The sequence below is a fragment of the Osmerus mordax genome, chromosome 3 (assembly GCF_038355195.1).
Source record: "Osmerus mordax isolate fOsmMor3 chromosome 3, fOsmMor3.pri, whole genome shotgun sequence".
Taxonomy (NCBI): domain Eukaryota; kingdom Metazoa; phylum Chordata; class Actinopteri; order Osmeriformes; family Osmeridae; genus Osmerus; species Osmerus mordax.
This window is the reverse complement of record NC_090052.1, coordinates 8,096,270-8,168,358: the sequence shown is the minus strand read 5'-3', so window position 1 is coordinate 8,168,358 and position 72,089 is coordinate 8,096,270. Positions and strand designations below refer to the sequence as shown.

At 43.5% G+C, this 72,089-nt stretch overlaps 1 protein-coding gene across 9 annotated transcripts; it reads right to left on the bottom strand.

The window, feature by feature from the left end:
- Positions 1-15,588: 15,588 nt before the first annotated feature.
- atxn2l (ataxin 2-like) lies at positions 15,589-49,895 on the bottom strand. 9 transcript variants are annotated; one of them, XM_067233774.1, is made up of 23 exons: positions 49,801-49,895; positions 49,339-49,381; positions 49,049-49,105; positions 48,804-48,875; positions 48,349-48,541; positions 46,947-47,068; positions 46,629-46,720; positions 45,901-46,116; positions 45,351-45,670; positions 39,722-39,808; positions 39,330-39,470; positions 38,176-38,253; positions 37,958-38,019; positions 36,447-36,709; positions 36,224-36,293; positions 35,886-36,029; positions 18,270-18,321; positions 17,800-17,987; positions 17,537-17,669; positions 17,106-17,221; positions 16,781-16,978; positions 16,433-16,604; positions 15,589-16,329 (listed from the first exon to the last, which is right to left on the bottom strand). In XM_067233774.1, the coding sequence occupies exons 1-23, from the start codon at positions 49,815-49,817 to the stop codon at positions 16,271-16,273; spliced, it is 2,895 nt and encodes a 964-aa protein (XP_067089875.1). In that variant the 5' UTR covers positions 49,818-49,895; the 3' UTR covers positions 15,589-16,270. The 9 variants fall into 9 exon arrangements, with proteins under 9 accessions (XP_067089875.1, XP_067089878.1, XP_067089880.1 ...); XM_067233777.1 differs by having other exon boundaries at positions 16,781-16,963; XM_067233779.1 differs by having other exon boundaries at positions 17,800-17,963.
- Positions 49,896-72,089: the final 22,194 nt, after the last annotated feature.

Here is a 72,089-nt window from a genome sequence, read left to right as displayed (position 1 = left end):
CCCCATTCGCCGATAGGGTGGTTTCAGAAACATCCAAATAAAAAGGCAATGTGTAGTCCGGAAGCGCCAGTTCAGCCGCGCGGGCGAGATCCTGTTTCAATTTGATAAAAGCTTCCTCGGCCGGAATGTCCCATGTCAGGACATTGTTTCGGTTGCGCATGCCTTGTGCATTAATGATGGTGCGTAAGGGGGCTGTGCTGTCCACGTACCCGGGGACATACTGTCGACTAAAACCTGTCAACCCCAAAAATGACAGCATGTCCTTGACCGTGCGAGGCTTGTCATGCTGAAGAATCGCCGAACGATGCGCAGCGGACACTCCTGATCCTTCCCCCGATATAACACGTCCCAAGAAAGTGACGGACCGACGGCAACACTGGAGTTTGGACTTCGAGACTTTGAACCCGCAATTGAACAAATGACGCAGAACAGTCTGAGTGGCATTCAGGCAGCTGAGGGGCGTGGTGGCCGCCAATAATAAATCGTCCACATACTGAAGTAAAACCACCCCGTCCGGTAGTGGCACATCCTGCAAAAGTTTGCGTAGCTCCTGATTGAACACGCCCGGCGATAAAACGAAACCCTGGGGGAGAACAGTGTACTCGTATTTACGGCCTTGAAATGTAAATGTGGCGAAGATGCTCCGCCAGGGGGAGACAGAAGAACGCATTGGCCAAATCAATACATGAAAACCATTGATGTTGAGGGCCTACCGCCGCCATACAGGTGTAGGGGTTTGGAACAGAGACTGTTGGGGTGGTAACAATTCGATTGATGCGTCGTAGGTCATGAGCCATCCTGTATTTGTCGGTGCCTGGTTTGGGGACGGGGAGAATGGGTGTATTCCACCGAGAGGCAGATGGAACCAAAACCCCTACTTTTAACAGACCGGATATTGTGTCAGCCACGCCTGCCTCTGCCTTTGGTTTGTGTCGGTATTGGTGATGGTCAATGTAGTATGGAAAGGGGCAGTCAAATGTGAATGTAATAGGTGTTACTGAGTGACAGTGACCAACGTCTGTGGCCCCTGTGGACCACAGGGCCGTTGGCAAGGTAGCTAACATGGCGGCGGTGTCCTCGTGATCTGTTTTTTCCCTACCGTGTGAGCGAGACAGCTGGCGGTGTTGCATGATAATATCATCTGAGGCTGCAATGGCGATTCTATACATACTACCGGTTTTAGACCACTGTACTGCCGGAATTTGGGTGTCCTGCCAATCCGGAAGAGACATGCCATATTTAACCATTGGTCCTAATTCTTTAGCCTGATGGTTAGCTTGCAATGCCAATGAGAGATGTGGAACCGATTCATCAGACATTTTGTACCACGCGGCCGTTTCCGGTGGTAGAGTGACGTCCGCTGCCACTCCCTTGTTGCCTACATAGATATGTTGGAATGTGACTGCTGCGGTGGTGTCTAATAAGGAGTCGAAGAATGCTTGTTTGTATGTCTCATCCCCGACCCTATCATAGAACAGAGTGACATGCCAGGGGTCATCCACTGTATGATAAGCATCAATCAAATCAATCCAAGGGCACCACTCCCAGTAAGTGGATAGTAGGCCACCATGGTTAACCGTCTCCGCGGACAGAGCACCCCAGTAAATGTCAGCGGGCGTTTCCTCACGGTGGGAGGTAAGTAACATCTGAGAGGCCGACATCAACCCATCAACGGAGCAATTGACCGTGTGTCCATTCGGAAATGTCACTCTGACCCCATCCGCAGAACAGAGTATCGAAGCCCCCACCAAAATCAGAATATCTCGACCCAGGAGATTGACTGGACATGCCGGTGACTGGACAAAAGAGTGCAACAATGATTGATTAGCCACCTTGATAGGTAGCGGCTTAGTGAGAGGCAGGCGTTGAGGAGTCCCAGAAAAACCCATAAGTTCCACTGTCGCGGTTGAGACCAAGTTCCTGGGCACTGGCTTGGACAATGTGGAGTATCGTGCGCCAGTGTCCACTAGAAATGACAGAGAGTCTCCACCCACAGTTACAGAGAGCAAGGGGTCTGCCAGCCCCTGCTCGTTAGGGCTCTTCGGGCCCCCTCATGCATCAGGATAGCCCTCCCCCGGGATCCAGTGGTTATCTGGACACCTGACCGGGTACTGCCCCCGAGGTGGACCCCCTCTACCGCCTCTGAACCCTCCCTGTGGAGCGGCTCCGGCAAAGGGTGCTTGATGAAGACCTCGTTGCCCTCGCCCATATCCGGGAGGAGCCTGACCCCCCATTTGAGACTGTCCCTGACCACCGTTTGGACAGTCACGCAGCCAGTGGTCCATCTGTCCGCAGACAAAGCATCCCATGGATCTCCCCGGTCCACCCCTTCCCCTTGCTCTACCCCGACCCCTGTCCTGCCACTGTCCACCAGGGGGTCCCATGGGCCCCTGCTGGTAACTCGGGTGGGGCTGAGACATAGCACCTACCGCTGCTGAATATGTCTGTGGATGATCTAAAGGATATAAATTATCTGCCGGGAGCATAGGAGGACCCGTCACTACCGCCGGATGCTGCTGCACCATCTGATTACCATCTGAGCGTTTGTTTTTCGACGCCTGGCCCGCTGCTTTACGTGCCTCCTCTAGTTGGAGTTTGAGGAGCTGGACCTCTATGTCCTTACCCGCTCCCTTTTCTTTGTCCGCTATAGTTTTAGATTGTTTTAGGTGATGTACCAGGTGGTTTTCCCATATGGCCGGGCGGGCTCCTGCCATATCCGGGTTTTCAATCATACGCGCTTTAACCTTGTCTGGGCAACCTGTCAAAACCGCCGCTCGATAGACCTGTGTGTGTGAGGGGTCCCTATCTGGATGTACGCCAGTGGCTTGGGTCCACTCTTCCTTGCACTCGGACAGGAATTTAAACGGACTGATATCTGGGTCGAATTTGAATGAGATGGTGTGCAGTGCGGTGACTGGTTGGGGCCATTTGAGATCCATAGCATCTCCCACACAGGCTGACACCTGATTGAATGGGGTTTGGTCTGCGGTGTTAGTTATATCAGCGGCTCGTTCAATCTGTTCCAAATCCCACCCCGTAGTCTGTCTGCCCATGAGCTGTCTCCAATCTCCCACCGCGAGCGTCATCCCCTGAGTTAATTGGGCTAGTTTGCGCATCCACTTCCGCCCCCCTTCCTCTGTTGGAGGCATTGCCTCAGCCCTGTTTGATGTGTCCTGAAACGCCCATGGTTTGTAGCGCATGCCTCCGCCTGGTGCTGCCATTAAGGGAAATTGCCTCCCAGTATATTGTGCCCCCGATCTCGTATGCCTCGTCATGTCGCCGGGGGTGTGTTCGGCGAGTATGGGTTTGAGGTCAGCCAAGGTAATCGAGCCTGACATTGTAGCGCCGTAAGTAGTCGGTTTCGTGCTCACATCCCCCTCCCTCGCCTGGTTTTCTCCTTCCATCCCCGCCCTCTCGAAAAACCTGTCTCGTGCCTTTCCCTCTGAATAAGTTTTTTCCATTGCCATCAGGTCCTGTCTAATTTGTATTTCCTCCCTACGTCTACGGGCACTGATCTCCGTTAATTCAGCTAAATTTGAAAACGAGCCGCCGATGTCGTGGTTTCTGCGAGCGCGTTTACAGAAGGCATCCTCCGCAGGGCTGTGATGTGAGGGGCCGGCACGGTCCGGTGACCCTGTCCTACGGCCAGCGAGTGGTGAGTTGGAACGTACACTTGCTGCCCCCAAACTTTCGGTTCCCGCATCTGCCACTTCCTCCATATCTAACTGACCGCTGTGGACTCTATACACCGGCATTTGATGCGAGTACGGAGGTGGGGCGGTGGCTTTTTTTGGAAGTGAAGGGTATAGTCTAGGGGCGGACGGAGCCGGTGGTAATTCTATGGGGACTGTTTCAACCTCATCTTCGCGACGTTTGTTTCCCTTGTAATTATAATTTACGGAAGATATGGCTACACCCAAATTGTGACACAGTCGCCTGCCATTCTCCCATTCATCACATTCTTTTTTCCATTTTCCTTTTTTGAAAATACCACTCGGGCATGTTCCAAGTGCTTTCTTTGCTTTTATGGCCGCTGCCTCACTTTCAATCATTATCCGTTTTAAGCACATACGGTCCCCTTCATCCCAGTTATTTAGTATCAAATGTCGTTTCCAGAACTCGTCATACTCGGCACGTACTTGTTTACGTTTATCCTTCTCCGTGCCACTTATTGTTTGAGCGACCGCTATGTCATATTGGAAACAAAGGGTTTGACGTTTATCTGACATTTCCTCTAATTTCTGTATACCCTTGGTCAAAGAAGAAAGCACGAGATTGATAAAAGTGAGTGATTTCACAATTTCAAAACTTGTTAGATTTTGCACTGAAGGCAATTATGGTCCTTGGAGGACACCTAGTGGATCTTTTATTTTTTATTTTATTTTTTTAAAGAACGACAGATCTGTTTAAAATACCGTTCAACTCAACCCGACTCCACACAAATATTACTTTTTCACATCAATTCAATTCTGTAACCCTCCTGTACCGGAGAGGACAAATAAAAGACACACCACACTCCTCTCTATTTTTATTAAACTCAATCTGACTCCACACAAATAGACAGTATTCAGGGATTCTAACCCTTGGAGAGGACTCTAACCTCCCCTCGGACAAGACAACGAATTTAGGGACTCTAACCCCTGGAGAGGACTCTAACCTCCCCTTGGACAAGACAACGAGTTTAGGGACTCTAACCCCTGGAGAGGACTCTAACCTCCCCTTGGACAAGACAACGAATTTAGGGACTCTAACCCCTGGAGAGGACTCTAACCTCCCCTTGGACAAGACAACGAATTTAGGGACTCTAACCCCTGGAGAGGACTCTAACCTCCCCTTGGACAAGACAACGAATTTAGGGACTCTAACCCCTGGAGAGGACTCTAACCTCCCCTTGGACAAGGACAACGAATTTAGGGACTCTAACCCCTGGAGAGGACTCTAACCTCCCCTTGGACAAGACAACGAATTTAGGGACTCTAACCCCTGGAGAGGACTCTAACCTCCCCTTGGACAAGGACAACGAATTTAGGGACTCTAACCCCTGGAGAGGACTCTAACCTCCCCTTGGACAAGACAACGAGTTTAGGGACTCTAACCCCTGGAGAGGACTCTAACCTCCCCTTGGACAAGGACAACGAGTTTAGGGACTCTAACCCCTGGAGAGGACTCTAACCTCCCCTTGGACAAGACAACGAGTTTAGGGACTCTAACCCCTGGAGAGGACTCTAACCTCCCCTTGGACAAGACAACGAATTTAGGGACTCTAACCCCTGGAGAGGACTCTAACCTCCCCTTGGACAAGACAACGAATTTAGGGACTCTAACCCCTGGAGAGGACTCTAACCTCCCCTTGGACAAGACAACGAATTTAGGGACTCTAACCCCTGGAGAGGACTCTAACCTCCCCTTGGACAAGGACAACGAATTTAGGGACTCTAACCCCTGGAGAGGACTCTAACCTCCCCTTGGACAAGACAACGAATTTAGGGACTCTAACCCCTGGAGAGGACTCTAACCTCCCCTTGGACAAGGACAACGAATTTAGGGACTCTAACCCCTGGAGAGGACTCTAACCTCCCCTTGGACAAGACAACGAGTTTAGGGACTCTAACCCCTGGAGAGGACTCTAACCTCCCCTTGGACAAGGACAAAACACAAAAACGGTTGATTTCCCACCACTGTTGGTTTGACTAGGTACGATGAAACATAGTAATCGTCTAAATTTGGTTCTCAGTTCCGAATAGCAGTACTTTGAATTAACAGGTGTCTGCTTACCTTTTTTTATGTTGAGGCCTCTGACGATTATGTCTGTCTCCTCGCACCGGTGTATGGGTCTCTCCCCCGATCCGTCGGTCGGGCCGGAACCCTCTGGACTCCCTCTTTTCAGCGTCGGGGTCACCAGTTGAAGGATTCAAAATCTTTGTGTCTATTCCAATATGTAATGATGGTATTTTATGACACAAATCTGTGTTCTAGAAAGAGTGGTCTGGAGTCGCAGAGGTCCGATAATATCAGCTTTAATGCAGCAGTTGGAAATCAACAAGTACAGAGCTCTGGGGCTGTCTACGTTTCCCTACCCGCAACAGAGTTTGGGCTGGTTCACAAAGTCCAACTGGCTATCTTTCCCTCCCCAGCATATAATATACAGTGCAATTAAAACAGAAAGATGAAAAGAGGGTTGAGCTTGTTCTCTCGTGCATCAGGGAGTTGTTCTTGCCTCCGCGTCCCACCTGCTCGGGTGCCATCTCCACCCAGATTCAAGGTTGTTTCTGAAAATGAAAAGATAGAGACACAAAGAACAGCCTGCTTCCCACACTCAGTGTGAGACCCAATGTTTAAGCCTGAGCACACTTCTAAGTTTCATAACTTTAATAAGCACAATGCATAACTTTAATAAGCACAATACATAACTTTAAGACATGCCTCCTTCATAAATCCTGTTGTTATATTCACTCGTGCACAGTGCCCGTGATGCATTCAGTGATTAAAATGCCACACATATTAATAACTGGGATCATAGTTAGTGCCGTGCCTGATATGCTGCTGGTGATTACAGTTCTAGAATATGTGTTGTAATGTATTATACATTCTTTACTATTTGATAATAAACAGCAAATGTTTACTCCTCGACAGGTCTGCAAACGCCTTTGTAAACCGAGATTAGGTCGAGAAATCGTTTTGACAAATCGAGGTGACAAAGCGTTTGCTGACCTGTCGAGGAGTAAATATTTGGTTTCTTATATACTACAACTATACGTGGGAAGATCACAAATCAAACAGGTCGAATCTGGAGCAGACGCCATGTTGTCAGAGCAATCAGCTGCACTTGCACTGGTGACGTCACTACATCTCCAAGGCAAAATATCAACAACATCAATTCGTCTTCTGTCTGCTTCAGATACTTCTTTAAAACGGGAAGCGATTGCGGGGCGTTTGCTGACCTGTGCAAAAACCATATTTGGTTGTTTTAGTTTTTTTTTAAGGCAATTTAGAGCACATGCCACGTTGTTAAGGACAATGGCTACATCTCCAAGGCTACTGCTTGTTGCTAGGTCCGTAAAAACGTGTATTTACCCCTGCGAACTTTCAGGAGGTATATAAACGGATTATTTAATTTTTGAGAACGTCTTCTGGACCAATAGGAACAGCGTATTGGTCCAATTATTACACTAGTATATAAGAAACAGTGTGATAAGGATAGTGATCATGTGATCACTATCCTTAAATAAGAGACAGTTGTTTTGCATGATCAGTCATATTTTCAAAATCAATGCCAAGATTTCACAACATGTGGCAGGGTATGCAAAAGTTTGAGCACAACTGTATATGCTCATTTCAGCCATTTTGTATTATATTCCTTATTGCTTATCACCATATAGGAAGTTGTATTCTACACATCTGTATCAAGTTTCAAGTTAATTAGGGCTATAGTTTGTGATTAGATTTTTGTAGGTTGTCCCAAATTTTCCCTGTACAGAAAAATCCATCATAATGGCTTTTTTTCTGATGAGAAATAAGGCGTGTATACAAATTTTCAGACATTTTGGACTATGCTGTAGAGCAGTGGTTCGCAACCCTGGTCCTCAAATACCCCCTATCCTGCACGTTTTAGATGTTTCCCTGCTCCAACACGTTGTTTAGTTATGCAGAAGCCTGTTAACGACCATTCATTTGAATAAGGTGTGTTGGAACAGGGAAACATCTAAAACGTGCAGGACAGGGGGTACTTGAGGACCAGGGTTGAGAACAACTGGGTTAGAGGGAAAATCACCTAGAATTTAGGTGTGGCCTATAGCGGCACCTATGGGCTCACATGGTCCATTTGCGGTGTGGGAGTTACTTGTTGCCTGGAGTATCAATGTGCAAAATTTGAAAACTAGTTACCATTGGCATATTGAGTTATTGGGCACTTTAGAGCTACATTAAGAATACTACCAATTACAACTAGAGAGGATACAATTTCTGGGGAAATTGTAGGGTGTGCTTGCTTGCGTCGGTTGCACAGGGGTCTGTATATTTATATAAAAATGCATCGGGCCTACTTATTATTTATAAAGATTACATAGATTTAAAAGCATCTTTTTTTTGCTGCTCATTTACAACTCAAAATACGAGTGAAGTGTCGAATGAAATGAAATATGATGTCTTCTCATTTCTCCTGCAAGAGGCAGCTGACAGGCTGAATCAAAACGAATACATTTGGCAGACCGGTGTAAAAATTGACCTAATCTCTATGACTTAAACGTCCTTTTAAGTTGTCCCTTCTCGTGATATTTTCAGGCATTTAGCCTACTCATATTGCATTCATTCATTAATAAAGAACCCCCTTTGAAGATTATTCTACGACTTTACCGGCAGAAGATAGAATCGCGATTCAAACAGTACCATCTGCTAACTGAAAATATGCCCCCAAAAACGTAAATAAGCTTGACATTTATTTAGTGGAAAATCGCTCATTCATAAAAAGCTCACTGGTAGCGATCATTGTCAGTAACAACGCAAAATGCGATATAGCCCTGTGTGGAGAAGCTGCCCCGGTAAATTCTACTACTACGGTACAGTACTAGACTACTGCTGTGTTCGTCTTGGTAGCAATTGCGTTGGTTGAATTGGATTTAACGTTCCGTTGTACGGTTTAGGCTGAAATTAATTATTTTCATGAACAGATTGACAACGTTTAGGCTGTGGCAATGAAGTTCAGGTTAGTAGTTAGATAGACTATTGATTTAAGTAAGGGGAGTGCCGAACATTTTCTGTCGCCGTTTGACTTCCTAAACAGCTGTGTACTGTAGCTAGATGTTTTTGTAGTGTGTCTCGCGTAAGCTACAGCGTTGCAGTGAGCTACACTGGTCTGAAACCACAGGTAATGGTAATTTCACCAACAAATCGTTTTCTAATGTCAGAATAAATCCTACAACGAAAATGTATATGTGAGGAATGTTTATTTTAAGGATTGAAAACAGATAACGCTACATCATAGACCACTGTAGTATGTGTTGCCCGGGAAACACAGGCTAATGTCATGATGCTAATACTTCAGTGAAATAGTAGACTACTGTTTCCGAAAGTAGATGTACTTCCTTAATAATATCAGCTTATATTGTACATTACACATCAAAATTGTGTGTCATATCACAAGGTAAAATGAGTAAATAGTTATCACCCTGGCCTCTTTTCTTGTGGCGTTTCTGCAGCTGCCTTGCAGTAAAGCTATAGTTAGCCTAGCTATCCCCCAAGTTAACAGATGCTAAACGAATGTTCTGGCAAAGGTAGTCACGCGTGTTTTCGTGACGTTAGTGACGCAGTTACGTTGGTAACGTCAGTGACTGTGGTTAGCAAATTAGCCACCGTTAGCTTCACTTTTCGCCACAAAAACTTAACTGAAGCTTAAACCATGCAACGGAACGTAAATTCCAATAGAAGCAACTCAATCGCTACCAAGACGAAACGTTTGACACCTACGTTGTCTATGTAGGCCAAATATTGACTGAGTTTTAGGGGGGCAAAAAATAAAAAATAAAAAAATAATAATAATATATATGTGAGAGAACAAAGGTTGTGCTCTCGCCGAAGGCTTGAGCACACCCAATTAGGTTTCCTACTGACAGAGGAATACTAATTATGTAAAGGATAATACCCAACGAGGTGTACAATATCATACAATAATGGACGATGCGGGGGGTGAACCGTCCGACTCTCCACGGAGTCCATTACAGTGTGTATCCACTACAGCGGAGCGGGCGGCGTGGGGCGTGGGCTTCCAATTCATTTTCAATGAAACCGGGGTGTTGACGTTCGCCTAGGGCATTGTGGGAAGGTGAGCGGAGCATTGCGAGCTGAAATTTCTCAACTTCATGTACATGAGCGTTAAACGCTAGCGTTGGCCAATTGGATTGGTTTCTTGTAACGTTGCAACCGTTGGTCATGGTAAACACTTCTAGGTTTCAGTTTCAAGATGGAGAAATGTATCGTGTGTGGCTGCACACCCAGTCCTGTTCAGAACAGCGCTGCGACGCGTGATTGGCTCGCGCTCTGCTGTGATCGTTTCAGCAGTCGGTCTAATTTTTCTGCGAGACATTTGCAATTCGGCTGCAGGATGATAAAATACACCATATTATATGATATCTGGATATCTGGATGACCGAGCACCACCTCCAGCTGAACCTCGCCAAAACAGAACTTCTCATCATCCCGGCTAAACCCTCCATCTCCCACGATCTCTCAATCACCCTGAGATCTGCGATGGTGACCCCTTCATCCTCTGCCAGGAACCTTGGGGTTACCATGGACGACGAGCTCTCCCTCACGGCCCACATTGCTGCGGTCTCCCGGTCGTGTAGATTCACCCTCTACAACATCCGGAAGATCAGGAGATACCTGTCTGAGCACTCCACCCAGCTGCTAGTCCAAGCACTTGTCCTCTCCAAGTTGGACTATTGCAACTCGCTGGTCTCCCAGCATGTGCAACCCGCCCTCTTCCGAAGATTCAGAACGCAGCGGCCCGCCTGGTCTACAATCTACCCAGACGCTCTCATGTTACCCCGCTCCTCATCTCTCTCCACTGGCTACCTATCATGGTCCGTATCAGATTAAAGACCCTGGTATTGACCTTCCGAGCAGTGAACGGGACTGCACCCGTCTACATCAAGTCTCTCCTGCAGCCTTACACCCCCACCCGTGTAACTTGTTTAACTACATGCTCTTATGGTTCTTCCCTTTGGCACTTACTTTGGTTGTTCACAATGTGTGCTTCATCGTAATCTTGTGACGTTGCCAGTCCGTAACCGCGACATCGTGGCAACGTTATTTTCCGACGTTGCCAGTCTGTAACCGCGACCTCCTAGCAACGTAATTTTGCAGTCCGTAACTGCAACGTTAACTAAGTAACCTATATTTCTCAATTCTACTGGTTATATTGGGGCGGTTCATATGCAGACCTCATTTGCCCAAAATGCTACTTGTTCTTGTATAATAGGCTACATGGTAGCCAACTTTAGGAGGACTATGTTTGTGTGATGTGTAGCCTAACTCCAGCTAATCATAAACAAGGCAGCATTTCCATGTAACATTGTCATTTTATTTCAAACAAAGTGCCAAACAGTGACTTAAAATCTTCTGCCAGTCCCCGCTACAGGTCCTGTCTGTTGGCCCTGACAATGAAGCACAAAATAAGTTAGTGTTCTATCAACATAATTGCACATGTAAAAGGGGCTATACAAGTCATCAAAAAAAACACATCTAAAAAAATATACATCATCAAAAAAATATTTGATTCTAGATTTTTGTCACATAGCCACGTGAAAGGTTGGATATGGAAGCTGCAATCATGATTCATTCACCTGGCTTGTTTTGAATGGGCTGCCGGGGTGTGTTTGAGTGTCTCCTCTATGAGGAGCTCCACAGCTTTCTCTCCCAGTCCCGTCTTCCACTTCATCACAGCGTCTGGAATTAGAAGTCATGAACTTATTGTCAGCACCAATGTGAACGTTGAACGCTGCTTGTAAGCCATAGTTCATGGCATCTCCAAACACTTACCAGTCTCTTTCGCAACTCCAGCACCTTAACCCTTGTGTTATCTTCGGGTCATTCTGACCCATCAGTCATTGTGACCCACCGTCGTATTGCGACAAATTTACCTCATACAAAAACAAAGTGAAGCATTTTCTTTTAACTGTCGGGCTGTCTCAGACCCCCCACATTGGAATGGTTAAAAGAAAATTATTTATATTTGTTTTTGTATTGGGTAAAATTGGGTAAACACAACGATGGTTCGTTATGAACCTTTGGGTCATGTGACTCGAAGGCAGCACGAGGGTTATGGCGCTTCTCAAGGTCAGAGTTCAGCCTGTGTTTGGGCCACCTGTAGGTCCATCACTAGCACCTCTTCAGTGTGTCTGCCCTGTAGTCGCCTGAATAGGAGAGCCTCTCGCTGGTTCTCCTCCAATGTCTCCATCTTCCGGAGCATAACCTGTAATGTGTCTGTCATTAAAGACAAGTAAAACAAGTTTACAAGAGTTAGCATGATTGGCATACAAAGCATTAATATGACAACATTTGTTGTTTTGACAAATATGTATCCCCCCCCCCCCACGCCACGATCAGAACAACTTAGGTATGCCTTACAATGAGTTGGCAATGCTATTGAGAATTATTTTTTTGAGTGTCTTATATTTGCACTTGCCTGGCTGCCAGCTGTTTTCCTGGGCCCCCAATGGGTTCACCTCCACCAGACCAGAGTTGACATCTAGGGGTATGGCATCTGGTGATGCAAAAGTTTTAGGTCATGCTTTTGCTTCAAAACATAGCCTTTAGGGTTGCCATGGCTCATACAATTATTGTCACTGTTATAAACGGTCATTCATTACTTTACCATCATTTCCCAGGGACACAGTGCTAGGCCGTGTGACGGTGGTAGGATAATCTGTACAGAAATGAAAGTGGAATGTAGTTTATGTACATAGTTTTAGCATATTGATATTAAAGGAGTAGCATTGCACATATGTGATCCTTCGAAAGCAGGGCCCCGACGTGCTGAACATTCCAACTGACTATTTTCCGATAGACAAAAACTATATGACAAACGCTATAGTATGGCTTCAAAATTTACAATTAGTAGGCTAACAAGTAACACTAGCAGGTAGTAGCATTGCTACGAGTATTATGCTAGGTTGCTAGGTAACGGAAGCTAATTAAAGGGAGTCAGATGGCTGAGCGGTGAGGGAGTCGGGCTAGTAATCTGAAGGTTGCCAGTTCGATTCCCGGCCGTGTCAATTGACGTTGTGTCCTTGGGCAAGGCACTTCACCCTACTTGCCTCAGGCGGGAATGTCCCTGTACTTACTGTAAGTCGCTCTGGATAAGAGCGTCTGCTAAATGACTAAATATAAATATATAAAGCTACCTAGCTGCCGTTTTGGAAAAATAACTGGTGGAAGCGTCGGAAATATTTAGAACTCACGCATCTAAAGGTTAAAACGAATAAACTTATCCAAAAACAGATGTCATGAACAAATTGGAAAAATTAGTGACATGATACTTTCATAGACGCCATTGCTGTGCATGCCATGACCGACTGTGATCAAAACGTGATCAGCCACGCTAGCTCCACAGTCTTTGAAAATTCAGGGCTAAATAAACTATTTTGGGACATTGGGATTTCAAACCTATACGTAATAGCATGCCCCATCCAATTTCTGAAAATACGTTTATATATTTAAAACTATTTCTGTAAAGAAACTCACCTTTGAAGTAGCTAATTTCCAGTTGAAATCCAATGAGTAGCGTTAAGAGTTTCATTTCCAAAGACAAGTCATCACAGAATATTACAATCCTTTCTTAGCAAACCTGCCCCTCAGTCTGCCCCACTTTGCGCATGGCCATTTCAACGCATCGCTGAAACTGGGGTTTCAGAAGAGATTTTGCAGGGGTTCAACCGTCTTGTAGGACTAAAGGCTTATATATGCTTCTGCGTTTTTCGAAAAACGGACACATGGGAACGCCCTCTTCTCCGAGGAACGCCCTCTACGAGCTCTCCGTCAACCCTCGGAGAGCCCCGGAGAGCTCGACGTGCACCTCCTGAATTTTCTAACTATCCGTCGTGAGCCACCATAAACGCAGTCTATTCGTCCGTATCCGTGCGCCCGCCCATCAAGGCCGCAATATGCGTCTCCGTTTACGTCTAATACGTCCGTATCCCTCTGGATACGGACGGATAGACTGCGTTTATGGTTCTCCGTAGGCTGTGGGTGCTGAAAACAATTCACCACCAGAAGAGTAGGTGGCGCAACGGTTTTTTGTAAATCGTCGTGGAATGTTTATTTACCTAGGTTATCGAGAAGTCGGAGCAAATTTACAAATTAGCCGTTTCATCAATAAAATACGCACATTTTCAGCAACTACATTGCCCATTTATCGTCACATTTTAATTCAGATGCTGATTTACATGTACTGTTAAGCTGAAATATGAATTGTGAAAACTTACAGCAATGGCGGTCAAAGGATTCTGTTCGTCCTGTTTATCCCGGCAACCCCACCCCCGCCCCTGATGCAAGCGATTCTTAATACTGACCAATCACAGCCAAGGGGGTCTCCGTAGCTCTCCGTCGCTCACGACGGATAGTTAGAAAATTCAGGAGGTGCACGTCGAGCTCTCCGGGGCTCTCCGAGGGTTGACGGAGAGCTCGTAGAGGGCGTTCCTCGGAGAAGAGGGCGTTCCCATGTGTCCGTTTTTCGAAAAACGCAGAAGCATATATAAGCCTTTAAGAGTCGCTTACCTTTTGGTCACATTTAACAATTTTGTATTACAAAATTATTGGAGCACAAATTTGCATTGTGTGTCATACAGCTTTGGTGTGCTGTACAAAGACTGTTTGCTTAATCATGTTACACATCACACATTGATTGCTTTTGTACATGTTTATAGTAAAGAATGAAAGACTAAATTATATTCCAAATTCAGTCTTTTACTTATTAAAGCTATGTTCCTGCATATGAGAAAATTGATGACCAATGACATGCTGGGGCTGAGCTGCACATGAATTACATAGATTGTGTACATTTATACGTGCTGGGTGCAACATTTAATATTGTGTGTGTGATTGAAATTCATGTAGACTATGGCTACATTACAAAAGTGTCAGAACTGAGAGCAGTCCAGTGTGATCTCCATCTCTGGATAAACCATATTGCACTCGAGATCCGTTGTCCTGCGACCAAAGAGCGACTTAACCGCAACTTAACCCATGGTACCAAAATTAATGTATCCAGCCGACCAAGGTACGACGTCGCCGCAACGTTGTCCACATGACCAAACAATAACGTAACCAGGCGACCAAGGTACGACGTCGCCGCAACGTTGTCCACGGGACCAAAAAATAACGTAACCAGGCGACCAAGGTACGACGTCGCGGCAACGTTGTCCACGGGTCTAAAAATAAGGTAACCAGCCGACCAAGGTACGACGTCGTGGCAACGTTGTCCATGGGACCAACTGGCAACATTCCCTTTATAACGTTGCTACGACGTTGCCACAACGTTGCCAGAAGGTAACGTCGTGGGTTACCAACTGAGCACTTACTGGCAACGTTGCCGCAACGTCATGTGTTAGCTGGGTAGGCATTTAGCAGACGCTCTTATCCAGAGCGACTTACAGTAAGTACAGGGACATTTCCCCGAAGCAAGTAGGGTGAAGTGCCTTGCCCAAGGACACAACGTCATTTGACACGGCCGGGAATCGAACTGGCAACCTTCAGATTACTAGCCCAACTCCCTCACCGCTCAGCCACCTGACGTCCAACTTCCCTACGCTGGTAGCAAACAATCTCATCCACACCTACATGTCTGTAGGCCCTACAAAGTTCTGCATTATGAACACATCACAAAAATGCATAATGTTGATCTGTCTTTGTAAGAAAACTTCAAAACATAATCAAACCACCTACTTCTTCTTATGATCATTATTCCATCAAGGAATTTCAATAAATAATAGCAATATTCTCTATAATGAGTTTTACACTATGGCATGTGAAATTGTTATTGTTTGATCATTCTTAAAGCCCTTTAAAAATGACTTCTGTAGACATTTCTTGTGGTTGAGTTAAAAACTTTATTTTTCGTTCTTTTCCACTATATTAATGGACTCTGAAAAAGAGGGGATGCGAGGGCTAAGGATGTGTTAAAGAGAGAAAGTAGCAATGGTCCTACATGTAATATTTACATTTTCCTCTTCATATTGCCAACAAGCAAATTCATTAACAATCATGAAAACATGATACTACAACATGTATTTACTGTAGATTTTGCCAAGAAAATAAAATCACTACATAAAGAAATGAAAATATTACATGTAGCACATTTATTAAAGCAATGAAAGTCCCATTTCATCACATCCTATGTGTTGCAACTTCTCCTGGGGAGCGTTCTACCAATACTTAAAATGGAATGAGCAAAATTCAGTCTTTCTTGATAAAAATGTTTTTAAATAAAAAGCTTTCTCCCCATCCAATTGGATTTGGATTGTTCACCTTCACTGACCTCACTGACCTCCTTTTTATCCAAAAGAACTGGGTGTAAATGAGGGTAAAAAAAATAAATAAGGTTGGCGTAGTGACGAAATGTTGTTGAGAAGTTGTAAAAGTGCCACATATCCAACCAAATACTTTCTACGCAGTCAACAAAGACTTATGCAAAGAGGATGTATGTGCTGGACACTGCCCCCTTCTTCACCATCGCCAGTTTCCTAAGTTGGTATCTGGGGGGGAGCTGAGTGTGGGGTCAGTTTCCAGGGGGGTGGAAGGACAGCTGCTGGCTGGGGTGTGCCTGCACCTGTACAGCTGTCAGGACAAGAGGCAGAACAAATGGGTTCTCATTCTGACAAGGAGACTGTCCACATGGAGATGCATGTCTTAGTGGTTCTGTGTGTTTGGGAGTGCTTACCCTGGGGGTGTCCTATGTAGTAGTGTTGGGGGGCCCCTGGCTGTGGAGGCGGGCCATGCTGAGGGGTTGAGCCAGGGCCTTGCTGAGTGGGTGGGGCCGCATAATGCAGCATCACAGGGGGTGGACCATGTCCAGCAGAGTGATGGGTGGACATGCCTGCAGCCACATGAGCCTGATCAGGAGAGAGATCATAGGAAGATTACACAGAGGCTTCACACAATGTTTCAAACAAAGTACAGGCTGGTGTTTTCTTTTTAAAGGCTGAAAAGGTGGTTCTGGAGGAAAGATGACTGCAGTAGAACAGAGCCCTGCTGGCCCAGATCTGCTGCTGGGCTGTGGTTGACATACCTGGGTGAGCTGGGCTAGAGAGGAGTAAGCATGCTGCATGGACTGGTGGCTGGGAAGGCTGAAGCCCTGCATGGGGAAGGAGGCCTGCGGTGAGCTGTGGCCAGGGGGCATGTTAGGGGGGGTGGGCGCAGACAGCGGCACCGCGTGGTACATAGACTGGGACTGAGGACCCCCTTGGTTCGACTGGAGGGCAAAATTCTGGGTTAGACATTGAAATAAAAAACATGTTAACAGAATACAAATAACATGTACAAACTGAAAACAAGCCCTTCTACCAGTAGCGGGAGACCATCTACATCAGGTAGATAGAGAGGTTTCCATGTACCTGTCCATGACCGGGGCTAGGGGCAGCGTGCTGGGGGGGGGGCTGGCTGCCCGTGGGGGTGCTGGAGGGCTGAGGATGATGCAACTGGCCAGAGTGGTGGGAGAACGACTGAGGAGCTGAGAGAGGGAGAGAGGGGGGGGGGGAGAAAGAGAGAATGTTATGGATTTATCCTATACTAGAGATGGAAATAGTTGAAACCAAGGTAACTGAAATGTCTCTTTTTCAATGGGCAGTTGTAGCTGGAGATGGCCTACCCCCTTCACCAAGTCTACACTCCTCTCCTCCTCTCTCTCTTCCGGTTTTTCACATCAGTTTGAAACAATGAAGTGTTTTGGAAATGTGCAAGCATGAGTCATTTCTCAATGAGTTTAGTCCACAAATGCTCAAATAAGTGTTTTTGAGAAGATCCCAAGTTGGAGAGCCATGCTTACCATACATGCCCTGCTGTGGCCCTTGGGGGCCTTCGGCCTGGCCTGCGTACTGGGGCCCTGGGGGGCCCAGAGCCTGGGGGGGGCCCCCGGACGCCAGTATCCGAGTTCCGCCCTGCAGCATTGAGTACATGGGCTAGTGTGGAGGGATGGGACAGAGAAGACAGACTCATTTGATGATGATAGTCCAAAGATATGGTTAGCCTAGCATCAAAATAATAATTGGATATTTTAATAGTGTTCTCTAATAATATTTAGTGCCCTACCGGTCCGTGGTAATGGGGCATGGCCTGGATGACTTGGCCATACTGCAGGTAAGACTGAGGGTATGGAGAGGCCACTAGAGGAGGGCCTGCTGCCGAGGCTGCAGCCTGGATCATGGAGGGGGCTGGGGAGCCGTGGTGATCAGGCCGGGGGCCCACCACGGAGCCTGGGGAAAAGAGGGAGAGATGACCTTACACACACCATGTAAAGTGTTAGTGTCCATTTTTGCTCATCAGAACTGGGTCAATTGCAGATGATTCATTACATACATTACAAAAGAGACACATTTGATTTCCTTTTCCAGTTGTGAAGTGTATATATGAGTGTGTATAGCACATCTTGTACAGTGGGAACCAAACGTCCTTAGACAATACTACTATGGTATTTTTGTGCATGAGGTTTGTTGTGAAATCCAGAAGCAAAAACTAGTAGGAAATTTCTACATGCATTCCACCGAAGTGTGTGCCTTTACCTTTTGCTCTGGGATATTTCCCCTGGCTGATGTACTGATAGATCTGGGGAGCCTGAAAAGAAGGAATACTACAGGTTAAAAACAAGCGTTTTGATTAGGGATTAGCCTGGCTCTGCCCTCCTACGTGCTTCCGCTCAATTTTGATTTTGCTTCTGTACTAGGTGTGTTTGATTTTGAGCACAGGTAAAACAGTTGAGGCGAAAGTTTCATTTTGCAAGAGGATTCAGAGGTTTTGTAAATAGTGCTTGAAGATGAGGTTTTGTGTTTACAGTTTTGAGAAAATGGGTGACTGTTTCAAGAAATGTGTTTTAGCAATCGTGAAAAACTGTATTAGTTAGAGCTAGCAAGATAGCCAACTGAAGCTGAGTTGAATCACGAGTTTGGTTGCTAAACTGTAACGTTACCCCACAGAAGTCGATCCCGTTTGCTTCGGCAACAGAAGTGGAAACAACTAACGTAATCATTTCAAATGATATCTTTTCAATCTGTTAAAAACAGTATTGTGTAGACACAATAGATTTATTTGTACGTTTCCACCTTCGATGTTTCAGTGAGTGCTGTTGGCCGTGTTGTGTCTTTGCTTCACTCATAAACCAACCAATTTCACCGCGGACCGTTTTGAAAAACTGGGACAATTTTTAAGCAGGATTTGCTATGAAGCTGTTGCTGAAAAGAGGTGCTGTTCCGACCTTATTATGTTCATCCCAACCGCAAGCTGTAGTATGATGTTGTCGCTAACACAGCTATTAGCAATGCTAACGTATCCTGCCTGCATCGGTACAATGTGTGATGATTTAGTTTATTGGCAATGGGGCTAACGTTATTTAATGTTCCCGACTGTGTTTCATTCAAATAAATAACCTGTGTTGTCATGTAAATCTACAATTCAAAATGCATGTTTGTCCAGATCTATTTTTCAGCAAGATAGCTAGAGCTAACTGAAGCGAGTTGAATCACGATAGTTTGTTTGCTAAGCTGTAGTGCTAACATTACCCACCTAGTCGATCCTGTTTGCTTCCACAGTGATCTTCTACGCTAGAGCTACGGTAAAGACAAACATCAGCCCGTCGAGTCAATGTTAGCAACACTAGCTCAGGGGTCGGCAACCCAAAATGTTGAAAGAGCCGTATTGGACCAAAAAAAACAACAACAAAATCTGTCTGGAGCCGCAAAAAATTTAAAGCCTTATAATGAAGGCAACACATGCTGTAAGTGTCTATAGACCAATTATTTGTTTGTAAACATTCGGGATGCGCGCGCAATGTGGCTGCAGAAAACCGGGAAAGGATAGCCTTTATAATGGCTAGAGAAGTACACGGATTATACAAATAGTTTGATTTAAAAAGACCTAAAAGGTCGAGAAGGACAGCCTTTAAGAGAAAAGTCGATTCCCCATTGATCTGTCACATAAGAATTTTGATTTGGGTTACGGAAGTCTTGAAATTTGAGTGAGAATGTCGCTCGGCAGACCGCATATTATGCGGCAGCTATGTCTTCACATCAAAGTTCATAATTTTACAGTTTTACAGTCAATTATACACCTTAAAAGTCAAACAGGGCAGCTTTAAAGAGATATGGGAAATATGCTTTTAGCCAGCTGGTCTGATTATTTTTGTGATTTGTGTAAAACTGGCAATCTGAGTGAGACTGCGTCCCCGTTACACTGTTTTGACGTCGTTAGCCTCAGTCAAGACTCGGGTCGCTCACTGGCAGTGTGCACAATGTTGTATTTCACTCCATTCTCCACTATAAACGTCAGGGAGGACTGCCATTAGTAGATACAAGCCTGCTGAAGATAGCCAGCATCTCGGATTTCCTTAACCAAGCCTGTTTCATTCATCATTTGCCTGAGAAAGCGACCTTCGTTAGCCAGGCTAGTTTTGCCCGTTCAGTCCATTCTACTTTTACCGACCCCTGGACTATCTAGTATAGATAGTCCACATATTTAAATTTTAGGTATATGTTTATTGTATGCACCTTCCTGCCAAAGCAAATTCCTTGTCTGTGCAAACTTTCATGGCGAATAAATCCCATTCTGATTCTGATACAGTAAAAACGTCAGGGAGGACTGCCTTTTGTAGATACGAGCCTGCTGAAGATAGCCAACATCTCGGATTTCTTTAACCGAGCATGTTTCATTCGTCATTTGCCTGAGAAAGTGACCTCCGTTAGCCAGGCTAGTTTTGCCCTATCACTTGGTCAGGCTATTTATAGGTATCGGCGGTCAAGTGACTTTTGTGCATGGACAAATGAAACGTAAATGTACTTGTCCAAAGGACAAGTGCCTCAAAAAGTTAATGTCAAGCTCTGAAATCCAGTGGCCAGAGATATATGATGACCTGATCCAAGTGTATACCTGGGAGAAGTCCGTCCTTTGCAGCCGACATGCGCAGTTGAGCATGCTTGACAGTGGTGTGACGTAGGGTGATAATTGGTCTATATTAGCTATATTACTATCAAAATGATAAGTAGGCTACAAATGCATAATGAGCATTCATGCAATCGCACTTTTTCTCTCACTCCCAACTGGGTACTCGGCTGCAAATGTAGCATGCCTTCCCTGGAAATGTCTTTCCACGTTACTCTTTTTGTTATTTGACAACAAAGCAAACATGCAGGCAATCCTTCCGCATTGGCAATGAAAGCAAATGATTCGGTCCAAACACGGTTGAATCCTCTGTTCTCCTCAGCTATCTTTCTCTTTTTCCCTTTGGGATCCATGGCCCATGACACACCCGCCGGTTTGTTTGCTACAGCCACCTGTCTGGCACTACGCCGAGCTGAAAGAAACGTGTGTCGTAGGCTATGACGTAAATCTTCGTTGACAGAAATGTTGAAATAAAATATTTATTATACACATTTTGCTGTAAAAATGTGTATAATAAATATTTTTTCAACATTTCTGTTTTAATAATTAAAACAAAACATATGTTCACACCATCTTTTTCCATTTTCATATTTTTGAAAAAGCTCCAGGGAGCCACTAGGGCGGCGCTAAAGAGCCGCATGCGGCTCTAGAGCCGCGGGTTGCCGACCCCTGCTCTAGCTCATCTGCTTTTTATTAATGCTGATTTGCAAGGAATGGAAGAACAGCTAGATAGCGAAAACACCTGGACTGTAGGCATGTAAACTAGTTTAGATTGCTAACGCAAGAGCATAGGTAGCATGTGTGATGATTTAGTTTATTGACAATGGGACTAACGCGTTATTTCATGTTCCTGACTGTTTTATTCGAATAAATAACTCGTATACATGTAAATCTACAATTCACGGTGCATGTTTGTCCAGCTCTTTGTCAGGTTATTTTTTATGTACATGGGAGTCAGGTGGCTGAGCGGTGAGGGAGTCGGGCTAGTAATCCGAAGGTTGCCAGTTCGATTCCCGGTCATGCCAACTGACGTTGTGTCCTTGGGCAAGACACTTCACCCTACTTGCCTCGGGGGAATGTCCCCGTACTTACTGTAAGTCGCTCTGGATAAGAGCGTCTGCTAAATGACTAAATGTAAATGTACAGTAGCTCTAGCAAACTGAAGCTGAGTTGAATCACGATATAGTTTGGTTGCTAAGCTGTAACGTTCTACCCACCTAAGTCGATCCAGTTTGAAGTGGAAAAAACTAACGTAATCACTTCAAATGATATCTAGTCAATCTGTTGAAAACAGTGTTGTGTAGACACAATAGATTTATTTGTACGTTCAAGTCTCCACCGTTGTTTCACAGAGTGCTGTTGGCCGTGTTGCGTCTTTGCTCCAAAGCTTCACTCGTTGTAAACCAACCAATCAGAGCGTAGCTCATCTATATATTCATATATATTCATGAGCATACCATAAAAGTAGAAAACATAGCGTTTTTTCCCGGGAAGATTTCAGAGGATGTATCAGGGGGCATAGAACAGCACCCGGGCCATTTTCAGGTTTTCTCCTTTTATGGTATGCTCATGAATATATAGATGAGCTGCTCACTGATTGGTTGGTTTACAACGAGTGAAGCTGCGGAGCAAAGATGCAACACGGCCAACAGCACTGACTAAAACAAGAAGGTGGAGACTTGAAATAAAAATGTACAAATAAATCTATTGCGTCTACACAACACTGTTTTCAATAGATATCATTTGAAATGATTAAGTTAGTTGTTTCCACTTCTGTTGTCAAAGCAAACAGGATCGACTTAGGTGGGTAACGTTAGCACTACAGCTTAGCAAACAAACTATCGTGATTCAACTCAGCTTCAGTTAGCTCTAGCTATCTTGCTGAAAAATAGATCTGGACAAACATGCATCTTGAATTGTAGATTTACATGACAACACAGGTTATTTATTTGAATGAAACACATTCAGGAACATGAAATAACGTTAGTCCCATTGCCAATAAACTAAATCATCACACATTCTACCGATGCTAGATACAGGCAGGATATGTTAGCATTGCTAATAACTGTTAACGACAACATAATAATAGTACTACAGCTTGCGGTTGTGATGTACATAAGGTCGGAAAAGCACCTCTTTTCAGCAACAGCTTCATAGCAAATCCTGCTTTAAATTGTCCCAGTTTTTCAAAACTGTCCTTGGTGAATTTTTCGAGCAAATGTGTAATTGAGGGTCGAACTGCACAGAGATCTTCTCATAGACAAACATCACAGCCCGTCGAGTGTTTGGTTCCTTAGGAAGACTCTGAAAAGTGTCAACATTTCCTGTACAGCCTGGAACACTGCATTTACCACTGTAGTCCATTTTCAATATGCTAGAAAAACCTTCTTCTGTAATTCTGTGGAAGTACACAGAGCAGCGCGCAGCAAATGTTGGGGCGTGACCAAGGTACAGACTAGAGCCAAAAAAGATGGAGCCAACAAACTGACGTCAGTTCGGTGGCTTTTTCAAAATGTACCGTTTTACAGCTACATTTTTTTATTGTGAGATTTGTATAGGAAAGAGGTGTCAATGGAATTTGAGGTTCACTGTATGTCCATTTTACCCACTGAACTGTCGTTATTCAACTGTGACAATGTAAATTTGGTTCTTCATTCAATGACCCCTTTAATGGCTACGCACTGGCTGAGGTAGTTACTACAGTAGGGACAGTAAGGCGTAGGCTTTCCCTTCTCTACGATATTACTTAGCGCAACACTGCTTTGCATCTTGGCCTCTGAGCTGTTTTTGGCCCCATGGAGAAAGGTGGTGGCCATTTTCTTCTGCGGTCCCTCTTTCTTAGTCTTAAGCTCAACTTCAACACCCACATCTTGGCACCAGGAGCCGAGTGCACCCGCTGGGTGTACGCCTGGGTGTAACGCTACGTCCGACGTAGAACTGAAAGTTACGACTAACTTAAAGACTGGTGCACCAGTTAGACTTAAGCCCTTTATGTGCTGCACCTGGGTGTACATTTTACGCCTAGTGGGGAACAGGCGTAAGTTGGAAAATCGGACTAATATCCATGGTAATTATAATGTACAACAGTTTGATCGCCTGTTGTACATTTATGGACAGGACCATTCAAGGTCATCGAGAGAACCTTGCACGCCCTAAGGGTGCTGGGGAAAGGAAGTACGTGGTACCACTGGAGCATGTGTTGTGCTGCTCCAGAATCCAGTCGTACGTTGCAGGAGTTGGTGGAGAAGGGCCAGTGAACCTTTTGCTACATTACATTTAGTCATTTAGCAGACGCTCTTATCCAGAGCGACTTACAGTAAGTACAGGGACATTCCCCCCGAGGCAAGTAGGGTGAAGTGCCTTGCCCAAGGACACAACGTCAGTTGGCATGACCGGGAATCGAACTGGCAACCTTCGGATTACTAGCCCGATTCCCTCACCGCTCAGCCACCTGACTCCCCCTTTTTGCTATTGCTACGAATGTGAGAGTCCGGAAAAGAGGGTTACTAGTGCAAGAGTGATACTGCTTGACCACACTAGAATTGTACTGGACTAAGAAGGTTTCAGCTATTTTACTTAAGAGTGTGCTATATCAATATCAACATGATTGTTGCTGTATCCTGTGTATCAGGTCCCTGTGAAACCGAATCATTGTCTCGGCTGCGGAGAACCCAAAGACGGGGTTCCAAATGCTGTTGCTGGGGCTGGCTGACCAGGACGAGGAGACGGTGGTTGGTCCGGGCTATGTTGATTGATCTCTGGTGTTTTCAGAGATCAAAAGAGGGATTAAAGAATATATTGTGCTTATTAAAGTTATGCATTGTGCTTATTAAAGTTATGAACTTAGAAGTGTGCTCAGGCTTAAACATTGGGTCTCACACTGGGTGTGGGAAGCAGGCTGTTCTTTGTGTTTCTATCTCTTCATTTTCAGAAACAACCTTGAAACTGGGTGGAGATGGCACCCGAGCAGGTGGGACGCGTAGGCAAGAACAACTCCCTGATGCACGAGAGAACAAGTAAGTAAGTAAGTAAGACTTTATTTATATAGCACATTTCATACAGGAATTGTAGCTCAAGGTGCTTTACATAAAATCAATAAAAACAATAATACAAGTGATAAATAATTCAAACAATAATAAAAATCCCAATAAGATCTCTGTTCAAGAGAGAAAACAACTTTAAAAGTAGGAAACCCTTTTGAGATAAAATTACTTACATGCTTCGGTAAAAAGGTAGGTTTTAAGCTGTCTTTTAAAAATGTCTAGAGTGTTAGCTTCCCTAATATTTATGGGTAATTTGTTCCATAGTTTTGGGGCGTAATTGACAAAGGCCGAATCACCAATCTTCTTTTGACTGCTTCTGGTGACCTCTAATAGGCCTGCATTTGATGATCGCAGTGTTCTAGCTGGTGTGTAGTTTATAAAGGAGTTAGCAATGTAGCTAGGTCCTTGTCCGTGTAGAGCTTTGTATGTGAGGAAAAGGACCTTAAAGTCAATTCTGAAGGTAACAGGGAGCCAGTGTAAAGTAGCTAGGACAGGACTAATGTGTTCTCTCCTTTTAGTTTTGGTTAATAATCTAGCTGCAGAATTTTGAATGAGCTGTAGTCTTTCAGTGGTTTTCTTGGGAAGACCAGTGAAAAGTGCGTTACAGTAGTCCAGCCGACTGGATATAAAAGCATGAATTAACTTCTCTGCATCATTTTGGTTTATGAATGGTCGTACCTTTGCTATATTCCTCAGGTGAAAGAAAGCTGTTTGTCACTTTATTAATGTGAGAGTTGAAATTCAAATCTGAGTCCAGGATTACGCCGAGACTCGTCACCTCTGGTTTAAGACAGGGGGTTAAGCCTCCAAGATTCTTAATAAGCATCTCTCTTTTGGATTTGGGGCCACATAGTAGGACTTCGGTTTTGTCTTCATTTAATTTAAGAAAGTTATCATTCATCCATTTGTTTATTGCCAACAGGCAGTTTTGTAATGGAATTGATGGCCGTTGCATCGTTGGGTTCAGTGGATATATATAGTTGTGTGTCATCCGCATAGCTATGGAAATCTATGTTATGTTCTCTGATTATGTCGCCGAGTGGTAACATATAAAGAGAAAAAAGTAATGGACCTAAGCAGCTTCCTTGAGCAACCCCGTAGCAGTTCTCATGTTTCTTGGACCTATGGTCACCTAAACTAACATAAAACTTCCTTCCTGTGATATATGATTTCAGCCAGTTCAATACACTATCCGTGAACCCAATAAGCTTTTCCAGTCTATTGATTAGGATGTCGTGATCAATTGTATCAAATGCTGCACTGAGATCTAACAGGATAAGGATAGAGACTTTATTTGCATCAGAGTTTAGTCTGAGGTCGCTAATTATTTTGGTGAGAGCAGTTTCAGTACTGTGATATTTCCTGACACCTGACTGCGAGACTTCCAGGATGTTATTTTCTTCAAGAAAAGAATTTAATTGGACTAAAACTATCTTTTCCAGTACTTTACTAATAAATGGGAGGTTTGATATTGGTCTGTAATTTGCAAGTAGACTGTTATCCAATTTGGGTTTCTTTAATAGGGGCTTTACAACAGCTGTTTTGAAGGCATCTGGGAAGACGCCAGTTCTAAGGGATGTGTTTATAATCTCTAGCACCGGACCTGAGACACTATCAAACACTCGCTTAAAGAATGTTGTGGGTATAGGATCAATATCTGAGGTTGTGGAGTTAGATTCGCTGACAATTTTGGAAAGTTCACTAAGTGTGATACAGGTAAATGTGCTCATGGTTATGTTGCAGAATCTACTGATGTCAGTTTCGACCCCACTATTAATAATACTCGCTCTAATCAAAGTTATTTTGTTCTTGAAGAACAAAGCAAGCTCTTCACATTTAACTGCTGAGGATGGAGGTGGGGCAGGGACAGTGTTTAGCAGCTGGTCAATGGTGGAGAAAAGAACTCTGGAATTTCTGGCATTTTCTGTAATAATGTTGGAGAAATATTCTCTCCTTGCTAGACGGATGGTTTTGTTAAAGGTGGTTAGTGTATCTTTGTAGATATTGTAGTGGATAGTGTTCTTTGTTTTCCTCCATTTTCTCTCTGCTGCACGGCATTTTCTTTTCGTTTCACTAACATTTTTATTTCTCAGCCATGGGGAGGTTCTGCTTGTGCACTTCTTTTTGGTTTTCAGTGGTGTAACAGAGTCTAACACAGATAATAGTGCATCATTGAGGTTCTCTACCATTTCATTCAGAGAGCAATCATGGTAAGTCGGCTCATAGAGCAAATTGTTCAGAAAATGTCATCATAGCTGTGTCGTCTAAATATCTTCTATGGACTAAGAATTCTTTTTTGGTTTTTGTTAGGATAATTTCCACATTGAAAAGTATATAATGATGGTCTGAGAGGGGTAGATCAGTTATTGAAATATTATTGATATTTAGTCCAGTTGTTATCACTAGATCTAGTGTGTTTCCGTGCCGGTGTGTTGGGTCTGTTATGTGTTGAGTTAGATTGAAACTGTCAAGGAGATTTAAGAGCTCAATAGTTCTTGGGTCTGCTTTTTTATTTACTTGGATATTTAAGTCTCCGTTTAAAACTACTTTGTCATATCTAGTGACACATAGTGATAATAGTTCAGAGAATTCTTGTATGAATATTGGCTAGTGCTTGGGTGGCCGATATATAATAACAAAAAGTATTGATTCGGTTTTGAGCTCTATAGCAAGATATTCATATGATGTGAATTCACCTAGCTCAGTGATTTTGAACAACAGTTTAGAGGAGAAAATAGCTGCGACTCCTCCACCTTTTTTTGATGTCCTTGAAACTTGGTGAAAGCTGTAATCAGGCGGACACGCTTCTATCAAAGTTGCTGTTGCCGTGTCATTGTTTAGCCAGGTTTCTGTTAGACAGATGCAGTCTAAGTTGTTTTCTTTGACCAGATCATTAACTAGGAATGTTTTGTTATTTAGTGATCTAACATTTAGAAGGGCCAGTTTCATCTGTGGGGTATTAACAGATAAAACAGGGGTAGATAAATCTGTTGGAAGAATATGGATAGTTCTGTGACTTCTAACACTAGTTTCAGGTTTGTAACCATGCATTTTACCATGCCATTTTCTGTTTGTGATGATGACCGGTATGTCCAATGAAATAGCATGGTGGCTGTCCTAGCGTAGCTTTGCTTTGGGAAAGTCTCTGTCACTGAGCTGTTCCATCATAAGGGAATTCATCCGGGGGGTGCAGATCTGTGCAGGGCCCATGTCCTTGCAGGAGGCTGTTTGAATGTTCTGTTCCATGGGAGGTTGTTTGGGATGCGTCAGTCAGCTTAGACACAACAGGGATAGGGAGAAAAGCTTGATTTGTGGTCAGGAGCACGTGATTGATGTTTGCTGTTAGTAGTCGAGATCCTCTACGGTTTGGGTGGAGTCCGTCAGCTTGAAAACGGTCTGCACAGTTCCAGAACACATTGAAGTTATCGATAAATCTCAGTTTGTGTGTCAGACAGACAGATGCCAACCATGTGTTGAAGGATAGTAGTCGACTGAAGGCTTCTTTTCCTCTGCGAAAGCATGCAATCGGTCCACTGATGAATACATCTTGATATCTGTTAAGTGTGTTCAGTAGCTGGGTGAAATGTTTTTTAAGTATCTCAGTGCCAGTTTTCTTGTGTAGGATATCAAACGAGCCAGTGTGGATGATAATCTTAGGGTTGTTTGGTTTATTGTTGAGGATTGTTTGTACCTCTGAGGACAGTTCCTCGACAGATGTGTTGCTAAGACAAATATTTTCTGTCTTTGCCAGTTTAACATGTGCTGTCATGGCATCTCCAATCAAGATAGTGGCCATATGTGGTGTTGTGTTTGCATTTCGAACGTTTGCCTTATCAGTAGCTGCGGGGCCAGTTCTTATCTTATTTGGGTTAGCAATGATAGGACCTTGTGCTACACCAAGGTAAGACACTGCGTTAGTGTTAGCAGTAGATTCTATAGTGCTAGCAGTGTTAGCTCCTCTAAGTGTTGATGGGCTGTGGGTAGTCTTAGCATACCTTGGATCTTGATAATCCTGTGATATTGTTGTCTGATTAGGCTTGATAGGGGGTCGAACAGCGCCCCGAGTGGTCCGAGAGGGGCTTGGAGTGAAATGGGGGACTCCCGGTCGCAGCAGACGATGATGTGTTGGATTTGCATGTGTGTAGTAGCTACCATCATGGTGTGTCGGCGATCTGGGCCCTTCATGTTTGTTAGCTGCGTGGCTAGCACTCCTGTGCCTCTTCGCCTTGGATTCCACACACAAGGGAGAGAAAGTTCCCAGTGGTTCAAAACTGTTTCCGAGTGTGACAGGAGGAGAGGTGATGCGGGAAGAGTTTCTGCCTCGCTTTTTTTGCTGTTTATCCTTGGTGACAGTCCCATCTCCGATGAAGGTAGAAGCGGCGCTAGGCCTCTTTGGTTTAGCGCCGAGAGCAGGCCATGACTCATCCGGTCCAACGGCCGGTGGAGAGAAAGCTGGTTCCAAGGGTGGCTCATTGGCAGGTAGCTTAGCCTCCGGGCTAGGTAGCATGGAATCTATGAAGTCTTCGGTCTCTGATATCTAAGAGGGTTCTGACTCTTAGCTCCAGTTCGACTATCCTCTGAGTAAGTTGTTTGCAGTCATTACAAGCCATAGTTCTACAGGGAACAAGCTTTAGTTGGCTTGCCTGTGGTCAGTCTTGGAGGGCAGCCAAAAATACTTCTGTTCTCCTTGGGCTTCAGTCCTCACAGGTTGTTCCTTTTTGTAGTATTTGATTGAGTAATATCTTCAAAAACTATCCAAATGATTGAAACTTCAGAGCATTTCTCCGTGAATAACTAGACAATACGATAGAAGCCAAGCAGGGAAAGCAAGCAGGGAAGGTCAGGGGGAGGAGAGGGAAAGAAAATGCGACTGCCTTCGTTGAGAGCGTAGTAGTTAGACAAGCTCAACCCTTTTTTGATACTTGTGTTTTCAATTGCATTGTATATGATATGCTGGGGCAGGGAAAGATAGCCAGTTGGACTTTGTGAACCAGCCCAAACTCTGTTGAGGGTAGGGAAACGTAGACAACCCCAGAGCTCTGTACTTGTTGATTTCCAACTGCTGCATTAAAGCTGATATTATGGGACATCTGCGACTCCAGACCACTCTTTCTAGAACACAGATTTGTGTCATTGAATACTATCATTACATATTGGAATAGACACATAGATATATGAATCCTTCATTCTCCCTCTGGTCCCAAAGTCTGGAGCATGCCTACCAACGACCTGATCTGAAGAGCAAATCTGTCGAAAGCAACTGTATCACCACGTCTTATGTCGGGCGAGTCCATCGCGCTGGCGATCCTTGAAAGAGCAATCTGGTGTGGCTGACCGATTCGTCCATTGAGGGCTGCCATGGTGTCAAGAGTAGGGTGTGGGTGAGTTGAGGTATGAGTCCGCCATCAGCTTGGCATCCTCCAACTGCAAGTGGCCCACCAGGATCTGGTACTTGAAGAGCTCTGAACCATCGGCTGGCAAGAGATTATCCGAAGCCATCTTCAATCTGGCACTCTCCAGGGTCGCTATGGCTGAATTTGGGGATGGATGGTCTTGGCCCTCTGTAGTTCTGTTCAGCTGAAGCATAGGAACGCTGAGCGCAGGCTTGTGGCTGTATCTTTGGTTTCTGCTGTGAGAACCAGCCACTGTCAACTGGCCGATTCTCTGGCTGGACATGACCAGTGACTGCTCTAGACGCTTGCGCTGGGCTGGGGTAACCGTATGCAGCCATCCCAGTGATACATTGTGGAGTGAGAGAGCCTGGTTGCTTGCATGAAGGTTTGATGGGCACACCGGTGGTCCTCAGTGGTGACGGATCTGGGAATGAGGTAGCTGACCTCACTGAGGGCGTTTTTCTAGATTCGGCTGCAGATTTTGTGTGCTCTTTCATGGTTTGAAGTTCCTTTATCATGCTCTCTACCAAGTCTGCAACTGGATCATTAGGTGGGATGGGTTTCTCCACCATGTCTGGATCAGGACCTGAGGGCTGTGACTCCAAATCCTCCTCAATGTCCCCCTCCTCTGGTTCCTGAATGAGAGGGGGAGAGAAGGCGCATGCTTGTAGCGCAGGCGTAGGATTCGGTGGAGGGACAGGAACTTAATTAGCTAATCTGGTGGCAGGTAGCGGAGATTGCTGAAGGCTACGGATGGTCTCAACCAGCTTCTGCATCTCGTCCTTGACCTCCCGTAGCGCTGTGAAGTCTGCATGGATAGCTTTTTGGGCCTGGCACAGTTGTTCGTTGTCCCAACAAATAACATCCATTTCTGCATATAACTGCGCTGCAGGCTCTCTATGTGGGGTGAATGGAGTGAACTGTCTGTATGCAGTCTCCAAGGGCTCTCTCTCCAGCTGCAGACTGTGGGCTAGCTGTTGTTCGGGCTCTGACGATTTCTGACTGGGGCCCAAATGGATGATCTGAAAATCAAGCATTAATCGTTAAACAATAGCGTTACCTACTTCAACTTCATTACATGTTATACCCTATGCATGATGAGCCAACTTGCTCCTCAGATGCTGAAAATAGTTACGTTGTCAGAGACGCTTGTAATTTCGAAATTAACATATATATTGAGCTAATGTTAGCTTGTTAGATGTAAGCGAGGAGACTGACAACTAACTTTGTTAGCTACTTACCTCATACAATGTGTACACAGCTACATTTTGACCATTAAATATTCAACTGAAGTTCCAAGTAGCCTGGGTGTTAATGTTACAAATAACCATCTGTGATCGGATACAACCACATAGGCCTAATTGCTTATGTTACAGTTAGACTAGTAGGCCTAGCTACATCTCAGAGCGCCCCCCCCCCCTCCCGTGACTAAAATAAAAACATTTTAATTGAGAAATTCGTAACGCTAATTACATTGTAAACTGTTTTTACAATACAATGTTGTTAGCCCTAGCTAGCTAAGACAAGAGGTTACAGTAGATTACTTTACTCACCAGAGGTCCCCAGTTTCTCTGCGATGTATTTCACAGCGTTGATCTTGCTGTCGCAGTTGGAAGATGCCTGTGAACTAATTTTGTGAGTTGGGATTTTTCATCCCACAACTCAATCAAGCGTTCTTCTCATTCCTGTGTCCAAAACCCAGTCATTTTAAATATAAAATATATTTGACCAAACAAACAGTATCCGTAATAGACAGTTGGCTCTACAGTTTTTGACATAAAAAAAAAGTGTGCACCCTAACGTTGCGCACGCGAGTATGGGCTAGTTGTCAAGGGAATATACTCTCAGAATGTTGCCGTTAGTTGGAAAACAGCGCACAGTGGTCAGACTTTCCACGACTCCACCAGACCCGACTGGACATGTCAAACTCGACTGACGGGGCACACTGATCTGACAGTTGGCGTTGGTCTGCGTTTGTTGGGGCAGTGTGCAAGCGGCATCAGTCTTTAATCTCTCAATTCATTTTCCATTTCCAAGGGCCTTTATCAAGGGGCACAGACCAAATTGCCCCTGGACAACATTGACCTTTCGGAATAGCCCCGCACACCTTAGTTAATGTTGCTAGCCTGTCAAGCTGTGCTTCTTTGTATAGCGAGTACTACTGTAAATTGCTAAGCATGGAGGGGATAAGTAGGATATTACCAGTCAGTGTAAGTGATTCTTTAGTAGTAATACCTCCACAATATCCTCAAGATAGTGGCCAAAAAAAAATTCTCACATCTAACATCGCATTGTTTGTTGATGCTTAAGGTATTAAGCTGAGAATGGGGCCTCCCACACTTTTGTCCACTGCGAGAATCTTTCCTTGGGCTTTTGAACGGGGTGTGCATGTGGATTATGCACACCTTTACCCATTTTCAACAATTGAAAACCTGACTGACCTTCAAGGAGTGACCGGTTGTTAAGGTAGGATAGGTCAAGGCCGTGGGGCACGGGTTTTGCATAAGTGCAATTGGAAAACCTACAACATTTAGTCATTTAGCAGACGCTCTTATCCAATCAGATTAATGAAACGTGTGTACAGAAAAATCCTGTCGGAGGTACAACGAACATCTTATCAACAACGCTTAACACTATAAGTGCCAAGCCAGTTTCCCATATTTATAGCGCAGTTAGGGGTCAAATTGACCCATGAGTCTACAGACAGGGGCGTTATTACTGACATGTAATGACCGCTAGATGGTGATTGTTGCACGGCGCAAAGGCACAGTCTTAAAATGAACATGCCTTCTAAAGAATGTATAATACATTACAACACATATTCTAGAACTGTAATCACCAGCTGCATATCAGGCACGGCACTAACTATGATCCCAGTTATTAATATGTGTGGCATTTTAATCACTGAATGCATCACGGGCACTGTGCACGAGTGAATATAACAACAGGATTTATGAAGGAGGCATGTCTTAAAGAATATATTGTGCTTATTAAAGTTATGCATTGTGCTTATTAAAGTTATGCATTGTGCTTATTAAAGTTATGAACTTAGAAGTGTGCCCAGGCTTAAACTTTGGGTCTCACACTGAGTGTGGGAAGCAGGCTGTTCTTTGTGTCTCTATCTTTTCATTTTCAGAAACAACCTTGAATCTGGGTGGAGATGGCACCCGAGCAGGTGGGACGCGGAGGCAAGAACAACTCCCTGATGCACGAGAGAACAAGCTCAACCCTCTTTTCATCTTTCTGTTTTAATTACACTGTATATTATATGCTGGGGAGGGAAAGATAGCCAGTTGGACTTCGTGAACCAGCCCAAACTCTGTTGCGGGTAGGGAAACGTAGACAACCCCAGAGCTCTGTACTTGTTGATTTCCAACTGCTGCATTAAAGCTGATATTATCGGACCTCTGCGACTCCAGACCACTCTTTCTAGAACACAGATTTGTGTCATAGAATACCATCATTACATATTGGAATAGACACAAAGATTTTGAATCCTTCACTTCGTCAATCTGTCATTTATTTCTGTGTTGTTAGTCGGTGATTATTTCATTAGAGTGCTTGTTGTCAAGCACTTCAAATCATTCAGCAAAATGTCATTTATTGGCTAAAGAATGTTAAACACGTTGCGGGATAGGCTAGACTGCAGTTGGTCTATACTGCCGTGCAAAGGCAGAAGACCATAACTTAAATTTGTCAAAAATGTGTTTTTGTCATTTTTGGAACATTTAAGGTCTGCTTTATTATGTAGCCAAATATCTTGACTTAATGTTGTTTTTCTGAGAAAATAGGGGGTTGTCTTCACCGTAGAGAAGCCAAGGCAGAATGCCGAAACATCAGTTACGGTTCTTTGCCTTTGTTTTGCGGCACTCAAGAACGTTCAAACTGAGTTACGGTTTCACTTCAACTACTACAGGGTTTCTGCAGGTTTCAGTAAGTCAAATTTAAGACCTTTTTAAGACTTTTTAAGACCATAAAGATCAAAATTTAAGACCTACACGACGCATTACCAAAATTCAAATCAAATAAATTCAGAAAATCATTTTATTTAAATTAATTCAGTCATTGAAAAAGTATTAATTTTACACATAGGTTAATCACATTAGTAACCTTCCACACCCAACAACGTGCCAAATCCCCAAAACCTTACCCCCAAAATAAAAATAGGGTAAAACAAACTTGCCCTCAAATAGAGAGAGAAAGTGTTTGAGAGTGTGTGACTCCAGCGCCTTCACACCCAATTGAATATTTTTTTGGCAAAGTTTACAGCGAGCCTCGTACCTGGAGCTGGGTACCGCTTGTAACCAACAGCGGAAGTCGCTGTTATCTAGCCATGTCTCGTTGAAAGTACACTCCCATTTTCCACATGTAGCCGAACTTTAACAAACTGTGAGGAGACGCAGACTTATTTCGCGGGCAGGTATTGCATATATCACAGGATTTGTAGTTTTATCACTGCATACATACCAACACCAAGATCCCACAGAAAGAACTACAACACACCAAACCAACGTTCTGAGGGCAGCGTTCTGCTGGTTTTGTAGCAACGACTCTAGAGCTCCGCTCTGTAGGCTACGACTCTCTTTTTTTTTTTGCTACTTTATAAAAACGCTGCGGCCAGCGTTTCTGGAAATGAATGAGGGTAAAACTCTTAGACCTGACTAGATTAAATTTAAGACCTCGGATGAAAATCTAGCCGTTTTAAGGCCTTATATTTTAAGTTAAGAATTTAAGACTTAAGACCCCGCGGAAACCCTGTACTAGGTAACCTAGCAACAACAACAAAAATCTTAGCGACTAGCAAAGAATCTGGCGACTTTCTGCTCGTTTGACAATCTTTGTTGTCGTTGTTGAGCAGCAGCAAAACAACTAATTTACTGGCCTGCCTTTTCTTGTAACATCATTTTAAAAAATCCACTGCAAACAACATCCTCTGAGAAGTTAAATCCATAACATGATTTCTGAGGATTAGCTGGCGTTCAACACAAAACATCCCAAACATGAGTCGTTCGTGAGTATCCTACCCTGGCAATTCAATCAAAAAGTCTTGTGACAGTCAAACACCTGTATTTTACATAGGCTTATAATATACAGTTTATATATCGTGATAAGCAACTAAGTGAGCGAAGAAACGGAAGTTACTGTATTTTGCCTTGGCATGACCCCTTACTATAGACCAGGGATAGGCAACCCTGGTCCTCAGGTGCCACTGTCCTGCATGTTTTAGATGTTTCCCTGCTCCAGCACATCTGTTTCAAATGAATGGGTTGTTATTATTGGGTAATGACCATTCATTTGAATCAGGTGTACTGGAGCAGGGATAGGTTAGTTTGCTAGCTGTATATAACATTTCACTGGGTCTTGCAGCTGTTTGATTTACTGAAATTATTATGAAATGTTATGTTCTACTAGCCATTTGCCTACTTTAGCAAGTCACTGTATTTCCAAGCCCTGATAATGTAACTGAGACAACACAGTAGAAATAATTCCTCTTTCAGGTAATAAGCCCCCGTTCAACTGCACGGTCTGTAGAGCTCTTGGGAAGAAGCCACTTTTTTGATTTAAAACATATAAGCCGTACAACCACAAGAAAACTGTAAAAAAAAATCGGGGTACAAGCCGTGAAAAATACGGTAGGCGGCTTATCTACTACAACTAGCCTGACAGATAATGTCAGGCTCGAGCCAGGTCAGGTCAGCTGGAAATCTGTTTGAATGGGAGGGTGGCCACAGCCATCTGCCAGAGCAAATAAAATGTGAGCTCGCAGATTGGTCTGGTTGACAGGCTAGCAAGCACAGACACACACACACACCTGTACAGAGTGTCCCTGGATCTGGATTGGAGAGACGTAGGACAGGTAGGGGGGGCTGCTATAGATGGCCGTTTGTCCTGGGGGGGGCTGGAGAACCAGTGAGGGGCTGGGCCGCGGGGGGGTGGGGGCCGTAGAGGGCTTCTGCTGCAACCAGGGGGTAAAACACATGTTGATGAGACAAAGAGATAGTGTTTGATTTGATACAGTATGTTGAAATGTGTAATGTCTCCCCAACATTTTATATGATCATTTACAGAAGTGACCTTATGTGTGGATGTGGAGTGTGTAACGTGTGTCAAGAGCTGGAGTGTGTGGGTGTGGATCTGCAGAAGACTGACCATGGCCATGGGCCCTTTGATGGGATTGAACTCTTTGGCGTTGGGGTTTAGTGTCGACTTTTTCACTTGACTACACCATGGAAGGAAAAAAAGTAAACATATAGTGTGGGTGCCATGCAGTGTCCCTTGTAACCACTGTCATATCTTAGGTTCCACAAGGCCATTAACAAGGAATCCAAATTCAAATTTGAGTATTTGCCACTACCCAAGTATGCATGCTTACTCAGTCACACCCTCGGTTATCTCGCCACCATCCTCGCTGCCAGGGGTCCTGGCTGGCTGGGGTGTCCCTGGTAATTGCCTGTCTGGTCCTGCAGACTGGTTGGCAACAGCGGTGGGGTTGGTAGCCAGCCCCTCTGCAGTTTGGGGATCTTGGGAAGAGGTGGGTTTGGGTTCTGCTGTGGAGGCGGAGTCTGCTGCTGAGGTCGGAGTGGGGCTCGTCTGGGGAGCATCTGGGTTGGTAGAGGGGGCAGAACTAGGCTGCAGCTGGAACAGTTGGAGAGAGAGACTGCATCAGATAATTATCCTGTAGTTTACATGGGAGTAGGATCCCCTTGAAGCGAAATTTAAGAGAACAAGACAAATAGAAGTTGTCTTTAATCCGATAGACCCAGTGAGAAAAGGATAGCGTTGACCTGGCATGCGAAAGCCAGCAAATGTAGAACCTTAACTCTCAACACTGGGGGTTCTCAAAGAGGCTATATGGATTCACACAAAATGTTCATTCAAAATTCATACAAAACTAGAAAGGATACAATTTCTGGGGAAATTGTTAGGTGTGCTTGCGTCAGTTGCAGATGGGTCCGTTTTGTTACAGAAACCTTACAACTGATATTTCTACATATTTCAAATAAGTACTAACACGTTTTTCTTACCAGTACAGCATTACAGTAAGCTATACTGGTTTAAAACTACAGGTATATAATTATAAATATCACCTGCGAACTGTTTAGTTGTAAGCTTAAGTCATAATAAAATCTAAAACAAACACATTTTTTAGGAATGTTTATTTTAACGATTGAAAATGGATGTATCACAGACCGCTGTCATATGTTGGGAAACAGAGGCTAATCTCATGATGCTAACGCCTCAGTGAAATAGCAGACTACTGTTTCCGAAAGTAGATAATATCAGCGTATTTTGTATTGTCCATTACATTTTACCATTGTGTTTATCACAATGTTAAATTAGCAAATAGTTATCACCCCGGCCTTTGTCTGTGGCGTTTCTGCAGCTGTCTTGCCATTTTAGGTAGTTAGCCATCTCCCAGAAGTTAACGAGCTGCTAAATTAATGTGATGTTAGTGACATGACGTTTGTGACTGTGGCTAGCTAGTTAGCCACCATTAGCTTCAGTGAATTAAGCCTAAACCGTGCAACGGAGCATAAAATCCAATACAAGCATTTTTCGGGTGGGGTGGGGGATGGGGGAAGAAATAAAAAATATATGAGAGAGAATATAGGTCGCGCCTTGTCAAGGGCAAGCACACCCAATAATATTATATATATATATAATATATATGAGAGAGAGAGAGAGAGAATATAGGTTGCAGGCACGCCCGGTGAAAGCAACGATAGGACATGGAGACAAGATCAGACTTTCTGTTGTTAGTCTAAGACGTGAGACTGTCCCAAATGTAGCATGCGGCTTAAAAACAGCAATTGTAGATGTCAGATAAACAGCAATATGGGTTTGACCAAATCGGGGGGTAAACATACAAGCTCAGCAACTTACCCTGAACTCCTTGCCAAATTTCCGCAACTCCTCCAATTGTGACCTTTGTTGAACCGAGGGAACTGTAAGGATAGAAAGACTTGTTCACAGTACACCAAATGTTGAATCTTCAAAAACAAAACAAAGAAGAGGAACTATAGGGATGCAAAACACAGACATAATACGATTGTTCCATCAACTGCAGTGCACAGGCTGCATATCGAGAGAAAGAAAAATACCTTTACAACTCTTGCCCTCCTGTGGGCTGGCTAGGCCCTCTGGCCTTTCTTTAGCTGCTGTGCTGAGAATCTCATTCACTGAAAGAGACAAAGGACAACAAAAGAAAAGCATGACAGACAGTAGTGACACTAAACCAACTGACCTCCCATGATAACCGGTTGTAGGGATGGCCATCGAGGTTTCAGAGACTAACCATTTCCCTGGCCAGTTTAAATCAAGACTTCTGGACACACTTGGCCCAACTAGAAAGCAACATTCTTCATACTCAACTAAGGTTGCAAAGTGGTGGAACATTTCCAGTAAACTTACAGAAAGTTTCCATGGGAAGTTAAGCTTGGAATATTTTTTAATATATTTAACATATACAATATATACTTAAAGGAATAAAATAATTTATTGCAAATTTGGGGCAATTTATCCCAATAATATTTATATACAATTTATACAAACATAAATATAAAATTGTGTTTAGGCATAAGCAGACATGCAAACAAATACATAAATAAATAATGTCTATATACACACATATGCATACATATGAATTTTAAACTTTATATTTTATACTTTTTATATTTATATCTACGTTTATCGTATGCACCTTCCTGCCATAGTAAATTCCTTGTTTGTGCAAACTTACTTGGTGAATAAGCCGTTTCTGATATAGTCACACACACATTTTTATGTATTTATTTGTGGGCAGAACTTCAATCGATTATTTCAGATTTTTATTTTGACAAGATGTAGTCCTTCGGCTCAAATGCAAGTATGGCTTCAATAGTCCTGCTGTAGTGTGCAGGATTCTAGAAATGATCTGTGCATGTGATGGAGGAATGCAAACAGTGCATGCAGGGGGTGTGGCTTCAATAGCCCTGCAGTAAGTAGTGTTGTGTGTATACGACTGAGGACTGTGCAGGGTAGAAATTCAACAGAATTTGCATTCAATCTGGTTGTTTTAATCAAGATTATGCTACAAGATGTTGTATTTTTTTGTTCCCTGTTATTGGCTAACCTGCAAATTTCAAGTTTGTTCCCATATCGTCCCGTTAATTCCCATGGAAAGTTTCGTTGAAAATTCCCGGAATTTTGCAACCCTATTCAACAGATGTATGCGTCTTGTGTTTTTATCAGTCTAGAAGGTGTGTTGTCTTCTCACCATCAACAGGGAGGTGGGGGGTGGGGCCAGAGGGCTTGGGAGGTGCCCCAGTAACCAAGGAGGACGGGGAGGTGTCCAGGTAGTCAGGAGCAGTGAGAGGAAGGTCCTGGGGAGGGGAGTCTGGCTTTGGAGAGCGTGACACTTAGTGGAGGAAAGAATGGTGGAGTAGGTGATGTCTACTTTAAGCATGATCTGTAAAATCATCTACATCTGTGTTATGACCACTTAAAGATATAATATCTATCTATATATATATATGATTTTAAATCAATAACACAGAGAATTAGAGGTAAGAAAGGAATGAAGGAACATTTTAAACAATGTTGACATTGTAAGTGAGTGTGTGCACGTGACAGAGAAAATGCAGCTATGCATTTGTGAGAGCTACACACCCACAGGTGAGGACTGGGAGTTTGCAGTGCGGAGAGTTCTGTTGGTCTGAATAGGCCTCTGGGATTTGGGCGATGTTCTTGACAACACTGAGACACAGAAAGCCTTGTCATCCACCTCTAACATATGAAGGTACTCAAATGTGCCTCACTCACAGTCCATCTTGCTAGCACAAAAAAACAAATTTTCATAAGGGAAACGCCCCTTGAAGTCTCCAAGATTCAATTAGATAATAATGCAGAACAAGTATAGGGGTCATAGGGTCAATTTGGAAATCACTCTTCATTTTAGGGATGCACCGAATGTTCGGCAACCAAAATTATTCAGCCGAAAATAGCACCCCAAAAAATACGTTCGGGGTGAAAAGACTGACTGAACAATTATTTTTTGGATGACGCAAACAAATAGCAAACAGCAGAGAGGCGCGCAAGCTTTATAAATGCAACAAACATGTTGACAGCGAGGAAACATTTCAAAATGTCAGAGAAAGATGCTAAAATGTGGTAGCGTGGTAAAGTTAGTTTGAAATTCGATATTCAAAAGATATTTGGACAGCCATTGTTGTCATCTTATCTTGCCGATTTTACTACACGTTCCCCCAGGGTTTAGCGCTGCACGCATCAGCCTTTATTTACAATCCACCTAGCCAATACAAATGTTTATGGACCAAATTTCTGAAGTAGGCTTTTGTCTAGGATAGTATTTCTCAATGGGGGTGGTACCACCCCCCAAGGTGTCCTTTAGAGTACATGGGGGGGAACTGGAAGCATGATTTTGAAAGGTGTGCGTTGAGGTGTTTTTTGACGAGGCTTTCAAAGCTAAAGACAGGGCTTTTTTTCTGAATAGCGCAGATTTTCAGTTCTTTGGACAGTGCTTGGCCTGTTACAATTAGGGTTGGTTACCGAAACCCGGTTACACTATGGAATCGGACCAGATTAGAACGCTAATTTCGGTTCCACTTAATGTGTCGACTGAAATATTTTCCCTCTGTCGCTCTGAAACGGACGTCAAAATATCACACTTTCTCTGTAGTCTATCGTTAGCTAGCTACCGTAAATGTAGGCTACTTTTTAAATGCCATATTTTCCCTCTGGGCTCACCAAAACAGACGTAAAAGCATATGAACCATTCACTGCACGTGATCGCTAGTAAACATATTACACTTGCTCTGCTAAGCTATCATTAGCTAGCTAGCTTTTAGTGCCTTTAACCCTTGTGTTATCTTCGGGTTTATTCTGACCCATCAGTCATTGTGACCCACCGTCGTATTGCGACAAATTTACCGCATACAAAAACAAAGTGAAGCATTTTCTTTTAACCGTTGGGCTGTCTCAGACAAAAAAAATAAAAAAAATTATAATCTTTTAACCTTTGCAATGTGGGGGACATTGCAAAGGTTAAAAGAAAATTATTTTTATTTGTTTTTGTATTGGGTAAAATTGGGTAAACACAACGATGGCTCGTTATGAACCTTTGGGTCATGTGACCCGAAGGCAGCACAAGGGTTAAAATGCCTAAAGCGAAGCGGTCGAAAGTGCGGCTGTATTTCACAGTCAAGGATTCCCACATCGCAAAATGCAACAAATGTTTCAAAATCATTACGTGCAAAGGGGGAAGCACGTCGAATGTATTGAAACATGCGGCAACACACGGGATACTTCTTAAAGCAGAGGGATGCACCGTGTCCAACAGCTTTCGGACATCAGTCCCTGGTCCCGGGACAGCCTCCCCAATTTGTCTGCCCTTTCAAACTCATACCTGTGTGTACAGGCTTCTTCGACACCATCTGAGAGAGTTTTCTCCTGTGCAGGACATGCCATAAGTCAGGAGGGGTGTCGTATCTTGCCAGATAAGGCAAATATGATTTAAAAAAAAATAAGTTTGAAGCTTGTTTAGTTACCATACCAACTCAACATTTATTTTGTTGTTACTTGTTAACAGTGTAACTGTTATTTATTGTAGTTGTATGTTAGGTGACTTTATAGTTTAGTTATTATATATTTAAGTAGGCTACTTTAAAACATTAATATATTGTTACATTTAAATATCTTTCAATAAAGAAAAACTAGAAAAGAGCCTTTCTTTGATGTCATTTTTCATTTTTTCAAGAATCTGAATAGTTTAGGAATTGGAATCATTTTAAAAGTTTCGGTTCGGCATCGGAATCGTAAAAATCCAAACGATACCCAACCGTAGTTACAATAGCTTAGAATTGAATATGGACGCTAGGGCATGTCCTTACCAATGTCACGAAAACACAAATTGTCCCTACACCTTGTATTTCTCACGCTGAGAAGGGATAACTTGTCCCGCTACATACAATAAATGGACGAGGTGCAGGAATACGGAGGAAAGTAGCTTACGAGTTGATAGTAGTCTATGAATTTACTGCTACTTACCAGCCAATCACCACCAGCACCCCCCCCCCCCTCCCGACAGTTACGCACTGGGATTTACTCCTGAGAAGCACACCTACAAAAGTTATTTTATTCATGATTTCTTTACGATTATCATTATGTATAACAAGTTTATTCTTCACCATAGTCTCTAACATAGAGCACAGGGGGAACAGGGGTTCAATCACCCGGGGAACCATTTTATTTATGCTTACATTTCTAAACATTCAAAAAAGTTCCAATTGACGATAAGACAAAACTCCATTTCAATTAAATCATTAGTATCGTTTCAGTATCCAGTACCGTGATAATACACTTGGTATCAGTATTGAAGTCGAAATGTTGGTATCGTGACAACACTAGACAAAGCATGGTCACACATTTATTTGTATTCATCAAACATGCAATGCAATCTTCTTTTCCAGGCTGAAATTAACTTCTCCGTAACCCACAGGGAAGAACCTGACAGACAACCATGGGCGCAGGCAGGGCTCGAAATTAACTTTTTGGCTTACCAGACAAAATGGCTGGTAGATGAAAAAAGTTACCAGCCAATAATATTTTTTACCTGCCAAAATTAAACCTGGCATTTCAGACATACTCTGAGATTGTTTGACAAACAACCTTTACCTATGATTTTAATATAATTGTAAACCACTATTAGAATGGATTAAACAAAATCAAACAATTTTACTTTTTGAAATAATTTATTAATTCAGGGGGTTCCAGGGGCCTACTACTCGTGTCGATTAAGTCATCATATATCTCTGGCCACTGGATTTCAGGGCTTGACATTAACTTTTTGAACACGTACATTTACGTTTCATTTGTCCATGCACAAAAGTCACTTGACCCCGACACCTTTAAATAGCCTGACCAAGTGATCGGGCAAAACTAGCCTGGCTAACTGAGGTCGCTTTCTCAGGCAAATGACGAATGAAACAGGCTCGGTTAAAGAAATCCGAGATGCTGGCTATCTTCAGCAGGCTTGTATCTACAAAAGGCAGCCTCCCTGACGTTTATAGTGTAGAATGGAGTGAAATACAACATTGTGCACACTGCCAGTGAGCAACCCGAGTCTGACTGAGGCTAACGACGTCAAAACAGTGTGACGGGGACGCAGTCTCACTCAGATTGCCAGTTTTACACAAATCACAAAAATAATTGGACCAGCTGGCTAAAAGCAGAATTCCCATATCTCTTGAAAGCTGCCCTGTTCGACTTTTTAGGTGTAGAATTGACTGTAAAACTGTAAAATTATGAACTTTGTGACATGACGTGAAGACATGGCTGCCGCCTAATGTGATCTACCGGGCGACATTCTCACTCAAATTTCAAGACTTTCGTGACCCAAAACAAAATTCTGATGTGACAGATCAATGATCAATTCTTTCTCTCTTAAATGCTGTCATCCTCAACCTTTTCCTGATCCGTGTCATTCTCTAGCTGTTATAAAGGCTATCTTCACGGTTTTCTGCCACCTAGATGCACGCACAACTGTTCGTGTTGGCATTGCAAGCTTTCTTTTAACCATGACGGGCACAGAAATCGGGAGCTGTACTCCGCAATTTCACTCGCCAAATGGCGGAGCATCGGACACAATTTAGTCGCCAGCCCAAAAATCGACATGCCATTGGCGCTTGCCAATTTCGAGCCCTGGGCGCAGGGCTCACACCAACTTTCAAAGCAATTTCAAAAGACAGTTGAGATCCTTAGGCTTTTTAATATAGGATAGCCTACATATCCTTCAGCTTTCCCCCCAGTAACCAGATACTTCTTCCTAGGTAGGCTGCTCCTGTTTTCTGTTGTAAGAATGCTTTTTGTTTGGCCGACACCAAATTATTGCTTTCAGATTGGCTGCTGTTTCTAATCATTTACATTACATTTAGTCATTTAGCAGACGTTCTTATCCAGAGCGACTTACAGGAAGTACAGGGACATTCCCCCCCCCCAAGGCAAGTAGGGTGAAGTGCCTTGCCCAAGGACAGAACGTCATTTCGCACGGCCGGGAATCGAACAGGCAACCTTCTGATTAATAGCCCGATTCCCTAACCGCTCAGCCATCTGACCTCAATAACGAGTCAGAATGTAAAATTATAATTGTAATTTGTTTAACACTCAAAATAATTTATATTCACGTGGCTTTTTTGGCTTCCTGGGAAACCGATGATAAACATATTCCATCATTCAATCATGTTTAAAAAAAAAAAATACAATAGGGGGGCAAGCAAGGGACGTGAATAATGGATAGGGGTTGCAGGCCCTGAAAAGGTTGAGAACCACTGGTCTAGGATGATCATTTGTTGTGTGTTTTCACTCTTTTATAAACTTTTTGTGCGTAGAGTATGTTACATTCTTTCAGCATTCAGTTATAGGCCTAATATAGGCTATTCAAAGAGGGTGCTCAAAGATGGCTAAAATGTTATTTACGCAATTCTTAAGCCGGCGGCACACTGTACGATTTTGGCCGAGATTTGGTCATCTGAGACAAATTGAGAATCCTAACAGATTCTTAAAATCCTACATGATTCCCATAATCTTAGCCAAAACATTTGTAGTCGTTGATCACTAATTTTCCCTGACCCACAATTAATGGCCGTTGGGATAACATTTTGCCTCTAAGCGATTACATTCTGGCAGTGTCAGAAGATTTTCTTCTACTACGACGATTGTCAATCAAAAACCAATAGGTATGCAGAACCTGATGACGCACTTAGTACTACAAGAAGTTTTCAGTTTTCATTATAAAAACAAGCCATTAATAAAATTAACGCTAGTTTGTTTTAGTTTACTGCTAGCTACCATTGTAAATGGATTGATGGATTGATGACGTAAAACTGTACCAGTCTTTTTCCGTGTGTCCGTTTTTTGCATCTTGACTGTCATACAATCTGACATGACTGACAACTGAGATCCTACAGTGTGACATGGCTTACAACGGGGATCATGTTTGTAGAGTCTGACAAGCAACAGTCGCAAAGGACTATTAAAAAACGATTTGATTACAGGAATTGTATACAATAAAAATTGTCTTCTGTATTTCTGTGGCAGCACAATGTTGAGAACTTTTTTTTGTCTTGTCATTTAAGTATTTCTTAATTAAGTATTTTAGCTATACCATTATTTATTTATATAATTTTTTTGTGCCCAAGACTTTTGCACAATACTGTAGGTCTTCCTCTAAGTTGGATCTTCCGTGATCATGGACACACATGCCCCCATAAACAACCCTTACCTCCATTGAGTGATGAGCGTGATACATCAGAGAGAGCCTGTGGGTGAGACAGGGAGTGAGGCAGCGACTGATTACTGGAAATGGGTAGGCCACTTGCAGTTGGGCTGCTCTGGGAATGGTGGGGAGAGTAGGCTCCTCTGACAGACAACGAGCTGCTTTTATCAGAGGACGACCTGGGGGAGGAGCTGGGAGGTACCGGCCGGGAGGAGTTTGGAATTCCTGTTCGGTTTGGTAAGGGACCAGAGGCTCCACCCCGCAAGCTGCCAGGAAACACACCCATTTCTCTGGCTCTCTGAAGCAACGGAATGTATTTGCCATCCCTGTGAGGAAGTGAGTGAGACAGTGAGAATGAAATTCCGTATATGAAGCTGCACACAACTGAATCTATTTCTCTCTCTCTCTAATCCCAATCAAATGTGAATATCTTGCACAGGTTTTCCCATACATTTATTTGCGTCTATGTTCAGTATAGGTGTGCCTGTGCCTGGGTGTGTGTGTGTATGTGTGTATACATCCATGTGTGTGTGTGTGTGTGTGTGCATCCATCCACCTGCTGGCGGAGCTGCCATAGCCAGGGCTGCCCCTCTCCCTCTCCTCCCTCTCTCGGACCACGGCGCTGTACTTCTCCTCCTCGCTCTTCCCCTCGTCGTTCTCCAGTGAGACCCGCCGGCGGTACTGGGAACAGCCCTCGATCTCGTTGGCCAGCCTTGCTGCCCTGGCCTCCCGCTGACGAAAGCATTCAGAGGTCCCCTTCTCCAGGGGCACCCTGGGAAGGGAGCGAGGGAAAGAAATCAAGGAGGAAGGAGAGAATAAGTATTATTATTATTATACCATTTTGCTTAGTGTTGTCTCTTTAGACCAGGGTTCTCCAATCCTGGTCCTCGAGGACCGCTGTCCTGCATATTTTAGATGTTTCCCTGCTCCAGCACACCTGTTTCAAATGAATGGGTTGTTATCAAGCTCTGTGGAAGCCGGTTAATGACCATTCATTTGAATCAGGTGTGCTGGAGCAGGGAAACATCTAAAACATGCAGGACAGCGGCCCTCTAGGACCAGGATTGGAGAACCCTGCTTTAGACTGATAAAAGATAGAAACACAAATAGATAGTCTTATTCTAAAATTGCGACAAATTAAGCAGGTCCATAGATTACATTGAAACAGTTCCTAATGGCAGCTTTTGCCTGCTGGTTCTATCAGAAGTTCCTTTTTGTTGCCGGTTGAAATTGGCTAGTTAGATATTCAACTCTGCGAGAATCTGCATTGGATAGACCACTCACGTGTACATGGAGAGGCTGGAGTCATAGGTGGATTTCACGCCGTACGTCTCCTCATTAAATTTGAACATCTCGCTGGCATCCCAGCCATTAGACTGATGGAGAAACAGAAACCCAGACCATCAATGATGTGAGAAAACGTCCACAGGCATTTTGCTTTCTTGTGCAATTTCAACATTGAGGGGCTTCACCCCTAGCTCAGTAAATTGCTCCACAAGTACACCACCAGCTCTTTTGTGATGTAAATTGTGTACTGATATTGAGTATTAATGGGCCTGTGTAAGTGTGGGCCTGTGTGTGAAAGTGTGAGACGTGTCCTACTGCATCATTCTCCAGGTCGTAGCCCTCTCCGTTGCTGTCTCCTCCATCCCATCTCTGCAGAACCTTCTCCCTGTGCTCCCCATTAAGCCGTGTCGAGCTGATGGCAGTGTCTGTGAACGTATCTACACACACACATTTTGTATTTCACCATTTTTAGCAGTCCATATTTACACATTTGAGGGGACCATTGTTGTCCAAATGTAAACTTTCTGTGCACTATAAATAGATACTGTTAAATAAATACCACAGTTTGGGTATTTTTCCCCAGTGCTGATGAAGAGAAATTAAATGGAATTTCTACTCAGAATGTCAGATAAATACAATAATTCCACAGGGAGCGATTGAGTATTACAAATTGTTCCAATTCAACCAATTTCACACCAGCACTGTCAAGACTCATTCTCAGTTTGAATTGCCTGTTCAAATTCTCCTTTTTTTCCACAAAGGCTGGTGTTTATTTCTAACTAAGAACCCTATTTACATTTACATTTACATTTAGTCATTTAGCAGACGCTCTTATCCAGAGCGACTTACAGTAAGTACAGGGACATTCCCCCGAGGCAAGTAGGGTGAAGTGCCTTGCCCAAGGACACAACGTCAGTTGGCATGACCGGGAATCGAACTGGCAACCTTCGGATTACTAGCCCGATTCCCTCACCGCTCAGCCATCAGTCACATCTTCCAATAACCAAAGTTTCTACCAACAATTCTCCTGAACGGTCTTTTGTACTCTTGTTCATTGATGTGCAGAAGTGGTTAAGCCCCTCTCACCAATCAAGACAAATTGTGCAAAAGGTGTGGGGAAGGTAGACAAGACTTGCATATAATTTATTTTGACTGTGTATGTATATTTATGTTTCGCATAGGCAAGCCACATACTCGGTGTGCAGCCCTCCTAACGTAACAGGGAATGACTTAAGGTGTTGGGAATTAAAACTGACAATTTTTTTTACAGGAGGTCCTGTCCTCACAAAGTTTGATCGACAGTCTTGGAATGTCCCTCCCTCTTGATGCTGAAGAGGCTACTAAGGCCGAATCCCAATACTCTGTCTTACCCCTACCCCTCACCAAGTTGCTGCTTGCAAGATTGTAGGTATAAATTTGCCTTCAAAAGGTAAGCAAGCATGACTAGAAACTAGATTTTATTCTTGGTCTAAGAGTAGTGCCTTGACCCTGTCAACTAAATGGAAAATAATATTTAGGATGCTGCCCATTTTTATCTTATGTGAAGGCCTTCAGTCAGCTAAGTCACCTTGGTTGTATTGATCACTGTGAAGCCCCAGGATTTTGTGAATCAGAACCTTATATTTTAGTAACATCGGCCTTGGACTAATTGACAGCCCACATACACACAGGCACTCATGTCAAGTGCTCCTTTGACCATGTGTGCATTCACACAAACCTCTGATGGCAAAATTGAGATCCACGTCTCGACACGTCATGGTAACAAGGTCGGTAGGACTGAAGATCATGGTGTCTGTGATCTCCTCAATCCTGGGTGTAGAAGTTGAGCTTCCACCTCCTCCCTCTCCACCTCCTCCATCCCCCTCTCTCTCCTCACTTCGCTTGTGGACTGCATCCACGGCCAGCTCACACTGATAAAAAAAAATATATATATATATATATCAACTACAGAGGAATGGTTGATAATGCTTGAAATAAAAAAATATAAAAAAAACAGAAATGTCTTAAATCTGGCAAGCAAGCTTGGCCAGTAAGGTCAAGCTCAAACATTTTACACATTTGAAGTATTCAGACTGAGGTATATTGATTGACATCTCATGAAAATATAATGGCTGATAAAAATATATATATATCTTTGAACCTCTTAATAGTTGAAGATCATTTGTAATTTACCCGCGAGCTTAGAGTTTTGAAGATTCCTTCATATGCAGAGCCATTCTTGACTTTCACGTCACAGGTTGAACCCTACGGAATATTATATTAGAATTGTTAGAAGATAAGGAGGATAGTAGTCCTGATGATGGCAATCTGGAAAATGCAATTATGTGTCTCAATAACATGTAAAGCACACTTAATGATTAGGCAAACTCCAATAATAAAGTTACATCATCACTGCTGAGGAGAGGTATACAACTTACCACTACTGCTGTGAGAAAATGAAGCATTCGGGCATTGTTGTAAACACCTTCGCACAGCTGGGGACAAAAAGGTACATATCTTCATGTGTTCCTATTACTTAGTGTTTTAACCCCACAATATTAATTCAAACTTGATATGACCTTAAACAAGGTAAAAGGTACTGTAAACATGATCGAAATTAATATATTCACACTTGACTTGTCTAGCTGGAGTCTTCGCCAACCTTTTACGCCAGAAAATATCTAGCTAGCGACATACTAATAAACCAAATAACCATATTTTCACTTACAGAAGACTGGGTTTGAGATGGCGGCTTCATTGTGTTTCTTGTCCTATAATACAATACATACGTTTATATATAGCTACACATTTCTATCGCTGGAAATAAACTTCAATCGACTGACGCCAGCTAGCATAGGTTTGCCTAAGACGTAGCTAACTAGCAAGCTTGTTTAACCCAACTGTCACCGTGAGGTTAGTCACATTGCTTAAAGCGTGTGTGGTTTAAATAATATTTAACGGTTTATCTACCAAACTAGCGATATTAATAGGACGCTATATTAAACGCTAACGCAATGACACAAAGGGCTGACTTAGCTAGCTAGCAATTCGTTAGCTAGCTAGTAACGCTAGGCTAGCTAGAACCGCCACCAGGTCGCAGGACGACCGTGTTAATTTTGTTTGTCAAAAGATAAAATGGGTAGACTATGTACAAATAAATACAAAACCTTATGATGACTACAGCCCATACTTTTTAGTCATGTGCATGCCTGTTATTCCGCAATCTTGATGATTCAGTGAAAATTCATGCGTTTTGACAGGCCGAAAACACAATTCTACACCAAAGCAAATACCTTGAATAATAACAACAAAAACACTGATTATCCCATCCCTGATTTGCTGGAAAAGGTGAATGGCTGTATTTGCTCTCAGTCAAATAATTTCTCTTTTCTATTGGCTTGTCTATCTGTCAATCATGCAGTGTTACTTGGCAACTCGGTACCTGCTAGTTTATTGGGCAAAATGCTCACCACGTTGTCTTTTCGTGGTATTCAATTGGTCTACTGGGTTCACGGGGTGTTTCTCAATAAAAAGACAGCAATGGCAGTCGACATTAGGTGCGTTCGACATGAACTGACTTCATGCAGCGCTGCAGCCGGCTGCAGGCGGCTGACTTGAAACAGTGAATTCTGGTTAGACTTTTTGTCCGATTTGAGACGGCGACAAGGCAAGCCCCCACCCCTCGCCCCTCGGTTTGAAGAAATGGCCCGGTGGATGTAGGTGGTATTGCATTTCTTGTTAGACTTCTGGCTCTTCCGGTCGTTTTTATTCTACTAACTCCAGTCAACATTTACAAAACTATCTCCCCCAATAATTTTTGTTGGATTATCGAACCTGGCTCATACTACTATCTTTTTCATAGAAGAATTTTTCCAGATTTTTTCTAATTTTGAAACCAATCCGAAATGCGTAAACTAGCACCCCATGTAGTTGCTTACGTCCAGGGCCGGATTAACCATTAGGGCAACTGGGCACTTGCCCAGGGGCACATGACATCTAAGGGGCCCTGGACAATGTCAACTAAAATGTTATATCACGTTATGAACGCAGTCCTGACTTTCCTTAATGTGAGTACTTTATTGCAACTCGTTCGATCAAAATGTTATGTTAAATCACGTCAAAAACAGTGTTTGTGTAGTCTAGTAGCCAGTGCCGCCTCTCCCATAACGCTCACTACGCGCTGTGCGTAGGGCACCAACTCCTGAGGGGGCACCAAAAAATAGCCAACTGAAAAATCATCATAGTTATAATTCTTATAATACCGATATTATTTTAGTATAGAAATATTAGACACGTATATTACAAAACAGGCAGAACAAGAGATGTATTTAAATGCTCACAAAAAGTTACGATGGTGCCCCCCCCCCCCCCCCCCCAAACAAAACATAAACAAATAGGCTACACACTCAACTTCCCAAGCTCGCTGTGGGTGCCCTTCCCTCAGTGGGCTGACGAACTTTGACAGTAGGCTAGGTCAACTTTTCTAAAATGGGCTTAAAAAGATAACAGGAGTCAGGGGAAGAAAAAAAGAAAGAGACTGCGAGATGGTGCCCGTGCATCACTTTCAGGTAAGTTTAATCATTGTTAAATAAGGGAAATGTGCTGCTAATTTAATGGTTAGCCTATGCATACACCTCAAACTTGCTGACGTTATTGCTAATGTTAGCACACTCAAATATGTTTTAACTTATTAAGGTGCAAGCTAGATTGAGATTTTACTGTTAAACATTATCTATGCATTTTCCAAGTAACTGACGCCAGCTAGCTGTTACTTTATTACCTCCTGTCTGACAAGATTTTACCAATTGAAAAACGGCTTGTAAAATGTTTATTTTACATAAAGCTCAAAAAACGCGCTCGCAGTAACTAGAATCACATCAAATACACGGGGGGGGGGGGCTTAAGCCTTGTTGCCCAGGGCACAGAAAATTGTTAATCCGGCCCTGTTTACGTCAATAAAAGTTGCCTGCAAATGTGCTCGTGGATACTTAAGGCCGATATATGCTTCTGCGTTTTTCGAAAAACGGACACATGGGAACACCCTCGTCTCCGTGGAACGCCCTCTACAAGCTCTCCGTCAGCCCTCGGAGAGCCCCGGAGAGCTCGACGTGCACCTCCTGAATTTTTAAAGGCCTAATTATACTTCTCCGACTCCGTTACGGACAGACGGACGGACGGAGTCGGACGGATTGGTTGAATTTATAATACTCCGAAGGCTGTGGGTGCTGAAAACAATTCACCGCCAGAAGAGTAGGTGGCGCAACGGTTTTTTGTAAGTCGTCGTCGAGTGTTTATTTACTTAGGTCATCGAGAAGTCGGAGCAAATGTACAAATTAGCCGTTTCATCAATAAAATACGCAAATTTTCAGCAACTACACTGGTTACAAAAGGCAAGCGAATCAAGCAATGCTTGAGGGTCAAAAGCGCATACTACCACAGTAGCTGTGACAACAATCTGACGAGGAGTGGTTGGAAAGCCGGGTTGAAGTAGGCAGGATGATGAGGTAATGGGCGGCAGGTGTGTAGAGTTTTGGCAGGATAATCCAGGTGAACCAGCAGGGAGTGTAAAGGGACAGGAACCAGGCCGTGGCCGCAACAGGACCCCCCCCTCAACGGTTGCCACCAGGCAACCCACCCGGTCTGTCGGGATGCTCACGGTGGAAATCCCGGACAAGCGCAGGATCCAGTATGAGGCGGCGGGAAATCCAGCAGTGCTCTTCAGGACCGTATCCCTCCCACTCCACTAGGTACTGGTATCCACGTCCACGACGGCGCACATCCAGCGGTCGCCGGACGGTGTACGCAGGATGGTCATCAATGATGCGGGGGGGTGGAGGGGCAGTAGCCGGAGGAGCCAGCACGCTGGTGGAAACCAGTTTCAACAAAGAGACGTGGAAGGTGGGGTGAATCCTCCTCATATGAGTAGGGAGCTTGAGCTTGACAACAGAAGGGTTAATGTCTCGATCACAAACGGCCCAACGTATCGAGGTGTGAGTTTCTTGGAGGCAGTCAACAGCGGGAGATCCTTGGAGGAGAGCCACACTTTATGACCTGGTTGGTATGTGGGTGCTGGAGTTCGGTGACTGTCGGCGATTGCGGTCAGCTGAGCGTAGCAGAGCAGAGCGAGTGTTCCTCCACAGTTTTTGACAACGGCGGAGATGGGCCTGGACAGAAGGAACTGCCAGTTCCTCCTCCTGGGCTGGAAACAGGGGTGGTTGGTAGCATTCAAAAGGAGACAATCCCGTGGCAGAGCTGGACAAGGTGTTATGGGCATATTCAACCCAAGGGAGATGTGTACTCCAGTCAGAGGGGTTGAGGGCGGTAACGCAGCGAAGCGCAGCTCCAAGGTCTTGGTTAGCCCGCTCCGTCTGTCCGTTTGTCTGTGGGTGGTAACCAGACGATAAACTCACTGAGGCGCCGAGTGCATGACAGAATGTTTTCCATACGTGGGAAACGAACTGAGGTCAGTTCACGGTTTCCAATGTCGTAGTTCTTCTCTGCTGGCGACAGACGACGAGAAAAGGCACAGGGATGGAGCTTTTGGTCTGTGGCTGAGCGCTGGGAGAGAACTGCCCCGACTCCCATATCCGAGGCGTCAACCTCCACTATAAACTGGCGAGACGGGTCTGGCTGAATGAGGACAGGTGCAGTGGTAAAACGTCTCTTCAGTTCAGAGAAAGCAGACTCCGCTCCAGTGGTCCAGGTGAAGGGAGTGAGAGTAGAGGTGAGCTGGGTGAGAGGAGCGGCAACTCTGCTGTAGTCCCGAATGAATGAATCGACGGTAGAAGTTGGCAAAACCAAGAAACCGCTGGAGCTGTTTGAGGTTAGATGGTTTGGGCCACTCCACTACCGCCTGTACCTTCTCTGGGTCCGTTCTCACTTGCCCACTCTCAAAGATGTAACCCAAGAAGCTGATGGAGCTAACATGAAACTCACACTTCTCTCCCTTGACGAAGAGTTTGTTTTCCAGGAGTCTTTGGAGGACTTGTTGAAAATGCTGGACATGTTCCTCCAGATTGCGGGAGAAGATTAGAATATCGTCAAGGTAGACGAAGACTGTGCGATTGAGAAAGTCACGGAGGACGTCATTAACAAGGGCTTGGAAGATGGCAGGGGCGTTGGTTAGGCCAAAAGGAACAACCAGATACTCGTAGTGTCCGGGTGGTAAAGGCCGTCTTCCACTCGTCTCCCTCATGGATTCTAACAAGGGGGTAGTCGTTTCTGAGATCCAGTTTTGTGAATATCTTGGCTCCCTGGAGGACCTCCAAGGTAGAGCTGATCAAGGGAAGAGGATACTTGTTCTTCACTGTAATGCTATTGAGGCCACGGTAATCTATGCATGGACGTAAGGTGTGGTCCTTTTTGGCGACAAAAAAGAAACCGGCTCCAACAGCGGAGGAAGATGGCCTGATGATGCCAGCGGCTAGAGAGTCATGTATGTATTTCTCCATTGTTTCTCTTTCAGGACGGGACAGATTGTACAGGCGACTTGTTGGCAGGGGGGCCCCAGGAAGGAGGTCTATAGCACAATCGTAAGGCCAATGAGGAGGGAGTGTGAGAGCTTGCTGTTTACTGAACACCTCTCCTAGATCATGGTAGACATGGGTGATTGAGGTTAAATCAGGAGGTTCAGTGGCTGGCGGAGACATAGAGACCCCTACAGGAGCGATGGCAGACTGCAGGCAAGACGAGTAACAGAAAGAGCTCCAACTCTTTACCTTGCCAGATGTCCAGTCGAAGTGGGGGTTGTGTTGTCTCAGCCATGGCTGGCCAAGAACAATAGGAGCATGAGGAGAGGGAATTACATGGAATTGAATGGTCTCCCGATGGTTTCCAGAGAGTATCAGACAGAGGGGTTTAGTGCGGTGAGTGACTCTGGCCAGAATCATCCCATTCAATGCGTTCGCGTCAAGAGGAGTGGTCAATGGCTCAACTGCAATGCAGGCCTGGGAGACAAGGGAGGCATCTAGAAAATTCTCATCTGCTCCAGAGTCTACTAACGCTGGCAAGGAGAGACTGGTGATTCCAACACAGAGTGGCTTCCAGCTGCATTCGCGGCCTGGTGGTTTGGGGAACGCTTCGGCCCGCCAGTATCCCCACAGTTACTGACAAGCCCCTCCTTTTGGCCGAACTGGACAGGATGCTAGGAAGTGGCCAGCTTGCCCACAGTAGAGACACTCACCAGCCTGCAGTCTCCGGGAGCGCTCAGCAGGTGAAAGATGGGCTCTTCTCCAGTTGAGTCGGGAGTAGCAGAATTCTGTCCAGCGCGGGAAGCATGGGGATCGGAGATACTAGCCCTTGGAAGGTGTGGATGGGAAGCGGAAGTGGGAGAGGACATGGACGGTTGGCGGCTAGCCCTCTCCCTTCGGCGTTCACGGAGACGATTGTCCAGTTTCATAGCAAGGGAGACCAATCCATCCAGGCTGTCTGTGTCATCCCGGGAGGCTAGCTCATCCTTCAGCACCTCGCTAAGCCCGTTCCGAAATGCACCCTGGAGCGTATCATCATTCCAATCGGACTCAGCTGCTGCAATGCGGAATTCGATTGCGTAGTCTGCCACACTACGGGATCCCTGACGGATGGTGAAGAGTCGTTTAGCAGCCTCAGCTCCTTTCACAGGGTGGTCAAAAACTTTCCTCATTTCAGAAGTGATAAACAAATATGAAGAATTGAGTGGAGACTGGCTGTCCCAAACAGCGGATGCCCACGCTAGCGCGTTCCCCTTCAACAATCCCATTAGGTATGCTATCTTAGACTTATCTGTAGAATATGTTGCAGGCTGCTGCTCAAAAACAAGGGAGCACTGGATGAGAAAAGACCTGCACGTTCCAGGATCTCCTGCATAGCGCTCAGGTGCTGGCACATGGGGCTCTCTAGGAGTAAGGGCTGGCTGGTCTGAAGGGGGTATGGGAGGTTCTGAAGGAGGCAGGTGGGAAGAAAGGCTGTCCAACTGGCTTCCGATCTGGGCAACGTTAGCCGTGAGACCTCGTAATGCGTCCATCAATTCTTGGAGGGCTTGGCTGTGCTGGCCCACGAGAGCACCCTGGCTCGCCAGAGCATGCCGGATCTGGTCTGCAACTGCTGGGTCCATGTTGGTCAGATCGTTCTGTTACGGTGTGGTACAGAGTGGACCCAAACGCAGCACAGATACAAGTAGGGGTTTTATTGGATGTAGTCCTGAGTTCTGGTCTGGTTAGATGAATCAACGGGTCAGCAGGCAGACAGGGACTGGGTTCTCGGATGATGATCCTGGGCACAAAGAAAACTGGTTACAAAAGGCAAGCGAATCAAGCAATGCTTGAGGGTCAAAAGCGCATACTACCACAGTAGCTGTGACAACGATCTGACGAGGAGTGGTTGGAAAGCCGGGTTGAAGTAGGCAGGATGATGAGGTAATGGGCGGCAGGTGTGTAGAGTTTTGGCAGGATAATCCAGGTGAACCAGCAGGGGGTGTAAAAGGGACAGGAACCAGGCCGTGGCCGCAACAATTGGCCAATAGCCGATTTACCTGGAGCTGAAAGAAATGGCTTGAGTTGCCTGCCCTGGTGTAGCAAGTTTAGCAAATGGTTGTCACACATACATGAAATGTTGTTAATATAGTTTATTCCAGTTATTTTAAAACAGATTTGATTTTTCGTAAAAACGTTCATGACATGATGGCAAATATTATATTATGTTAAGCGTGAGCATAGATTGTTGACATGTCTATCTGGAGCAAAGACGAAGATTAATACTTTAACTGATAACCACAATAGGAAATGATATATATTTAAATAATATTAGTCTTGCCTACAGAAGCTTTTGTTAAACACACTCATTATTCTTTTTTTGATCGTGTCATCAAGCCAGACTGCTTTGTGGGACAATGAAGGTCCTCAGTGACTCTGTTTCACCCCCACTTATATCTGATGGAAACGTCTTGTGTATATAGTTCTGTTAATATGCCCCTTTCAAAGGCACATGTTCAATAAAGTGGACTATATTTTAGACACACTTCTCAATTTATTACATTATTACCAAGTGTTGTTAGATCACGTTATATCCATTAATAGGCGTTTGGTTTTGTAGGTTGAACATATAAAACACAGGCCACATTTCTACACTGATGTTAAATTGAAGGCAGTGTGAATTTCGTGGCATTTCGTTTGAATATAAAGTTGACAGTAAGCTATGGTAAGTCTGCATTATGGAAGATTTCTGTTACAAAAATAACTATTAAGCTTTCTTTGCCTGGCGAGAACGACGACGGAGCTGTTCATGTTAACAGTTTATTTAATCCGATACAATGCGTTGGAAATCATACTCATATCACAAAGAAAAAAAGCAACATATGTGATGAGTTCCATCTAGAATAGCCCTATAGCCTATTTAGCCCTATAGCCTATTTCTAAAAACCAAGTGAAAGGAATACTATACAATGACAGCATACATTTCCGTAAAGTTTGCATCATGTCTCTGATTCTTATCGGACTTGTACCCCATTCTGCCACTGCAATGCCTTAGCTCACACGCTCGCAACTATATAAATTTATGCTTGCGACTGGTTGTCGCAAAGTATGATGTGTACAGCTAGTTGCAAGTGTGCATGAGGTCTCGGAGCTAGGGAAAAAAAGAGCCACTGTTTAAAGCTAGACCGGAAGAGTCGGAAGTAGAAAGATGGCGCGGTCCAGTTTCGTGCTCTCGCTTGCCACTGAGCACCTTATTCATAGAAATGAATGGGGACGCCATCTTGGAAGACAAAAGTTGCTTCCTCTAGTAATAATAGGTGTGTTCGACTTCATGCAGCGCCGGCGTCGCCTGCAGCCGCCTGCAGCCCGGCTGACTTGAAGCAGCCAATGGCATTCTTAACTTCAAGGCAGCCGGCTGCAGCCGGCTGTCGGTGCCGCCGGCGCTGCATGAAGTCGAACACACCTATTAACTCTATGCGCCGAGGCTAGGTCACTGTGACGTAGCCATCAAAGTATGGAACGCGAACTGTGCCAAAACGTTTTTAACGTCTGTACACGTTTAAAATTGGGTGCTACCACTTCATTCGTTTCTGAGGGGAAACCAGATAACGATCATTGCAAGAGAGAAAACCTGTCCACACTCAACCGATCTTGATTGAATTAAGGTTAAGAAATAGGCTAATATAAATTGGCAGTGACATTATCAACAACTGTAGGCTATTTTGTAAGCTACTGAAAAAATAACTATGTTTGTATACTATATCATTCACATTTCGAAAAAGGTATACATTTAAGTTCGCTAAAGTTCCCACTAGATGGCAGTGTGAGAGCACAAATAGTAAGGGCAAAGCCTCTGGTCAATGTGATGGGTATACTCAAGGATAGATTGTGGCGCTACAGCAAGCAAAATAACATTACAACAAAACAGGTTAGGAATACACAGGGTTGAAGATAGCTGGACAGTACACAGAGTAGCCTTATTCAAGAAATAAAACATGTAATACCCATGGAAATATAGAGTAATATCCAACTCAGGGAATGTACAAAATACTTTTAATGTATTTGAGAGTAAATGAACATGTACAGGGTCTGGGGCCTCATGTATAAAGGATTGCGCAGCTTTCATACCAGAAGATGGCGTACGGCCAAAACTCGAAAAGTACCTACGCACAGAAATATTCACATGTATAAAACCGGTCGTACGCCAGGTCCTGCGCACCTTTCCTTTATAAATCCCAATCAACGTGAGATTGACCGCACGTGAACGAGCCATTGACCCCGCCTTGCCTCCTCCCATAAATGAATATGCAGATGACCTATAAATGCGCTCCTGAGGTCATTTCTTTGTCTGAATTACCATATTTCTTCGAATAAACGCTGCCCTCAAATAAACGCCGCACCAAAAATGAATGTTATTTAATAAATGCCGCAGCGTTTTTTCAAAGAAATACGGTGACTGTGAGATCGAGGTTCTGACAACAGAGGTGAAGGCGAGAAAATGTGTCCTGTTTGTCGGCCTGTCAACAGGTATTAGCGACAAAAGAAAGTCGGCGGAGTGGAAAACTGTCACTATTTGCGCCCTTTCTTGTTTTTAACCTGTAGCACTTTGAGATTTAGCTAAATGTAAAGTGCATTACAAATAAAATCATTATTATTATTATAGGGCCATAAATGATGTGGGTTCAGAGAACCGGACCATGGCAGAAATTAAGAAGAAATGGTCCGATGTAAAACTTTAAATGAAGTAACGAGTGGTGGAGCATCGTAACAGCATGGCAGCTATAGGGTTAGCGTGACATGCATTTCCTGAGTGATTTTGTTGTTCGTTTGACACCCTCAATCTTAACATGTTATTAAGTGGTGGCGAATTAAACAGAAGGCTATATAGCATTTCCCGTTTTGGCATTTTGATGCCCAAGGGGGTTAGTATATTATGCAGTGTATATAATGCACTGTACATTTAAACATCAGTTCTCTGCTTTTTTCTAAACTGTCGGAGGCCAAACACACCACAAAACAAGGCTACAGCAAAATATAGGCTATTGACTTGACTAGGAATTAATTCGCCTATGCACTATAGAGGCTTGATTATCATTATTATAACATGTATATATTGCATATTTCCGGTACAGCCAGAGCTCGCCTTTCTCTATCCAGAAGATGGACTGGCCATGTTCCCAAAGGCAAACACGTGCACGCTGGTGCTATACTTACCTGTGGGCCAGACTTATGACAACTTTAAAAGAAAGGTGGAGCTTGGAATAGGTTAGAATAGGTTCTGCGGATCAGTTTGGGGAGGGCAAAATGTAGTCGTAAATTAATTTTATTTTACATGAACACATGAATGTATTTTGTTCTGTTTAAATGTATGTATTTCAAAGGCATGATACTCATCTTCGAATTTGTTATGTATGTGATCTGCTGATCCGTTGGGAGGGCTGAATATTGTTTGTCCTACATGTATCCTATTTTCATAGTTACATAATGCAATAACATTAAACACACACAATTGTATTTGGTCTGCTCATCTTTATTACATTGTTGTGATTGAGACTGCTTACTCATTCCAAGGCCTATTGACAATGTGATTACAACAGTTAAATGATGTGTGTGTGCACTGTATTTACGACAGGACATTGAGGACCTGATCAGTTCCCAAACTGTCTCTATCTCCACCCAAAGGATTGTGTGTTGCCTGAGGTGTTCCAACTGTTCGTCACTTGGTTGAAATTGTTTTAGGGGAACCACAACTCTTTGTAGCCAGTCAAAGGCAAGTGCAGCCGCCCCCTGGTCGGCCACCCCTTGGAACTGGCTGCTCCAAATATACCTTGGATACCAGTCTGATGTTGCAACTGTTGTGTCAAGACAACCTTGCACAGAAATCTGATATGGGGACATGTATCTGGCAGTCCTCAGTAGGTGGTGATTCCATTGATTGCAAAACAATCCAAGGTCACGTTTTATACGAGGTAAGTAAATGAAGTGAAGAGCCCAAACATGCCTTTCGTTGTTGGCAATAATGATTCCTTCATTTTCTCTATTCATATGTAAACAAGGAGTGGTAGACATCTGTTTCAAGTCTTATTGTCAGGTACACAGAACACCACAAAGTCAGACAGGGCACTGACATTTTTGGGACAAGTCAATGCAAAGCAACCTGAAATAACATAATAAGTACTTAGATTACATCTATGATAAGCTAAAAGAAATGATAACAAATTATAAACCTCCTAAATATACAAAATAGAGACCTCTAATACAGATAATGACCTATACTAACCTTAGACCTATACTAACCTAAGACAAGTGGGGTACAGTTAGTGCAATATTGCTGATAGTGCAACCAGTAGCTGAAAGTGACTAAAGTGACTAGTGAGAAATGCATCAGTGTAAAATGGCTAGTGGTGGCCTGCCGATGATAAACTCAGCAGACCTGACCACACTACGTAGGACCTTGCGTTTTTTTTGTCATGCCTCTCCAGACATCGCCCCACAGTCTTTCAATGCGTTGATTATGAGTGCTCATCCCTCTTAAAGCACTCCCTCGGGTTTATCCTCGGAAGACATCCATGAAGAGACAAATGGCGTTGTTTTCCCCTCCATAGTCACATCTCACTCTGGATGGGACACCAAACTGGGCGACTGCTTCCGAAAACAGGTCCATTACAATGTCACTTCTGTTGCTGTTGAAGCCTTCAGGAAAATCACCAGTCGCTGAACCCATCGATTCCTCCATGGATTACAATCCTCCACCTAAGAGATGAAGGAAGGGAAAATAAAAGATTTCACTTGCACATCTTATTTTATAAATAACAAAAAATATATAAATGGCTTGAATGCAGCTAAAATGATTTGTATACATTTCTGTGCAACATGTTGGGCGTTTAATAGAAAGAAAAGTCCTAACCTCTATGGCATTCATGTGAAGCAGAAAATCTCATTTTCAATTCAAAACTCCATCAAGATGCCACAGCGAAATTGACTCTGCCACTCGATATGTTCTCCTCCGAAGCCTGTGGGACATACTCCGAATAGCAGCACCTTCAGATCAAGAGCATCATCTGTTAGATCCGTGTAGCGATCTCTAAAAGAGAAATTTGTACTGTTTATGGAAGACAATGTATACATATTAGAACTTTGATACATTTTTTACATTCATCCCTAGTAGTAACTCTAAACAAAACAATACGTTTAAGGAACATTGACAAGGCAGCTATGTGGTACATGTGCATGAATTTTTTTTTCTCCAAAGATATGGGATATAAAAGAGTTCTAACACAGTATATCGATTTCTTTATGAAATGTACACCTCAAGTGTTTCTACCTTTTCTTATTAGGATTCCTCCGTAAGGAGGAAACCTATTGTTATTGTTAGTATTATTATTAGGATTCCTCCGTAAGGAGGAAACCTATTGTTATTGTTAGTTTTAATTATTGGGTGTGCTTTGCCTTTGGCAAGGGCACAACCTTTGTTCTCTCACATATATATTATTAGGATTCCTCCGTAAGGAGGAAACCTATTGTTATTGTTAGTTTTATTGGGTGTGCTCAAGCCTTCAGCAAGAGCACAACCTTTGTTCTCTCACATATATATTTATTATTATTTATTTTTGCCCCCCTAAATCATCGTCAATATTTGGCCTACATAGACAACCTAGGTGTCAAAAGTTTCGTCTTGGTAGCGATTGAGATGCTTGTATTTTTATTTACGTTCCGTTGCATGGTTTAGGCTCAAGTTAAGTTTTTGTGGCGAAAAGTGAAGCTAAAGGTGGCTAATTTGCTAGCCACAGTCACTGACGTTACTAACGTCACTACGTCACTAACGTCACGAAAATACGCGTGACTACCTGTAGCAGATCATTCGTTTCGCATCTGTTAACTTGGGGGATAGCTAGGCTAACTATAGCTTTACTGCAAGGCAGCTGCAGAAACGCCACAAGCAAAGAGGCCAGGGTGATAACTATTTACTCATTTTACTTTGTGATGTGAAACACAATTGTGAAATGTAATGTACAATATTAGCTGATATTATTAAGGAAGTAGGCACACATCTACTTTTGGAAACGGTAGTCTACTATTTCACTGAAGCATTAGCATCATGACATTAGCCTCTGTTGCCCGGGCAACACATACTACAGTGGTCTATGATGCATCTGTTTTCAATCGTTAAAATAAACATTCCTCACAAATACATTTTTGTTGTAGGATTTATTATGACATTACATTACAAGTAAACGATTTGTTGGTGAAATTATCATTGTGGTTTCAAACCAGTGTAGCTCACTGCAACGCTGTAGCCTAGGCGAGGCACACTATAAAAACATTTACACAGCTTTTTAGGAAGTCAAACGGCGACAGAACATGTTCGGCACTCCCCTTACTTAAATCAAAAGTCTTTCAATAGGTGAAACTATCTGACTACTAACCTGAACTTCATTGCCACAGCCTAAACTTTGTCAATCTGTTCATGAAAATAATTAATTTCAGCCTAAACCGTACAACGGAACGTTGAATTGAATTCAACCAACGCAATCGCTACCAAGACGAACACAGGAGTAGTCTAGTACTGTACTGTAGTAGTAGAATTTACGGGGCAGCTTCTACACACAGGGCTATATCGCATTTTGCGTTGTTACTGACAATGATCGCTACCAGTGAGCTTTTTATGAATGAGCGATTTTCCACTACATAAACGTCAATCTTATTTCCGTTTTTGGGGACATACGCATGGATACAACGTCCATGACGCATGGATACAACGTGATAGAGACGTTGTAGCACGCAAATTGGAGCTTGGATTATGAGTGAAAAATGCCAACCCCCAAAATTACCAACCATTGGGTTTTGTTGAGAAAGCAATTTCGAGTGGAACTGCCATCTCGGATTTTTTATTTAGGTTGTGAAAGTCTTTGTAATTTGAGCGAGTGCGGGTCGCCCATGACTGAGACTGCCTAGGTGGCAGCCATGCAAGCGTCATAGTAGTTTAGTATTTTCGTAGTTTTATAGTTCGGTCAATTCTACACCAAAAAACAGAAGGAGGGCAATGTTATGATGATATGACTATTGTGAAGACAGCCAGATGGTGAGATTTTAATGTAGGTTGCTGTAAAAACTTTGATTGGTTTGCTACGTGAGAGCCCCGTCAGCCTCCGTTGACGATTGCGTCAGCTGTTGTCGATCTCTGATGAGTATTTTCTTAATTTCGTACCAGGGTCAATTCTACATCAAAAATCAGAAGGAGGGCAGTGTTTTAAAGATATGGTGATTGCGAAGATAGCCAGCGGGTCAGCATATTTTTGTGATTTGTGTAAAACTTGGAATTTGAGTGACACCGCGGCTTGTTTTGACGTTAGCCTCAGTCAGACTCGGCTCGCAGTGTGGCAGTGTGTAGTACTGTCTTCAATGCCGCAGCTAAACTTTATGTCAAAAGAAACATTCTCATTTCCGGCGCTTTCAAACAATCAGTGAAATGTGGAGCAACAGCAGCTAGCTTGCCTCTAGAAAACTTATTTTGAATTAGCCATTTCCCCCTACATTAATGTCAAACTTATTTACGTTTTGGGGGGCATATTTTCAGTTAGCATATGGTACTGTTTGAATCGCGATTCCATACTGCCAGTGACAACGTTGTTACAGTAGCTTGTTTCAAAGGGGGTTCGCAGCTGTTTCAAAGGGTGTTCTTAATGAAATATGCAATACGAGTAGGCTAAATGCTTGAAAATATCACTAGAAGGGAAAAACTTAGAGGACTGACCCACCTGCAACCGACTCAAGCAAGCACACCCTACAATTTCCCCAGAAATTGTACCCTCTCTAGTTATTAATATTCTATTTCTCATGAGGAACAAAAAAGCCTCAAGAACCTATAACAGCCGCCATATTGGATTTTTTTGTTCAATAAAGATTTAGGAAACACGTTTTTTCGCTACTTGTCCTACACTTTTTGTCCAATCTTCCCCAGAATTGGCAAGTATCATCGTCAGAGCAACCCTCACTGAATTCTTCAACAGATTTTTGATTTTCAAAACTGTTTGTCCGGTACAGCCAATCAAAATCGTCAACAAAGCAACCAAACAGGAAGTTTGATCAAATCTCAGCAAATCTTTGAAATATCAACACCAAACTTGATGTGTCACGTGGAAGACACTACATCATGTTCCCATGTGAGAAGGCAAATTAATATCTTAAAAAATGATTGAAATAAAGGAAATCTAATTGATTTCTAACGCTAAAATAATGCTTTACACATCCGCTAGTCAAAAAACTCTGATTCAATAACAAGTTCATGAAGACTCTTGAGAATGTTTAGTACACAAATCTCAGAAAAAGTTGAATTTAAGATGAAAATTGAATTTTGGTGAATATTTGAAAAATGCATGCTTGGCTAATTGTTAAGGAAACAATTAGCTCCTCAGCGCGCGCGCTCCACATTCTCACACACTCAGCCTTTCCCTTGACACATGCGCAAGCTTGGCGAGACGCATACACAACATTTCAGGCAATTGTGGGGTGACCAAGCCCCCACTCATTCCTTGGTCTTTAGCAAAGGCCCATGTGGATCTTCATGGTATTGCATTTCCGATTTTGGATGCAATGGTAAAAAGTTCTCCAAATCCTGAAACATTGATAGTATAGGCCAAGAGTAACTACCACACCACAAATGGCCCAATATCACCCATAAGTGACGCTACAGGCCACGCCCTGATACACAAAGATACAAGGCTTTCTGGAATGGGTAGGCTCACCAAGCCCCCTCCCTTCACTCCTTGGCTTGAAATAAAAGCCCTTGTGGATCTTGATGGTATTGCATTTCAGATTTGCTATCCCATTGGTAAGTCTACAGCATGGATGTTTCTATACAGTGACAATTTGTGAAGAATATACATTTTTCAATGGTTCGCAATGTTAGGAGGAATCCGCCATTGCTGCTTAAAGCTATATTTATTATTAGGATTCCTCCGTAAGGAGGAAACCTATTGTTATTGTTAGTTTTATTATTATTAGGATTCCTCCGTAAGGAGGAAACCTATTGTTATTGTTAGTTTTATTATTAGGATTCCTTCGTAAGGAGGAAACCTATTGTTATTGTTAGTTTTATTATTATTATTATTCTAGTTCCATGGGAGTCAATGGCAGCCCCTAGAACCCTTGGATAACTTTTTGTGAAATTTGGCACACTCATTAAGGACAGTTCCTTCTATACCTACACCAAGTTTCATGTATCCCATTAGACCACTCTAGCGCCACCAATGGGTCAAAGTTGGACTTGTGTTTACACACGCAACTTTTGAACCGTATGACTGATTTTCAAAAATGAGGTACCATTGGATTCCCTGGATCAAGACGAGTTCAACGTCTATGACGTCAATTTCCGGTTATATAGATTTTCTGCTATTTCCAGTTGTATCAAAAACCTTTGAAAGCCTACTCCTCCTACAATTTTTGTCATATCTTCTTCAAAATGACCAGAGATGAGCTTCAGACCAAGCCTCACAAAAGTTATCCCATGGCGTTTTGATTTTCTAAACCGTTTTTCCGGCACAGCCAATCAAAATCAGCAAAAAAGCTACCAAACAGGAAGTTGGGTCAAATCTCAGCAAATCTTTGAGATATCAACACTGAACTTGGTATATCGGTGGACGACACTACAACATGTTACCATGTGCAAAGGCAACTTCATATCTCAAAAAATGATTGATATAGAGCAAATCGAATTTATCGCTCACGCTAAAATAATACTTTACACATCCGCCAGTAAAAAACTGATACTCTGATTCAATCACAAGTTCATATGAAGACTCTTGAGAATGTTTAGTACACAAATCTGAGAAAAGGTTGACTGTGAGATGAAAAGTAGATTTTTGGTGAATATTTGAAACATGCATGCTTGGCTAATTGCTGACGAAATTTCCAATGAAATGTCTCCCCTGCTCTTCAGCGCGCACGTGCTCCACATTCTCACACACTCAGCCTTTCCCTTGACACACGCACGGGCTTGGCAAGACGCATACACAACATTTCATGAGAGTGTGGGCTGACCAAGCCCCCACTCATTCCTTGGTCTTTAGCAAAGGCCTTGTGGATCTTGATGGTATTGCATTTCCGATTTTGTATGCAATGGTAAAAAGTTCTCCAAATCCTGAAACATTGATAGTATAGGTTAATAGTAACTACCACACCACAAATGTCCCAACATCACCCATAGGTGATGCTACTGGCCACGCCCTGATGCACAAAATACAAGGCTTTCTGGAATGGGTAGGCTCACTAAGCCCCCTCCCTTCACTCCTTGGGTTGAAATAAAGGCCCTTGTGGAACTTGATGGTATTGCATTTCAGATTTGGTAGCCCATTGGTAAGTCTGCAGCATGGATTTTTATATACAGTGACAATTTGTAAAGAATATACATTTTTCAATGGTTTGCAATGTTTGGAGGAATCCGCCATTGCTGCTTGCAGCTATATTTAGGATTCCTCCGTAAGGAGGAAACCTATTGTTATTGTTAGTTTTATTATTAGGATTCCTCCGTAAGGAGGAAACCTATTGTTATTGTTAGTTTTATTAGGATTCCTCCTACATTTTTGGTCGAATTTTCTTCAAAATTGCCATAGATGATCTCCAGACTGATCCTCACAAAAGTTATCGTAGGGATTTCTGATTTTCAAAACCGTTTGTCCGGTAGAGCCAATCAAGATCTGCAACAAAGCAACAAAACAGGACGTTTGGTCAAATCTAAGCAAATCTTTGAGATATCAACACCAAACTTGGTATGTCACGTGGAAGACACTACAACATGTTACCATGTGCAAAGGCAACTTCATACCTCTAAAAATGATTGATATAAAGCAAATCGAATTTATCGCTAACGCTAAAATAATGCATTACACATCCGCCGGCCAAAAACTTATACTCTGATCCAATGACAAGGTCATATGAAGACTCTTGAGAATGTTTAGTATACAAATCTGAGAAAAAGTTGACTGTAAGATGAAAAGTCGATTTTTAGTGAATATTTGAAACATGCATGCTTGGTTAATTGGTCCCCTCGCCTGCTCCAAATTCTCACACACTCAGCCTTCCCTTGACACACACGCTTTCTTGAAATTGTGTGCTGACCAAGCCCCCACCCTCGTTTTTTAGCCCCTGTTTCATTTCGCTTCCAATCGCAGCTCGCCGTTACGAATATCAATTCTTTTTCGGCGGCCATTGTTGTTTTCAACTGGAGTCCCGTTATAGCCGTGTTTGAGGCAGCCACTTTCGGTAAGTCCTGTTTTTACACATTTTAAGATAGAATTAATGATTGGGTTTGTGAAAGTACTTTTTTCCTCTGTGTTTTTTAATTAGTGAGTCATTTTGCATCTCGGCGAATTGTTCATCAAAAAGGTCGAGGAGAGCAGCCTTTAGGAGAAAAAGCAATTCCCCACAGACCTGTCGGCTCATAATTGTGATTTGGGGCGTGAAAGTCTTTGTAATAAGAGTTATATTGCGTCCCGGGGGTGCATTGTTTTGACGTTAGCCTCAGAGTCAGGCTGGGCTCGCCCACTGGCAGTGTGTAAACAATTTTGTATTTCACTCAATTCTACTCCAAAAACGTCAGGGAGGACTGCTTTTTGTAGACAAGGGCCTGCTAAAGATAGTCAGTATATCTGATTTTTCAAGGCGAGCCTGTTTCATTCGTCATATGCCCTGAGAAAGCGACCTACGTTAGCCAGGCTAGTTTAGCCAATTTCGGTAAGTCAGGCTATTTAAAGGTCTCTGACAGTCAGAATCACTGTTTACAAGCAAAAGTCGAGCTGGTCTTTTGTCAGATGTGTATATATTGACCAGTTTAGAGGTAAATACTCTTGCCAGAGCCTGGAATCGAACCCGTGTTTTGAGTGACTGCATGGGTCTCCATGAGGTCAACACATTTGGATTCAAGTTCAAGTAATGACACTGCATTTCACAGTCAAAACTGAAGTCTGTATCAAGTGTAGATGGGAAAAGCTTCATTTTTCACAACTGACATGGACCCTTTCTTCACTTTGACAGGTCTGGAGGGTCATGCAGAGGCCTGCTCAACAGAGTTCAACAGAGGATGCAACAGACTCGAGGATGGTGAGATCCACACAGACCCCTTGCTGGACTACCCCTCTCTAGCTGGACAGCTTCTCTTCAGACCTGACCCCAGGACAGCTTCATCCAGCTGGCCTGCCTGCCTGCCTGCCTGCAGGCCCTCCAGAGACAGTCACCCCACAGACACAGTAGCTCTGCAGCCTGCTTTTTTGAGGACATTGATGAAAAAGGACAAGCCAGCATTACTTTGATGAAAGTCTAAATGTTTAATCCTTTCCATGTGCCAGTATGCCAAGCTGCTGACTTTGTGTCTTAAGTGATGAAACTAGTTCAAGTGATAGACTTTTGACCTGAATCCAATGATTATTCATCTGAATAAAAACCACTCAAGAGAAGTATTGCTTCTTGGATCATTTGTGCTCCACATCAGTACATCTCACACATTTGCCTTTGTTTCCATGGGATTCATGGAATTGTTAGTTTCTGCTCCACCATTTCCACCCTAGTGTAATAATAAGTATAATTTAGGACAGCAATTACATTTTTGTGTTATCCTTTCGCATTACACACATTTAGTCAATGTTCTTAAACTCAACCGATTATTGTCATTTTACCATACTGTTCATATTGAACAGACATCAGTGTTTACTTGGAAAGATGACTGTATATTTCCACTTTTGATTTGTATTTCCATCGTAAGTTTGGTCTTTAATTTCATTTGGAAGTGGTATTAAAAGGTCTTACATTTAACTTGTTTATACCTGTAGACACCCTGTGAAGCCCCCACCCCCCACTCCAGAGACAGTTGGTGACAGAGAGGTGCAGACATTAAGTTAAACATGCCTTAAGAGTAGAGTAACAAATAGAGACTAAATGGCTGTTGAAACTCAGTTCTCCGAGTTGGTGCATGTCAGTTTAGGCAAAGGTAACCTTTTAAACCTCTGGGGCTGGGTTGCACCAACATGGATTAAATTAATCCTGGTTTAGAGTTAATCTAGGGTTAGTAAATCTATGTTTAACCCTTTGGCAATCTCTGTTTAATTTCCATTTAAATCTAGATTAAATGTAAATCTGTTGCACCAGTCATTTTAAACCTAGTCTAAACCTGGATTAGCAGTTATATTTAAACCACCCCTGGAGGACGTTTATCTCAGTTTTATTGACAACATGGCTGCATATCTTCGCTGGATGGGGTTAGAGGAAAGTGTTCCTCGCAGGAAAATTAGAGATAGGTTAAACCCAATTGAATTCTATGACAACAGCGAATTTTCACAGCGGTACAGATTTACAAAGGAGTCTGTCATATACCTGAATGGGAAGGTTGGACCAGCAATCAAACATGGAAGTGAGAGGAATTTTGCTGTGCCACCGCTTCTCCAGCTCCTAGTAGCTTTGCGATTTTATGCTACAGGGTGTTTTCAGATTGTTGATGGGGATCTTTTCGGAGTTCATAAATCCACAGTCTGCAGAATTGTTAGCAGAGTGTCCAAGGCAATTGCAAGTTTAAAGGCTCAGTACATTCACTTTGAACCAAGGACAGAGACAACAGCTGGATTTTATGGGAGAGCAGGTTTTCCAGGAGTAATTGGGGCTATCGACTGCACCCACATTCACATTACCAACCCAGGTGGTGGGAATGGGGAACTGTTTCGGAATCGAAAGGGCTACTGCTCAATTAATGTCCAAGTTGTGTGTGATGACCAGGCCCAGATCACACACGTTGTTGCAAGATGGCCAGGATCCACACATGACAGACGAATCTTTGACAACGGTCAACTTTGTGCACTGCTGGAGAGGGGAGATCCGTGGACACCTAGTGGGGGACAATGGCTATGCATGTCGCCCATACCTGATGACTCCACTTTTGAACCCTCAGACCCAGGCAGAAAAAAACTACAACTACTCTCACATTCAAACAAGAGGGGTAATAGAGAGAGTGTTTGGGGTGTGGAAGCGGAGATTTCCATGTATACAGTTGGGACTCCGCACAAAATTGGACACTACCCTGACCATCATTGTTGCAGTAGCTGTTTTGTACAACATTGGGAAGAGAGTAGGAGATGATCTACCCGAGGAGGATGAGCACCCACTTGAGGATGATATGGAAGATGCTCAAGTGCAGAATGCTGCAAATAAATACATTGCACAATTTCAGTTTCAGAATTCATTCAAAAATCTTTCTATTTCTTGTGACTGGCTTAGATCCAGTAGCCTCTGCTTCTGAAAAGTTAGGACCTCTTTCTGTAGCAACAGGACATCTTCGGTCCATCAGCACCAGATCACCTCAGGGCTGCGTCCTTTCTCCTCTGCTCTTCTCCCTGTACACCAACAGTTGCACCTCCAGTCATCCGTCCGTCAAACTCCTGAAGTTTGCGGACGACACCACCCTTATTGGGCTCATCTCTGGTGGAGGCGAGTCTGATTATAGGTGGGAAGCGGCCAACCTGGTGACCTGGTGCAGCCAGAACAACTTAGAGCTCAATGCTCTTAAGACAGTGGAGATGGTTGTGGACTTCAGGAGGAACACAGCCCCACTCACCCCCATCACCCTGTGTGACTCCCCAGTCAACACTGTGGAGTCCTTCCGCTTCCTGGGCACTATCCTCTCCCAGGACCTCAAGTGGGAACTGAACATCAGCTCCCTCATCAAGAAAGCACAACAGAGGATGTACTTCCTTCGGCAGCTGAAGAAGTCCAACCTGCCAAAGACAATGATGGTGCACTTCTACTCAGCCATCATTGAGTCCATCCTCACCTCCTCCATCACCGTCTGGTACGCTGCTGCCACTGCCAAGGACAAGAGCAGACTGCAGCGTATCATCCGTACTGCTGAGAAGGTGATTGGCTGCAATCTGCCTACCCTCGAGGACCTGCACACCTCGAGGACCCTGAGGCGAGCGAGGAAGATTGTGGCCGACTCCTCCCACCCTGGACACTCCCTGTTTCAGTCACTCCCCTCCGGCAGAAGGCTGCGGTCTATCAGGACCAATACCTCACGCCACAAAAACAGTTTCTTCCCTTCCGCTGTTGTTCTCTTCAACAAGGCCAAGGGACCACACTGACTCAAATGACTTCTTGCTTAAAACACTCTGCTTTTTGCACTGCATTACAACATGGTATCTTGTACATTTGTATTTTTTGTAATTTTTTTATTTTTTTATTTTTATATTTTTATATTGTAATTTACGGCAACTTATATTTTATTGTATATTTAATTATATTCTAATCACACTTAGTACTGCTAGTTTATGTACCCTTAGTATAGTTAGTCCACTAATTTACATTTTAGGTATATGTTTATTGTATGCACCTTCCTGCCAAAGCAAATTCCTTGTCTGTGCAAACTTTCATGGCGAATAAATCCCTTTCTGATTCTGATCTTTTTTTATTTTTGCATTTTATATGTCGAGCATGCATCTCTCCTTCTCTAATGTGAGAAGCTCCTGGTGAGAGCTAAGCTTAGGGTGCTTAGCAGGGGGCTTCACAGGTGATGCTGCTGCTTCGATGTTTCCATGAGGCTCCACTTGCTCCAGTACGATGATAGTGTCAGCTAGACAAAACAAAAAAACATAAAAACATTAGGAGGCTACCTACAACTATGCACAATGCACTTTACTCTTGAGGTCTCTGACGTCCAATGACATAGGAAATAACAAATTTAATAAATTACCATAGGCTACTAAAGAGAACATGGAACTGTTATTTCTGTAGTATGATGTGCTATTCAATTAGAAAATTATTAACATCTGAGGTGTATGTACAGTAATACATAGGCTCTAACAAATGCTTTGTAGGCAAAATTATAGCCTATTTTCGTCATTTTCGTCACGTTATTGCTGCAACCAACGGCGTTGGAGTTTGTAGTTACTTGCAGCTTCTGTGGCTGTACTGTCATCTAATGCGCCGTCATCGTCGTAGGGGTTGGGGAGGGGGGAAATCTGCTGCGGGATCATATCAATGATCTTCTTTGACAGAG

Coding starts and splice junctions, on each gene's coding strand:
- atxn2l (XM_067233774.1), bottom strand. Junction 49,106..49,338: donor CATCTCAAACCCAGTCTTCT/GTAAGTGAAAAT, acceptor TTTTGTCCCCAG/CTGTGCGAAGGTGTTTACAA. Junction 16,605..16,780: donor CTCTAGCCCAGCTCACCCAG/GTATGTCAACCA, acceptor TCTCCTGATCAG/GCTCATGTGGCTGCAGGCAT.